We start from the raw sequence: 72,089 nt of genomic DNA, 5'->3' as shown, positions 1-72,089 counted from the left end.
CTGCATAACTCAATCAATACCTTTCAATGTTGAAAGGAAAGGAAGAAGTTTTTTATTTATTTTATTTATTTTTTTTCCAAGGGAATAGCTTTCAACCATTTTGTTGTTTCCATGAGATAGACCAAACTTTGCTTACGACTTGGAAACATAGGTTATTCTACCTGGCACGTAACATGGTGAATACTTTAAATTCAAGGGAACCAAAATGAGCACCTCAATCATTTCATGTTCTGTTGGAAATGCTAATTTCGGTTGCACTAATTAAACTCTGTCATAATGAAATCCTCCACTCGTTTTAAGAAAGTGGAACTTTGGGATCAAATCATAGGATTTCTTATTGTGAAAAGAAGAAATTCAAATCAAGTGCTATATTTTTATCTTTATTCGGTTAAGTTACATTTCTTTTCCCTCTATGTAATATTCAACTTGTGATTTTATTAGTTTCTCAATTATTTACTATACAATTTTAGTCTTAAAAATTTATAAAATCTGTGCAATTTTAGTTCAACCGTTGATGTTGAAATAGTGATATTAATCACAATATAATATTATTTATTATTTAATAATATTTAAATTAAATTATACTTATGATCATCATTTTACCAAGTTAATTTATTATAAAATAAGTTAAAAATAAGATAAAATAATGATAAAAATACAATTTAATTCAGATAATATTAAATATTAATTATTATGCAAATACTTAATGTTAGATCATAATCAAAGTTACAATTTTAGAGGATAAACATTTAATGGTTCGATGAAATTTATATATTTTATAAAGTTTGATAACTAAAATTATGAAATTAAAATTTGAAGGATTAAAAAAGGAGATAAAAATATTATAGATAGGATACCCAAAATGTAATTTGACATTTTTATTTTTATGATAGATTTGCAATGTGCTTGTTATTAGGTAAAAAATTTCATGAAGTTCACTTGTAACCTTCCAATCTATGTTAAATTGATTCATTAACTTATTAGTATAAATGTAACTTAGATTTTACATAGGTAAATAGTTCTTATGACAAATTACCTACGTTATTAGTTTTATGGACGGACCGTTTAAAATTTAGTTTGCACTATCATCTAACCCCATCCTTTCTAATTTGTAGCTGTCTTCTTGAAGTGACCTTGTGTTCGACACTTTGCTTGAAAACTATTTCTTATCGCGTTTCCTTGACATGATTGAAGATTCCAAAAGTTCTTAAAATTAATTCCCCCAACTCTCTGTTTTTTTTCCTAGCTAGCCAAAAGAGCCTTTGATTTTTTTCTTCAATTGTTATCATAAACACCTCCCACAACTAGAAACAAACGCAATATAAATATATGCCTTATAAGTACAAGAATTATGAAAAACTTATACATAAATAGAGTGGTTTTCCTTTTTGTATTTGTAACTAGTCACAATTGTACTTAAGTACATCATACTAGCTACAATATTCTAGAATATGTTAACATAGGGAAACAAATACCATACTTTTAGCAAAAGATACATAGAAAAGAAAAAATATGAAAGGCTGTCATTATCAATTTCTAATTTGATGTTCTCACTCGAATATCATAAAGACAGAAGCTAATAACACTGACTTGGACTGGTTACCAAAATGAATCCCACCCATCAAGATAGAGATGGTAAATTTCTTTATATCTAAGGTTTCAAATTACAGTACAATTATAATTTTATCGTGATTCATGTTGAAAGTTACGGATAAATGGAGTTATTACGGCATAGTTATAGAGAACTCAAAAAATCTACTATTACTACAATTATGAAATAATTATCACAAATATTTTTCAGTTTACTATTTATTGGATTAGGGACTGATTTCACTCACAATGCTATGATTACTATTTATTATTATTGTTATAGTTACAATTATAAACTAGTCATTTTTCAATTTATTATATTAAAGACTAATCTCACTTGCAATATTATAATTCTTATTATTTAAAGGATTTTCTCGTACATAGATGGATATAACATGAGGTTTATAGAAAAGCCAATTCATTCCTAGGGAAAAAGTTGGATTGCAACCCAAAGAGAATAATGGCCAAAAAAAATGAAAAAGAAGGGAACTCATGTTTGTATAACCAACGACCGATCCCGCTAAGTTAGGTCTTTGGCATGTCAATCTCATGAATGTGATATATATCAGTAGTGGTTGAATGGTCCTACTTTGACATGTGCAGTGTTATGCATGACCAAAACCAATATCACTTATTGTTGCCCTCATGGATTTTTTCGTTTCCATGTATTTTCAAATATATATACACAGAAAAACTAGGGCATAATATGGTGGTCCTGTTATGGGCTAACCAAAAAGTGGCCAAATTATTTTCAAACTCCTAATTATGATCTTATTATGATTTTTGCTTAACATGTTAGAAAATAGAGAGGGGATTATAAAGAACATTGCATTGTTCTTGTAACATGAGCTATATGGATTGATATTCTATTTACAGTGGAGTAATACATAGCCATTACATGAACTTAAATTTTTATTAACACATTAAATAGATATAATATTAATAACCCTTTAAATACTTCACAGTTACATAAGAATAATGTCCCTTAATGCATATTAGCTCCTAACCTCTAATCTTCCGGCACTCATTTACAACCCTCTATTTTCTATTTAGAGTCTCTAACAACTTACATGTTGTATTATTATACCTTTAACATAAAAATTAAATTATATTGTCATCCTTCGAGATTTATTGAAATTGTGCGTGCTTTCCAGATGTTTACAACAATATCTCACAATACCTGATATAATGTTCTTTAAATAATTAAAGAATTAGCATCATGTTTAAGGATGTAGTAGAACTATCAAAAGTGGATTGACTTGATCCAATTCGACTAATTTTTTATGATTTGACCTACTTCATTGGCTCATTAAGAGAGACTTTTTTAAAAATAATTTTATATGTAATTTAAAAAGATAAAAATTGAGTCAAATAGGTTTAGTATATTTCAAACCTAATTTTTACTGATTCGATCTTTTTCAAGATTAAAAATGTTCCTGTATTAGGATACACACTCCTATTATCCTTGTTGTAGCGGGTAGGGTCCGGGGTCTAGGTCTTCTCGTTCTTCTCCGAATAGTCCGATGTGTGGGGGGTGTGCCTGCAAAGACACTCCAACGCTCAAGTAAGTGCTCGGCGTAATAAATGCGGTAGTTAAAAGTTAGTTACGTATCTCGTAGGGGGTCTATTTATAGTGTTTCTTATTGGGCCGTGATTAAGGATTGGGCCCCGGGAAATTAGGGGGTTAATCCGGTGCATTACGTAAATTAACCTCTCCGTAATCATCCTGGCGTAAGTACAGGGCTTAGCCGAGCACACCGACACACTCTGTTCAGATTGTGAGTGGTCGGCGGGCTCGGGTATTCGGCCAAATCATTCGCGGACTCGGGTATTCGGCCTAGTCGGTCATGGATCGGGTATTCGGCCTAGTCGGCTACCATACGGTATACAACCCCCGCAGCATCGAGGATGCGAAAGACGAAGACGGTTAGAATGTGTAGCTCTCTGGTTCTCGGCGTGGAAGGATAGGGGTTGGTTCTGACCGCTAGTGGTAATGTGCGTGTTCCTAGTGTATCTGGTTTTCAATAACCTCGGTAGCAATGATAGTGGCCGAACTCTAACGTTAAAGGCTAAGTCGGTAAGGCCGACTTCTAATAGTATGCCGAAGCCTCAAGCTGATGAAGCCTATGCCGAGACCTTAAGCGGTTGGAGCCTACGCCGAGACCTCGGTAGGTGTGGACTGATGAAGTCTATGCCGAGGTCTCAACGAAAGAAACCTATGTCGAGGCCTAGGCTGGACGGATCCTAGGACGAGACCTAGGCTAGATGAGGCCTATGACGAGGCCTTAGACGGATGAAGCCTATGCCGAGACCTTAAGCGGTTGGAGCCTACGCCGAGACCTCGGTAGGTGTGGACTGCCACGTTGGCCCTAGCGGTTACAGACCCAACGGTTACAAAATCTGGACCATTGGATGATCCAGATCGAACGGTTGTGGTTTCGGGACGTCTTTTCACCTCCCCCATTTACCTTGCCTATAAATAGGAGGGGGGCCGCGTGGGAATTTACTTGCTGTAAATTTCTCGAGCGCTCTCGAAATCAGATTCATCCGAACACACTGAACAAGGTAAATTTTGTATTATTTATTTTTGGTAATAAATGGATAGGGGTTATTCTTTGGCCAGGAGTTAGACGTCCTCGGGGGCGTCGGGTGCTGCGTCGGATAAAGAGGGGTCGGGTTCGAGTGAAATATCAAGGTTGCCTCCGCTGCAATGTGAAGTCATGTTCCCCTCTGATGTTGCCGAGCAGGAGGATAGTGGGGATGAAGTGGTTGAGGTATCGCCCCCAGTGACTTTGGCCGTGGCCTTGGCCCGAGCCACCGAGGTGGATGCTAGAGGTTTAGGCCAGGTCGGCCAGCCGAGCTCACGTGTCGAGGCAATCCAGGCCGAAGCGAGTGGAGACGATTTGGAGATACTCGGCGATGCTAGAGGCAAGGGCGTGGGTGGTCCGAGTGCCCGGGCGAAGGCAAAGATCGACTACGGTACGGTGGAGATGCCCGGGTATGAATGGGTGGACGGAGAAGTCGGCATATACTTCTCAAAGTTATCCGATCAAGGATTACTAGACACGTTCGTGTCTTTGGAAAAATGTTTTGGGAGTGGGGAGGATGAGTTCCCGTTGCTTGCTGAGGCGTGTGCGGACGATGGGCCGGACACTGATTTCGTATTCTTGGAGCCGGGGCCCGATGAAGACGATTACTTTTATGCTTACATGTGTTGGTTCGAGGACCTCGGCATAAAGCTACCCTTTGACAATTTTTAAATAGAAGTCCTCCGAGCACTCAACGTGGCGCCGACGCAACTGCATCTGAATGCTTGGGCCGCCATGCAAGCTTTCCGGAATTTGTGCCTTTGCTTAGGCCTCACGCCCCGACCCCTTGCCTATCTCTTTTATTATATTTTCCGTCCGAGCAAACCGGTGAAGTGGGTGTTGTTGGCTCTGGTGCCGAAGCGTGGGTTCCTCCACGCATTCACCTCTTCTTACAAAGGGTTTAAGAGCGGTTTCTTCAAAGTCCGCTGGGGGTCAGAAATGGAGGACTTTTTTTACGACCGAGAAGGCTCTCTACTATTCCCTTTTTACTGGACAAAGCGCCCGACGCGTTTCGAGGCGATGCCTGCGTCAAAACTCTCTGCCGAGGACAAAGAGATCGTGGAGCTCCTGGACAAATTGCCGAAGGAGTTGCCTGTCCGAGGCCTCTTGGATGTTTTTGAGACGTCTCATTTTGAGATGGCCTTGCTAGGTAAGTGTCTTACGTTTCGGTATTGTAGCAGTGTTTTGAATTGATGTTAAGATTTGTTTTGTTGCAGGATTAATGGCCGGAGGTGATCTAGACGTGACTGCTATGCTCGGCAAACGAGCCAAGGATGCAAATGCCAGTGGGAAGGTACCACCGGCAAGGTTGGCCCTGAAGCAGCAAAGGGATAGGCCTCCAAATGTTATAATCCCCCTGGCCGACGCCAAGAAGAAGGGAAGCACATCCCAGGTGAGGGCGGCCGAGCAACATGTGGTGTCGGATCGGCCGAGCTCTTCTATTAAGCGCCTGAAGCAACCGACCTTAGAGCAGCCGGGTTGTGGTGCTTTTGCTATTCTGACAGTTGTTACCCGGCTCTAACTTTCTCGTGCCAAGTGTCCAAACCGAGAACTTGGTCAGCCTAGACCTCACTTTTGGTGGCGGGCTGCAATACTTGGAAAGCATGTCGGCGGAGGCCGAGTATAAACTTTTCTGTGAGCTTGATGCTCGGACCTCCCTAATCGCCAAGCATGTGATGATGAGGTCGGCTGTCTCGGAGGAGAGGCTTTATGGGCGACTTAAAGAGGTCGAGACGACGCTGAAGGAGGTGCTGACTGCCAACGCCAAGGCAACTGAGTCGGCCGAGGAGCTAAAATAGGGCGGCTGACGCCCACAGGAGGGAGGCCGACGACTTGAAGTTGGTCGTTCAGAAGTTGAAGACCGAGGCCGTCGTTGCAACGGCTGAGATTGCTCGGTTGAATGAGGTCGCTTCTAAGTTCAAAGCCGAGGCAACCGAGAAGATCTTGGATCAACATGATGCCAGCTTCCAGCATGTTGTCCGGCAGGCCTACTATTTCTGTGAGGTCCCGGCTGACTTTAATTTCGATGTTAGTCAGGACTTTTATGGTGGCAAATATATGAGTTATGTCGAGTTCCCTCAAGGAGCCCAGCCTGACGAAGAGGACCCTCGCCGAGGCGTTTTGACTCAGGCCCCAGAGTCGCCAACCAGGGAGGAAGAACCGATCATTGACGTGGTCGGCGATGGGAACCCGGAGGGCTCGGCCGCGATGTAGGAGGTCGGCTCTGGTGGTAGTAGGTTAGGGTTAGGATTTTTTGCTTTCTTTGTAATCGGGTCGTTAGTGCCTTTTGTAATTTGGTCATTGGCACCGGTGGACAAACGATTTTTTGTGTAATTAGTTGTTCTGATCGGCCATACCTTTTAATGAAATTTTTTGCTTTCCAATTTTTTGCATGTATCAACGCCTAGTAGCATAGACATAAACCAACTTGTAAGCTCGGTCGAGGGGGTAAATTTCGCGAATTAGTTAATTGGTGCGTGGTATGTTTGATTACACGAGAGTGCTCGATTTACGAGAGTGTCCGGCTTGCACGTGCTCGGACGCGGAATCAAATCCAGCGACTTGATACGCGAAGTGTGGAGCATGTGAGAGTGCTCGACTTGAGAGTGTTCGACTTGAGAGTGATCGTCGATGGTGTAGTGTTCGGGAGGGAACAACCTTGTCTTATCTGGGCGAGAGTGCGTGTTTTTAGGTAATTGAATGAGTTGCTCGTCATCGGCGCATTCGGGAGGGAACAACCTTGTGGGGTTCAAGTGCTCGGTTTAAGTGGTTGTCCGAGAGTTGCTCGGTATTGGCGTGTGTCGTAGTGGTCGGCTTAGGTACATCCTTAGCCGAGGAGGGTACTCGGGAGGGAAACCTGTAGGGCTTGAGTGCACCGTGAGTGGTTATCCGAGAGTTGCTCGGTATTGGCGTGTGTCGTAGTGCTCGGCCTAGGTACATCCTTAGCCGAGGAGGGTACTTAGGAGGGAAACCTGTAGGGTTCGAGTGCACCGTGAGTGGTTGTCCGAGAGTTGCTCGGTATCGGCGTGTGTCGTAGTGCTCGGCCTAGGTACATACTTAGCCGAGGAGGGTACTCGGGAGGGAAACCTGTAGGGCTCGAGTGCACCGTGAGTGGTTTTCCGAGAGTTGCTCGGTATCAGTGTGCGTCGTAGTGCTCGGCCCAGGTACATCCTTAGCCGAGGAGGGTACTCGGGAGGGAAACCTGTAGGGCTCGAGAGCACTTTGAGTGGTCGGCCGAGGATTGCTCGGCGTCGGCTTATTACGCGAGTGGACTTGCATGAGCGCGGCCTAGACATACAACAAAACAGCAAACAGTATGATGAAATTTGAAAAATTTATTAATGAAGTGCCTCGTTAAAAACCTTGCCGACCCAAAACCCTCCTTAGGGAAAAAAGAATCGGTCAAGGAAAAGAGTGCACTATTACATCAGCTGTAATACACTTTTAAATGCGAGGAGTTCCAAGTTCTCGGAATTGGTTCTCCTGATAGGTACTCCAGCTTGTATGCTCCGTTGTTTAGGTTGTGTCGCACTCGGAAGGGTCTGTCCCAATTTGGGGCAAGTTTTCCTTGTCTCGGATCTTTTCTTGCTTCGCCTGTGACTCTCCAAACAAGATCTCCTTCGCGAAATTCTCTAGGCTTCACCTTGCTGTCGAATCTTCTCTTGTAGCGCTGCTTGGTGGCCTCGGCCACTACAAGGGCTCGGTCTCAGATTTCTTCTACAACATCCAGGTTTGCTCGGAGTTCGACTTCGTTGTTCGACTCGTCGAAGTGGGCTCGACGAAATGATGGTTCTCCAATTTCCACTGGGAGCATTGCGTCGGATCCATATGCTAATTGGAAAGGGTCTCTTGTGTGGTTGACTGGGGCGTGCATCGGTAGGCCCAAAGTACCTCGGGCAACTGCTCGACCCATGCTCCCTTTGCTTCTCCTAGTCGTTTCTTCAACTCTGTCAGGATGACTTTGTTGGCAGATTCAGCTTGGCCGTTCGTTTGTGGGTGCTCGACCGATGTGACCTTGTGTCGTATTCCTAGGCCGGTTAGGAACTCGTTGAGTTTTCGATCAGTGAATTGAAGGCCGTTGTCGGTCACCAGGGTTGAAGGGATGCCGAACCGGGCGATGACATTCTTCCAAAGGAATTTTTGTACTTGATGAGCAGAGATGTTTGCCAGGGGCTCGGCCTCGATCCATTTGGTGAACAAGTCCACGGCGACGATGAGGAACTTACATTGTCCCTTGGCCACCGGGAAAGGTCCAAGTATGTCGGCCCCCCATGTGGCGAACGATTCGCCGGGGGAATGTAATGCAGCTGCTCGGCAACTTGGTGAATTAAGTTGTCGTGCTTCTGACATTGTTGAAACTTCTTCACAAAGGCTCCGCAATCGGTATTCATGGTCGGCCAGTAGTACCCGGCACGCAAAAGCTTGAAAACAGTCGTTCTCGCCCCGGAGTGCATTCCGGAAATACCCTCGTGAACTTCTCTTATCACGTAATCAGCCTCGGTTTGGTCTAGGCATTTGAGTAGGGGAGTAGAGAAGCCGCGCTTGTATAACTGATCGGCGATGATGACATATCTGTTGGCCTGTGTTCTCAACCGTTTGGCCTCAGTCAGGTCGGTTAGAGCGGCGCCATTGGTGATGAATGCCTTGATTTCGGCTCGCCAGTCGGGTGGGTCGCTCTAGCCGGGGTGGTCGGCATCAACGCTTGCTACGACTTCCGCTTCGACACTAGGGTGGTCGATTTGTTGCTGAATGATGGTTCTTAGTTGGCCTGGCTTCATGGTTGCGGTCAACCTAGCCAACTGATCAGCTCGGGTGTTGTCCTCGCGCGGGATGTGCTCGACCAACACCTCTTGAAAGTTTGCCTTCAATTTTTGATAGGCATGGTAGTACTTCATCATGTTGTGATCTTTTACTTGGAAGTTACCGCCCACTTGCTCGGCCACAACTTTGGAATCGGTCAAGCATTTGATTCTCGAAGCACCCATGTCTTCGGCTAGCCTTAGTCCAGCCAATAGGGCTTCATACTCGGCTTGGTTGTTCGAAGCCTTGAATCGAAAGCAGAGGGATTGTTCCAAAACTATTCCTTTGGGTCCCTCCAAAATTACTCCTGCTCTGCTTCCCTGACAATTTGAGGAACCGTTCACGTGAAGGGTCCACCAATGCTCTTCGAATTGGCTGTGGGGATGGAGCTCATTCACGAAGTCGGCCAAGCATTGAGCTTTGATCGGTCCTCTCAGTTTGAAGGTGATGTCAAATTGGGAGAGCTCCACCGACCAGGCCATCATTCTTCCGGCGAGTTCAGGCTTGCCTAAGACCTTAGCGATCGGGCAGTCGGTGTGTACAACTACTTGATGGCTTTGGAAATAATGTCGTAGGCGTCGGGAAGTGTGTACCAAACCGAGCGCCACTTTCTCTATCAACTGGTACCGGGTCTCGAAATCTTGTAGGAGTCGGCTGACAAAATATATGGGAACTTGGGTGCCTTCTTTTTCTTGTACCAAGACCGAGCTGATCACCTCCTCGGATAAAGCCAAGTATACAAGTAGTGGGCTCAGAGGATCAGGTCTCGTGAGGATCGGCGGCGTCGCCAGGGTTGTTTTCAACGCTGCAAAGGCTTCTTCGCATGGCTCGTCCCACGAGAAGGCCGAAGCCTTCCGTAGAAGCTTTGTCATCGGGCTAATTTTGTCGGCCAATCGAGGGAGGAATCGGGACAAGGCGACCAATCTTCCTGCCAGTCGTTGCAATTCCTTAAGGTTGCTCGGGCTTCGCATGTCTAACACGGCCTGACATTTGTCTCGGTTTGCTTCTATCCCTCTTATTGATAGCATAAATCCTAGAAATTTGCCCCCCTTGACCTCGAAGGTGCACTTCTCGGGGTTGAGCCTCATGTTATTCTTGGGTAGTTCACCGAAGATTTCGGCTAGGTCGGTTATGTGATCGGCCAGGGAGTTGGACTTGACCACCATATCGTCCACATAGATCTCGATGTTTCGACCGATTTGACCCTGGAACACTTTGTCCATTAACCTCTGATAGGTCGCCCCGGCGTTCTTCAGTCCAAATGGCATGACTTTGTAACAAAAGTTGGCGCTCTCGGTGATAAACGTCGTCTTCTCCTCGTCGGCCGGGTGCATTTTTATCTGGTTGTAGCCAGAATATGCATTGAGGAAGCTGAATACGGAGTGCCCGGATGCCCCGTCGACGAGTCGGTCTATGCAAGGGAGAGGATAGGCGTCTTTGGGGCAGGCTTTGTTGAGGTCGGTGTAGTCGGTGCACATTCGCCACTTCCCATTCGCTTTTTTGACCAACACCACATTGGCCAGCCAGGTGGTGTAGGTTACCTCTCTGATGAATTTTGCTTGCAACAGTTTCTATACTTCAGCATTTGCGGCCTTTCTCTTCTCGTCTCCCATCTTCCTCTTCTTTTGCGCAATTGGTCGGGCGTCTTGGCACACGACCAGTCGGTGGCATAGGAATTTGGGGTCTATCCCTGGCATGTCTGACGCCGTCCATGCGAATAGGTCCTTGTTGTCTCGAACTGCTCGTTTCACCTGGTTCGAATCGACTTCGCTCAGTTGGGACCCCAAGTGTCTGACTTGTTCGGGGGCTCGGCCAAGTTGAAAAGGAATGAGGTCCTCGGCTGGCTCAATTTGCTCTTCTCCTAACCGAGGATCAAGATCAATGTCTTCCGTCATCTCTCGTCTGACCACGTTCACACCTCTCGTGGTCGCCGGGGTTTTGGCGGGTTCGGTGATAGGTTGCACCTTCAAGCTAGAAAGGTAATACTCTCTTGCTGTCTTCTGATCGGCGTGAACCGTAATTACCTGCCCGTCCCTTGATGGGAATTTCATGCATAAGTGGGGTGTCGAGACAATGGCCCCTAATGCATTAATAGAAGGCCGGCCTAGCAGGATTTTGTACGACGTGTTCGCATGCACCACGATGTAACGAATCTTGATCTCTCGGGAAGACCTCTGGCCGAAGCCGAAACGAGTGTATAGATCAATGCACCCTCTCGTCATCACTCTTTCGCCTAAGAATCCTACTAGTGGCTCGTGATACGGTTCTAGGCTCTCCTCCGGGATCCCTAGCTGCACGAAAGTGTTCCAATACAAGATGTCGGCGGAGCTCCCCTGGTCGACCAAGGTCTTCTTCACAATGAAGTTATGCATCTCAACAGAAATCACCATGGGGTCGTCCTGAACGGGGTCGACGCCTCAGAAATCTCGGTCTGAGAAAGTGATCGGAGGCATCTTCGGTGTCCTCGGCTGATTCACACTATTTACTGATCGTACGGCTCGGAGGTGTCTCTTTCGTGCGGAAGATGTGGAACCTCCCCCGGCGAAGCCTCCGGCTATTGTGTTTATTATTTTCCTTGGTCAATCATTATCTTCTCGGGAATGCCGTGAATGGTCTCTCCTTTCAGCTGACCGGGATCGGCAGCGTCAGTCTCTTGGTGGTGGTGCTTCCTGAGAGTGGTGGTCTCTCCCCCTTGACTGGTGGTTTTGAGGGGTGACGAAGCTCGTGAGGTGACCCTGCTTGATAAGGTCCTCAAGCTTGTCCTTTAGCGCCGAGCATTCCTCTGTCGAGTGCCCCCTGTTTAGGTGGAATCGGCACGTTTTGGCTTTATCGGCTCTAGGGGGTGTGTTCGCCCTTTTCGGCATCACGAGGATCTCTGATGCAAGGGCCTGCTCCATTACCTTAGCCTTACTCGCATTGAGGGGAGTATACGCTACGTAGCGTGGTCCTCTTGGGGGGCGAGTGTTCGAGGACTTGGCATTAGGCTTTCTCATCGGCTCTCGGCCAGATTCTTTTCGGCTGTAGCCCTCTTCGGCCCTAGCCTGATTTCGGGTTTCCGCCAGCTCTTCCATTTGCATATACTTTTCAGCTCGGCGTCGGAGATCATTCATATCAATGGGTGGCTTCTTGTACAAGCTATTCACGAATGGCCCCGGCCTGAGGGTAGTGCTCAGCCGGTCTAACGCCACGGCGGGGTTAAGATCTCCGATCTCCATGGCAATCTTATTGAATCGGTCCATGAAGCTTCTCAGACTTTCCTTCTTTTCTTGACGGACCCCCGCTAAGGCTAACGAGGTCGTCTTGTAAGCTTGCTCGTTGCGAATTGGAGAGTGAAATGAGATGACAACTCGTTGAACGAGTCAATGGAAGAGCTCGACAATCTCGTGAACCAACTCATGGCCCTTCCTTTCAACGACGTGGGGAATATCCGGCACAGGGCGGAGTCATCCTGAGTAGAGAGGGTTGCTTGTGTTAGGAAGACGTTCAAGTGCTCTTCGGGGTCGGTAGACCCGTCGTACTTCTCGATTGGGAGGCTCTTCCAATGGTCTAACAAGGTTGCCTCCATTATCCTTCGGGAAAAAGGATGCCTTAAGGAGTGAGTGGTGGTGTCGGCCTTGTTGCCCACCAAAGAGGTGACTGGTGCTCGGGTCACATGGTCAGTTGGGGCATGATATGCGGACTCCTCTTGAAGAGTGGGAGTCGACGGCACATAGGTCTGATTAAGGCTTCGGAGCTCGGCGTTTTGTCGGGCAGTTCGGCCAACTCCTTGGCATCGGCTTCTCTCTGTCTTTGGATAGCGGCCATTTCCTCGCGCAAAGCGCGCAAGTCATCTTGGAGGTTGAGTTGGGCTCGGTCAGTGTTCGGCTGGACCTCTTGTATCACAGGCTTCGGTTGCGTCTGAGGCATTCCGTACGGGTAACGTTCTTGGTTGGTCATGACGGGATTGTTTTCGAGGTTAGGGATCGGTTGGGTCGTTGTTGATTGTCCTTTGCGCGTTACTACGATGTCTTGGTCTCAGTCGTAGAGTTCAAAGCGGCTGAAAATGTCTCTTCGGTCCCACGGTGGGCGCCAAATGTTCCTGTGTTAGGATACACACTCCTATTATCCTTGTTGTAGCGGGTCGGATCCAGGGTCTAGGTCTTCTCGTTCTTCTCCGAATAGTCTGATGTGTGGGGGGGTGTGCTTGCAAAGACACTCCAACGCTCAAGTAAGTGCTCAGCATAATAAATGCGGTAGTTAAAAGTTAGTTACGTACCTCGTAGGGGGTCTATTTATAGTGTTTCTTATTGGGCTGTGATTAAGGATTGAGCCCCGGGAAATTAGGGGGTTAATCCGGTGCATTACGTAAATTAACCTCTCTGTAATCATCCTGGCGTAAGTACGGGGCTTAGCCGAGCACACCGACACACTCTGTTCAGATTGTGATTGGTCGGCGGGCTCGGGTATTCGGCCAAATCATTCGCAGACTCGGGTATTCGGCCTAGTCGATCATGGATCGGGTATTCGGCCTAGACGGCTACCATATGGTATAAAAAATAAGGAGTCAGCTTCTACCAATAGGTTGTCTAATAGACTAGGATAATTTTTTATGCATATAAGGTATTACAAAAGAAAGAAGTTTCACATTGACTAATATTATCTTTGGAGAATGGTTTATATATCAAGTTGTGATATAGGCATACAAAAAGGCTAGCAAGAGTGATGAGACTCACATGCATGTAGATGGGCCAAGTGCGCGGGTTGTGATGCAAATCAACTTATTTGTTTCCCCCCTTAGCATAAAATATATGAGCTTCTCACAAACTTTAATGTTCTTTTAATATTATTTTAAATGATTTTGAAAATTAAGGAGTTTCAAGAGAGTAATGGTATTAACATTTTCTGAAACTAATAACTCATAATATTATCATTTTAATATTTTTATTTTATGAACATTGGTGTTTTATTACCCATTATTCTCTTTAAATGTGTTTTATTTCGCCTTATGCCCCATTCCTCTATAAATACGCGTCTCTACTGAAGGGAAAAGATACTAAGTAAAGCTCTTTCTTTTCTCTCACACATATCTTCTCTCATTTTATGCTATGGGTTCTAATTTTTTTTCTTGCTAGTTTTGTAGTCTCAATTTATTCTGAGATGTTCCTATTATATCTTAGAGTGTTTGCTTAAATACTACGAATATGTCCTTTAGGTCAATGTTTAACACGCCTCAAGAAATTTATTTGTCAGCTATTTTTACTAAAATTTAAAGAATTTAATATGGCTGACAACATGATCCTCAACCCATCCCCCACTCCTACTCATGCTACTCTAACATATAAAACCAGATTTTAAGGCAAAACCATATTTTAAGGCAACATCCAAACAAATTGTAGATTGGAATCAAGCCAATAAGGTATGTTGCCACATGTTTAATGATTTGTTCAATGTGTATTGTTTCTACAAGGAAAGCAAGTATTTGGGAATCTATCATCTTCAAATATACTGCCGAGGACAAGGGTAAGGTAATAGTTCATCATTAGCAATTACTACCATTGCACCATGATTGAAGACAGATATATCAAATTTCAAATCAATGAGTACCATAAACTACTTAAGGATTTAAAGGCTGAAAACATTACATTGCTTGATGAGTTTGTATTCGAACTACTGATTGAAAAGTCGTCTAAATCTTAGGCAAACTATAAATAATAGCTAAAACACAAACATAAGTAGATGTCGTTATCAGACCTGATCACTCATATCATTATTAAAGATACCAACAAGAAGGAATGTGTTATTAAAGATTGAAGACAATATATGCAAAAGCAAATATGGTGGAAGATAAATCAGCTCAAAAAAGGTATGATAACAAATCTGAGTTCAATAGAAAAAAGAAATTTCATAATAATGTCCCACAAAATATTGCATCTAACCCATCCTTTAAGAAAAAAAAAGGAAATTGTTATGTTTGTGGAAAGTTAAGACATTATGCATCTCAATGCAGATATAAAATGTCGAGAAACGATAATCCTTCTAAGCATAAGACCAACCTAGTTGAAGGAGATGATATTATTGTTGTAGTTGTTTCTCAAGTAAATGTTGTGATTGATGTGAGCAAGTGGGTAGTTGAATTTACAGCTACCAGACATATTTGTGCTAACATGTTTACCTTCTACACTTTTATGGAAAATGGAGAAGAACATGTGCACCTTGGTGACTCTAATTCTACTCCAATGCTTGGAAAAGGAAAGGTACTTCTGAAGCTCACATATGGTAAAACACTGGCTTTAAGTGATTTGTTACATGTGCCCACTATTAGAGTTAATCTAATTATTTTGTTACACTATTAAGTAACGTTGAGGTTAAAGTTTCCTTTGAGTTTGACAAAATTGTTATGACTAAGAATAATGTGTTTGTGGGAAAAAAATATTGTGATCATGGACTATTTGTGTTGATTCTTTTAGAAACTATGAATGAATCTACTTCTTTTACGTATACGTGATTGATTCATGTTGCATGCTAGATTAGGACATACAATTTTTTCTTATATTATTAAATTGTAAAGTTTGGGCTTAATTAATTTGCATGATAAAAATATTTAAAAAAAAATATGATATATGTGTTGAATCAAAGTTAACTAAGATGCCTTGTTCTCTTGTTTAAAATGATAATGCACTACTTGGTTGAATGCATTTTGATATTGTTGATTTAAAACAAACTATGTCTAGAGGTGGTAAAAATTACTTTATAACTTGTATAAATGATTATTCAAGATATAGTCAAGTTTATCTTTTGAAACATAAAGATGAAGTTTTTAATATGTTTTTATCTTATAAAGCTGAAGTAGAAAATCAACTTAATAGAAAGATTAAAAGGATAATATTAGATAGGGGAGGTGAGTACACTTTGTTTAATAATTTCTAGGAAAAAATGTATTATTCATGAAGTAACTCCACCTTATTCACTAGAGTCTAATGGAATAGCTGAAAGAAAAAATAGAAGTCTTAAGAAAATGATCAATGCTTTACTTATAGTTTATCTACACCTAGTAATCTTTGGGGAGAGACTCTTTTAATTGCTTATTTCTTACACAATAGAATACCACATATGATAGACTATGGCCAAGGCCAAGGAACCCAAGAGGTGATATCTTAAAAGAACCAAGAGGAATGGGATGATCTTAAAGACCTTTTCATATATTTTGTACATAGTTCCTTTGTATAGGTCTAATTTTACCTTTGTATTTGTGAGATACTTTACTTGCTTTTAATTAGTGATTGTATATTGATTTTAGGGTGGGTTACTTGGAGAGTTTAACTCCATTTAACCTCCTTTGTTGATACATTCATTTTATATTTTTTTCAGTAGGGAAAAAGGGGGTGGCATTTAGCAATGCTTGAGGGTGTGACTAGTAATTGGGCCAGAACTGGGCCTAGGCAAAATTTTGCATATTAGACTCATTTTGCTCCTAATTTTTCATAGATTTGATTTAGCTAGGTCTCATCATCATATGATGAACCTAACTAAACTAAATCAAATATTTTTTAAATAAATCAAGGAGCATTTTGGAGCCTTGTGTCGCCACCCGCCGAAACGGACCTTGGCATTCGCGACGATGGTCGGACTCCTTTTAATTTTTGAAAAGTGGTGGATTGTTAGAACGACTTATTCTCAAACTGAGACCTCATCGAACTAAAAATTTTATTAAATGATTCACCAATCCATGTTAATCCCAAGCGGGACCCTCCATGGATTAATGGTTTTCGCAAAAGAAGGGTTCTTGGAGTCGCCACCAATGTTTTACTCAAAACATTGGAAAAAGATATAAGGCAATTGATTTCATAAATCAACTTTGGCCATTACAACCAGAGTCGGGTAAGGGAGTCGGTTACGTGCGGGGAAGGTGTTAGCACCCCACAACGCCCCTTTCGGGTTCCCTATGACGGATTATTTCATAAATAACAGTGTAAAATTACTAAATTACCTCTATTTATTAGAAACGACTATAAACGAGATATCTACATGATGAAAAATGCAATGCAACAATCAGAAAGCAATAAAAGGAAGGATTTGAAAAAGAAACCTTTGAAGCGTGCTTTTATATATTCAAATAGACGTTAGGAGGCTTTTTGGCGCTCCTTCCCACTACACGCTTGCTCGCTCCTTCCCTAAAGATTAATTTTTACTATGGAAATCAAAAAGATTTCCCTTCGACTAGTTCGAATCCTCAAGCTAAATGCTCAGAACTCAAGAACTTCGTCGGATCGGCTCTCGGAGAGATTTCTAGGGCAGAACACTGCTCAAAAACCCTAGAATACTCAGCCAGAGGGTGGAGAAATGCTCCCAATGTGTGGAATGACGTCCAAATGACGTCCTATATATAGGAGTGAGGCGCAGTACGGCCTCTGACATCAATACAGCCCGTACTGAAGTTTTGAACTACAGTACGGCCGTATTGAATTTGGTACGGCCGTACTGAAGTTCAAAAACTTCAGTACGGCCGTATTGATTTCACTACGGCCCGTACTAACGTTTTTTGAACTACAGTACGGCCGTATTGAATTTGGTACGGCCGTACTGAAGTTCAAAAAATTCAGTACGGCCGTATTGAGTTCACTACGGCCGTATTGCAGTTCAAATGGTTCAGTACGGCCGTACTGAACTTCTAGGAGGCCGTATTGAGCTCCAATCCTCCCATATCCTTATTTTAAGCTACTCCAAGACTTCTAAACCTATGAAGAATCATCCTAGGGTCTCCCAGGGTCTTCCAGGAGTCCTTTCGGCTGACTTTCCTTCGGTCTTCGAGAGTCTTCGAGTCTTATTTCCGACCCGGACAATTTTAGGGATCTACAGCTGCCCCCCCTTTACTTAGTCAAACGGCTTTTTGGTGTACCGGTTGACAAGTAAAGGAGTTGACCCAATTGTCCGGGGAATAAGCCATCCTTCCGACTTGTAGTGTCTTCCGGTGGAAAATTGTTGAGTAGCCTCTCCAGGTTGAGTATTAGTCGTCGCCTCTCCAGGCTCGTGCATACCTCGGTGTTTCTGACAACCTCGGTAGCTGAGTACCGCCTCTCCAGGCTCTGCCTCCGTGTTTCTGACGACGTTAGCAGTTGCACACCTCCGTGTTTCTGACGACGTTGGTGGCTGAGTACCGCCTCTCCAGGCTCTGCCTCTGTGTTTCTGACGACATTGGCAGTTGCATACCTCCGTTGTTTCTGACGACGGGGTAGCTGAGTACCGCCTCTCCAGGCTCTGTCTCGGTGTTTCTGACAACCTTGACAGTTGCATACCTCCGTTGTTTCTGACGACGGGGTAGCTGAGTATTAGTCGTCGCCTCTTCAAGCTCGTGCATACCTCGGTGTTTCTGACAACCTCGGTAGCTGAGTACTGCCTCTCCAGGCTCTGTCTCGGTGTTTCTGACAACCTTGACAGTTGCATACCTCCGTTGTTTCTAATGACGGGGTAGCTGAGTATTAGTCGTCACCTCTCCAGGCTCGTGCATACCTCGGTGTTTCTGACAACCTCGGTAGCGTGAGTTTGCCCTCTCCAGGGTCTGCGGTTTGCCCTCCCCAGGGTCTGCCTCCGTGTTTCTGACGACGTTGGTAGTGTGAGTTTGCCCTCTCCAGGGATTTGTGATGATTTTGTCTCCACAGTCCACGATGCTGCTTCGACGATTGTTTTTGATTTTTGTGCCACTGAGGGCTGGATAACGCAGGGATCCGTCTAGGGGATGTGCAGTTACTCATAGGTTCTTGTGTCCCAACTTTCCATTGCGTAGTTGGTGCCCACTGGGGAATTTCTGATTCCTTGGGGGTGCAGACACAAAGATGCTCCTTCTGATGTGAGCAGTGCCTTATGGTTGGCTGACGTCCTTTCGACGGTGGTGGAGTATCCCGGTTATCCTTATTCGGGTGACTCTTTTTGATTTTCTTGGTTTTGTTGCCTCTGCGTAGGCTGTTATCCGCTGGGGGATTCTGTCGCTAATTTTGATTAGCCTCTTCTGTTAGGCGGATCATCTTGACGTTCAATGATTGGCTGAATGCCGAATTCCGCTTGGGGAATGATTATTGATTTTTTTTTTTTTTGGATTTTTTTTTTTTGAAGGAGTGCCTTTGAGTAGGCGAATTATCTTGATGTTTGGTGTTCGGCTGAGTGCCGGATTCCGCTTGGGGAATGGTTATTGATCTTTTTGATTTTTCTCTTTTTGAAGGAGTGCCTCTGAGTAGGCGAATGATCTTGATGTTCGGTGTTCGGCTGAGTGCCGGATTCCGCTTGGGGAATGGTTATTGATCTTTTTGATTTTTCTCTTTTTGAAGGGGTGCCTCTGAGTAGGCGAATGGGGATTGAGGATCTTATGTATCCCAGAGTATTATTTAGAAAGCCTCTTCAGGCTTAGCTTCACTCGTCGCTCGAGTTGGAAAGCTATCTTCCACTGAGGAAGTTTGAGTCCTTTGACTCCGATATTTCGTTTGGATGATCATTGCTTCCATTGGGGGATCTTACCGATCTTGCTTTGATAGCTCTTACTGGGGATTTGGTCCAAGAGTGTGAGCTGAGATGTCTCTGGGGAGTATTATTTCGGCAAGCCTCTCCAGGCTCAGTTATTCTGTACGATTGGGGAGTATTATTTCGGCAAGCCTCTCCAGGCTCGGTTATTCTGTATGATGAGGGAGTATTATTTCGGCAAGCCTCTCCAGGCTCAGTTATTCTGTACAATTTGTTGATTTTCTGTTCAGCCCAAGAGTGCAAGCTGAGATGTCTCTTGGGGAGTATTATTTCGGCAAGCCTCTCCAGGCTCAGTTATTCTGTATGATGAGGGAGTATTATTTCGGCAAGCCTCTCCAAGCTCAGTTATTCTGTACGATGGGGGAGTATTATTTCGGCAAGCCTCTCCAGGCTTAGTTATTCTGTATGATGAGGGAGTATTATTTCGGCAAGCCTCTCCAGGCTCAGTTATTCTGTATGATGCGGTTGATTTTCTGAATTTTTGCCTTTTTTGTCGTTTTTTGGCTTTTTCTGTTGACTGCTGTCATACACAAGCAATTTTTTTCTATTTTTCTATTTTATGCGATTGCCTCATGATAAGGTCTTTAAATGTGCAACTAAAGGCCAATACGGCTGTATCCATTTCAGTACGCCTGTATTGAGTTAAAAATTTGTTCATAACCCTAATTTTAGTACGGGCGTACTGAACATGGTACGGGCGCATTGTTTTTCTGAAGTTTGATTTATTTTTTTTTTTTGATTTTTGGTTTTTTCAATAAACAGAGAATAAGTGATCTTCCAGTACACCTATCATCTGTATGCATGTATGCGGTATGATGCACCTAATTCTATTTGATTTATTTTTCAAAAGAATTAACCGATGCGTTTCTTTGTTTGGATTTTGTCATTCCTCTAGACGGGCTGTGCGCTGCCGATTTCTGTAACCGAGGAATGATGCGTGTTATATCGAGATTGGTGTCATCAACCCAGTGATCCTTCCCTTCCTTTAGAAGATGTATCAACCCTCCTATTGACCACTATATCTCCATGTTTCCGCTAGATTACTCTAAAATCGTTTGGGACAAGAGAAAAGAAGGGAAAGATATTTTTTGTTCAGAAGTTTGTGTTTTAGAGGGGATTATTTTTTTTTCAAAAATGGTTTTTGTAAGAATGGCTGGCCAAGGTAGGCTTATGTGTTTAGGTTTGTTTGATTAAACACTTATGAAGTTAAGGAAGTCTTGTTATTGACGTTGTGATTTGACAACTTAGATAGCTTCCCTTGAACCTTTCTTTTTGAATTCGGCTCAAGGTACCATCATGGATTTCTTTTGCTTTTTGATTGTCCTTATTTTTGCCTAAAACACCCCTTTGTGGTGTCTCAGCGGACCTTTGTTTTTGTTCATTTTTGCAACCCTAATTTTTGCCTAGGTCACCCTTTCGTGGGATTCCTAGCGGGTCTTTTGCTCTTATTTTTGTGCAGCCCCCTTTTTGGGTTTCCTGCCGAGCTTTCTTTTATTTTAAAGGATTTCTTTTTATCCATGATGGCACTTGTCGAGGCCAAGGAAAGGTGCTCCAAGTTGTCACACACACTTCCACATAAAATGATGCGGGTTTATTGTTATTAAGACGATTTTAACCTCATTCATGTTTATTCAAACAGGGTTAAAAATAATGTGGTTTAGAATTTATTGCAAGCAAGAAAAGAAGTAATAAGAAATAATAAAGAATGATTTTATTATAATCATAGTGGAAACATGTGCCCTATCGAGGCTCGGGGGTCGGGCTGTCCCCGAGGAGTAATCTCTAACAGTCATCAGGTCTATACATCCCTATCGGAAGGAGAAGAGCACTTGACGACGACGACTGGCCTTGACGCTTGTGAACCGGCCTCCCTAAAGATCTGGCTTAAAGAACGTCGAGAAGGATCTTTGTTCCTCTTCGTCCTTTGATCTTTATTAGGGTTGTATCCTAACCCTTGTTTCCCCGGATTATCCTTAATAATGGGTAGCTCGGGAATTCCTTGGGAATCCTTGCCAAGTCCTTGTCCAGGCAAGTATCCGTTCTTGGTGAGCATGTAGGCTGCCTTCTTCATTTCTCGGGGAAATGTTTCGACATTGGCAATCTCCAATGCTTGGAAGGCGATTTCTAGAGCTTCCTCTGCTGCATCCACATAAGGTATGGCAGATGGCTTGCTGATGAGTATGTCATCTTCAGCTTGTACAGTCACCAGCTTGTCACCCACTATGAATTTGACTTTCTGGTGGAGCGTAGAGGGAACAGCTTTCGCATCATGAATCCAAGGTCGGCCGAGGAGACAGCTGTATGCGGGAGTAATATCCATCACTTGAAATTCGACATTGAAGATGGTGGGTCCAATTTGGATTGGAAGATTGATTTCTCCCACCACTTCTCTTTTAGAACCGTCGAAAGCTCGGACGATCATGTTGCTCGGGCGCATTTGGACTCCCTTGATTGCCATTTGATCGAACGTTCTTTTTGGCATCACATTCAAGGAAGATCCATTATCCACCAAGACTTTAGCGATGTGGTATTCCTTGCACTTTACAGAGATGTGCAAGGGCTTGTTTGTGGTTCGGTCCCTCAGCGGGGATCTCTTCATCGGTGAAAGTGAGGTGATCATTAGCCGTGATGTGACTAACAATCCCCTCAAACTTGTCTTGGGAGATAGTGTGCGACACGTATGCCTCGTTCAAGACTTTCAACAGAGCTTGTCGATGCGGTTCGGAACATAGGATCAACGACAACAGAGTAATCTTTGCGGGCATCTTATGAAGTTGATCCACGATGGAGTACTCGCTTTGTCGGATGTATTTTAACAGCTCGTCAGTCTCCTCCTCGGATTCTTTATTTTCCTCGGTTTTCTCTTTTTCTTTTCCTTTATTCTTGGGAGCTTTATCATGAAGATCTTCGGGAGTGTAGATCCTGCCACTCCTAGTCATGCCCCCAAGTCCAGCGATGTTAGAGATATCGCTGTCGGCAGAAGAATGGATGTCGTATATCCATGGCACAGCCTTATTTGATTCGTAGGGAAAAGGCCTTGGAGTAGTGATCCTTAACGGTGTTGGACCTTCCCCTTTGTTTGTCTTGATTACCAACAACGGAGTTGACGTGTGTTCGCTTGGCGCGGTTGTTGGCTTGCATTTAATAACAAATGGCGTGCGATCCATTCTGAACATACGCATCGCTTAATCCTTTCTTTTTATTACTATTATTAATGAATTACTAGGAGGGATGTATGAAATGTAAACCTAGATCCCTCCATGATCTTTGATAAGAATGCATGATATGAGATGATGACGTTGAATATGCATGCATTGTGTTTATTCAACTAAACATTATCATGTTTTCAGGATGTCCCTAAGATGATGCATGATATTGCTTGGTTTGGATAAATATATTTTTCTTTTTTCTTTGAGTATTTTGTTTTTTTTTTTGCATTTTTCGGGTGAAAAGGGAAACTACCTATATGAATGTGATGAAGGTAGATGTTAACACCATGTAATGGAAGATTTTTATTCCTATTTATTCTTATTTTTAAAAGGAGAATGTTGTATGTTTAAAGAATGCAATGTATGCTCAAACAATGTCACATAAGCAATGCACAGACAATTCACTCATCCACGAACAGTCACGAGCGAATCACGAGGTAGGGGTATCCTGCAGAAAAGTGCATATTCAAGGTGGTTCTAACTGTTCTCACTGGTCTGAGGCCCCCAAGGTGCCCCCATTATAGGGACCCAATTCCTCTCATCGTAAGTCGATGGAAAGCTCCAACGCACTGTCGGACTCGAGTTAATGGTTATCACCTTGAGTGATGTTTTCCGACAACGGTCTACGGGCACCTAGACCCATTCGACAACCGGCCGTACTAACATCCACTCCCTATGGCTTTCCACTCATGCCCCCGAGTATAGAGGGAACTGTTGTGTGCAAAGGTTCGTGTGCAGTTTGTATTTCAAACAATTGCGAGAATTTAAACATACAACAGTTATTAAAGCCAAATAGATAAAGCATGTTATCATACAAGTGAGGGGTAATGAAGTAATTTTAAACTATTATTTTTTAAAAAATCCATCACTAAATGGGACTGACTCTCGAGGCTTCCCCAGTGGAGTCGCCATCTGTCGCCACCCGCCGAAACGGACTATGGCATTCGCGACGATGGTTGGACTCTTTTTAATTTTGAAAAGTGGTGGATTGTTAGAACGACTTATTCTCAAACTGAGACCTCATCGAACTAACAATTTTATTAAATGATTCACCGATCCATGTTAATCCCAAGCGGGACCCTCCTATGGATTAGTGGTTTTCGCAAAAAGAAGGGTTCTTGGAGTCGCCACCAATGTTTTACTCAAAACATTGGAAAAAGGGATAAGGCAATTGATTTTCGCAAATCAACCTTGGCCATTACAACCAGAGTTGGGTAAGGGAGTCGGTTACGTGCGGGGAAGGTGTTAGCACCCCACAACGCCCCTTTCGGGTTCCCTATGACGGATTATTTCATAAATAACAGTGTAAAATTACTAAATTACCCCTATTTATTAGAAACGATTATAAGCGGAATATTTACATGATGAAAATTCTAAATATGCAATGCAACAATCAGAAAGCGGTAAAAGAAGGGATTTGGAAAAGAAACCTTTGAAGCGTGCTTTTATATATTTAAACAGACGTTAGGAGGCTTTTTGGCGCTCCTTCCCACTACACGCTCGCTCGCTCCTTCCCTAAAGATTAATTTTTACTATGGAAATCAAAAAGATTTCCCTTCGACTAGTTCGAATCCTCAAGCTAAATGCTCAGAACTCAAGAACTTCGTCGGATCGGCTCTCGGAGAGATTTCTAGGGCAGAACACTGCTCAAAAACCCCAGAATACTCAGCTAGAGGGTGGAGAAATGCTCCAAATGTGTGGAATGACGTCCAAATGACGTCCTATATATAGGAGTGAGGTGCAGTACGGCCTCTGACATCAATACGGCCCGTACTGAAGTTTTGAACTACAGTACGGCCGTATTGAATTTGGTACGGCCGTACTGAAGTTCAAAAACTTCAGTACGGCCGTATTGGTTTCAGTACGGCCGTATTGTAGTTCAAATTGTTCAGTACGGCCGTACTGAACTTCTAGGAGGCCGTATTGAGCTCCAATCCTCCCACATCCTTATTTGAAGCTACTCTAAGACTTCTAAACCTATGAAGAATCATCCTAGGGTCTTCCAGGGTCTTCCAGGAGTCCTTTCGGCTGACTTTCCTTCGGTCTTCGAGAGTCTTCGAGTCTTATTTCCGACTCGGACAATTTTAGGGGTCTACACCTTGGCCGCCTAGCCTCCACCTTTTGTTCTTGGCCGAAATTTCTAGCTTCTCCTACAAGCTTTGAAGCTTGCCTTCCAAGTCTCTAAACCTTGGTAGGTTAGGCTGACCTTACCATGGTTCTTAAGTGAACCATGGTCAAGGTTAGCTTCCTCTACAAGTTTTAGAAACTATGGATGGTTAGCTACACCTTACCATGGTTCCTAGTGAACCATGGTTAAGGTTAGCTTCCACTACAAGCTACCTCTCCCTATATATTTGTTTTCTCTTCACTTGTAATCATTTTTGAACATTTTGAGAAATAGAAATCAAATTTCTCTCTCACTCAAGAGTCTTAAAAACCGTAGAGAACTCTCTCTCTAAAGTTTCTATCAAAGTTTCTTCAAACTTTGCCTTGGTTCCTCAAGCTTCCTTCACAAGCTAGGAAGTGACCGAATCATCCTCAATGCTTCTCCTCCATTGAAGATTGCTTCAAGGAGATTCAAGCTTCCATTCAAAGGAAACCTCAAGATTTCATGGTCCTAAGCATGGAGAACTTGGAAGAACAACAATCTTCTCCAAGAGCTTCCATCAACATAGGAAAACAAGTAAGACACCTTGAGTTGTGAAAATGATATCTTCCAAATTTGAAGTGCTTGAGAGTTTGGGGGTGCTTAGCCAAAGTGTTGTTAGCTGATCCTAAGAAAAGAAAAATAGGACTTAAGACTTCTGATTGCATGTTTATTGGTTATGCGGAACATAGTGTTGTTTATAGGTTTATTTTCCTCAAAAGTAGTATTATCAAGTGTAATACTATCTTAGAAACTAAGAATCTTGAGTTCTTTGATGGCATATTTCCTTTAAAAGTTAGAATTAGTGTTAGTACTAGAGAAGATCTTGATAATAGTTTTGAACAACCTGGTGAAAAATGTGGTGAAGAGATGTGTAAAGGTATTAGAAGGAGTAAAAGGAAAGAAAAAAAATTTGGAGATGATTTTTATACTTACCTTGTTAATAGTGATTCTTTGAGTTGTCTTAAGGCTATTAGTTCTTTAGCTTTAGATCTTTGGAAACAAACCATTAAGATTGAAATTGACTCTGTCAAAAAGAATAATACTTAGACATTAGTGGATTTACCAAAAAGAGCAAAACCTATCGGGTGTTAGTGGATCTTTAAGAAAAAGTATAACCTTGATGGATCCATAGATAAAACTATAAAATTAGATTGGTGACTAAAGGGTTTACTCAAAATTGAACATAAATTACTTTGATATACTTTTGCTCTAGTTACCAGGATTTCCTTTATTCATGTTTTGATAGTCTTAGGGACTATATATAAGTTAGTAATTCTCCAAATGGATGTGAAAATGACTGACTTAAATGGTGACCTAGAGGAAGAGATATATATGTCCCAACCAAAAATATGTGTGGTTCCTAGTGATGAAAACAAAGTGTGCAATCTTCTTAAATCTCTTTATGGTCTAAAACAAGCACCAAAACAATGACATGAAAAGTTTAATGATATTATGCTAAGTGATGGTTTGAAATCTAGTGACAATAGTATAAAAGAGGTAATTTATGTCTGTTATTTTAAGTTTTTTAGTCAGAAAAAAGTCTGACGTCAATGCAAGAGACGTAAATTTATGTCGGTTGTGAAAACTGACGTAAATTTACGTCGGACATTGCCAAGATCTGACGTAAAAAATTTATAAACAAAAAAAAAACATAACGAGTGCAAGCAGAATGGACCGTTCTACTTGGAGAACTGGTTGTTCTGCTTAGAGAACGGGTCGTTCTGCTTGATAGAACAATAAAAAAGAAAAGGCCAAAAACCTAAACAAATAGAACAACCAAAAGACCGAATAGAAAAAATAGCCACAATAGCAATGCGAAGCAAAAAGGTGTTAGCGAAACCCTGATTCATACCTGAGCTGCAATAGTGTGCGAACGAGTAACGAAGAGTTCACCCCACTCTGCAGAAGACAGAAAAAATGATTCAACAACAAAGGAGAGGGAGAGGGTTTATACAGAGAAGAATCTAGAAAAGTGATGAGATCCGAGTGAGTGCGTGCGTGTGCCTCCCATGCACTCTTCTTATTCGCTTTCACTACCTTTTTTTTACGCCGAACTTGGTAGGATCCGACGTAAAATGTAAAATCTACATCGGTTGTATGTGGTGTCCGACGTAGATTTTACATTTTACGTCAGACCCTACCAGGTCTGACGTAAAAAAGTTTACAAAAATTACACCGCATCTTTTTTACGTCGATTTTTGTTATGTCCGATGAGAAAGAGGTGACGTAAAAGACTCATTTTCCACTAGTGTGATGTTGATATATAGATGTGTGTACACAAAATATATGAATGGTGATTATGTCATAATATGTTTATATGTGGATGACATGTTAATTTTTGGTATATGTAATTATATAGTTTTAAGAACTAAATCATTTTTGGCATCTAATTTTGATATGAAAGACATAGGAGAAACAAGTGTAATCTTGGGAGTTAAAATCATAAGGAATGGAGATAGTATAATAATTACTATCCCAAGAATACTATGTTGAGAAACTTCTCAAGAATTTTGATTATTATGACTCTAAGTTGATAAGAACCCCTTATGATGCTAACTTTCAATTAAAGAAAAATAAGGGAGACCCTATTACTCAATCTAAGTATACCCAAATAATTAGGAGTCTACTACATCTTATGAATTTCTCTAGACTTGATATTGCTTATGCACTAGGTAGACTTAGTAGATATACCTATAGTCCCAATCAAGACCATTGGGAAGCACTTGCAAGACTCATGAGATACTTAAAAGGTACCATGGATTATGGTATTGAGTATAATGGATTTCTTGCTGTACTAGAAGGGTACAGTGATGCTAACTGGATCTCTAATTCAAATGAAACAAAATCGACTAGTGGCTATGTGTTTACAGTTGGTGGTGATGCGATTGCATGGATATCAATCAGACAATCTATTATTGTTAGATAACCTATGGAGTTAGAGGTTGTAGCTTTGGAGATGACTAGTACTAAGATTGAGTGGTTGAGAAACTTCTTGGCAAACATTCCTCTAAGAATGAAACAACCCATCAGTGTCAACACATTGTGACAACCAATTGACAATAACTATAGCTAATAATAAGTCTTATAATGGAAAAAATAGACATATATAATTAAGACACAATATAGAATTTCCATCGATTATGTGAAGCTAGAAAGAAATTTAGTAGATCCTTTAACTAAACCCCTAGGAAGGAAAATGATCTTAGAAACGTCAAGAGAAATGGGACTTAATATGTCTCAAGAAATTTATTTGTGAGCCAAGTTTACTATAATTTTGACACCTCTAAATATAATATTTTTCAAACAATTAAAATAAAGATAAAAAAGGGGATTAAATATTCAATTTTGACAAAATTTGGCAAAAACATATAAAATAATATGGTTATAATTCAACAATTAAATTAACAATATTCACTTTTAACATAGAGTCATTAAGTTATACAATAATTAGTATAAATTATACTAGTGTCATTTGATCCTTCATATATATAGGAGGGTTCTGTTTACTCTAGGAGTAAGTCTATCTAAACTTACTCCGTTCAATAACTCATGTTCTACATCAAATTTCAATGATCTAACCGTTGAATTTAAAGTTTTTAATGCATAGATCAATTCTGTAAATTTTTAAAAAAATTAAAAACCATTTGATACTTCATTTCATTAATTCAAACTAATGTATAAAATGATTTTATGATTATCCGTCAATTTGAATTAATGAAATGAAGTATCAAATGATTTTCAAATTTTTTAAAATTTACATTTGATCTATGCATTAAAAACTTTAAATTTAACGGTTGAATGGTTGAAATTTTGATGTAAAACATGAGTTAAGATTCGTTAAGATTAAGTGTAAGTCTACAAATTTACATCAAATCTTATATATTTAATAACTTTTTGTATAATATAAATTTAATTTATCTAATCGTTAAATTATGTGATATTTTACTCAATATCATATATGTATTCTAATTTAAACTTTTCATGACTCAATGTATCATATATGTGTGTAGTTATGAAGTGTTGAGGAGTAGGCATGGCAACGGGGCAGGGCGGGGGCGAGTTTTCGTTCCCCGCTCCCGCCCCCGCAAATTTAAACCGCCCCCGCCCCCGTCCTTTATACCCGCCAGGGATAAAATCTAGGTCTCCATCCCCGCCCCCGGCAGGGTTCGGGTTTCCCCGCCCCGCCCCTGCCCCTATTTTTTTCTTCTTTTTTTCTTTTAAATAAATATGAACAATTTTAAAAAAATAAAAGTAAAATAATATAAATTTTTACATATAAATATTTATAATTTTGGTTTATATATATATATATAAATAATTTTTTAATTATATTATTAAGCGGGGCGGGAACGGGGAACCCAAACCCGATAAACACGGATTTTTCCTATCCAAATCGGGACGGGTTCGGACAGGTACTCACAGGGCGGGTTAGATTACCATATGGCTATTGAGGAGACAATCTTTAGCACCAGCCCAACTCTCTTGTTAGTCTATTGTATGGCCCGACTTAGCATGGCCACGAGGTCTATGCTAGTTCACAACTTGATATGATCACATTAGTATTGGCAGGATCCTGTTTACAGCTTAGGAAGATCAATTATTTTATTTTAAAAGACAAGTGTTAGTAATTAATGCGGTGTGGAAGGAAGAACAAATTAATTAAGTTGAATGCATTTTTAATCTATATAATTTTCAAAAGTCTAATACATTGTGTATTATTATTGAGTTTAATTTGATGTTTTTACTAAGTAGATTTTGTATATAAATTTAGTAATTGTTAAGTTTTTTTTGCGAAAACTAGTTATTAAAAATCTGACATGACCATATAATTTTTTACTCTTAATTTTTTGTTGCCGATTATTTTTTAAATTTTTTTAAAATTAAGTAAATTTGATTTATTAATTTTTTTTCCTTTCCAAGCCCTCAAATTCTGACTTTTTTACACAAATTTTACAAGTTGCAAATTTTATTCAATTCAAAACTCATCAACCAAAAAAATATTAAAAATCCTCAAAATAAAATTGTTCAAATTCCCCTACCCCTAATTTCATATTTCAAAAACTCTCACTAATTAAAAAATTGCTATTAACCTTGAATTTGTAAGTTAGGGCTTTAATAAAATCCATTTAATTTCAAAACTATTTCCATCTTAAATCTATTATAAATCTTTACATATTACGAAAAACAAACAAAAAAAATTAACGAATTAATAAAAATTTCCTTAATTTTAAAAATAAAAATAATTATTATTCAAAAAATCATTATAAGATCGAAATAAAAAAACAAGTCATTCAATATTGCAATTATAAAAATAAATTAAACTTAAATACACTTTTAATCTCTCAAGAAAATAGTGCAATTTTAATTTTTAAGTCATAATTACTTTATTGAAATAAATTAAACTTAAATGCACTTTATTGTGTACATATTCAAGTAATAATTACTTGATTAAAATAAAATTATGATAATATCTGGAAACTAAAGTGACATTGAATTAAAATTTTAAATTAAAATTTTAAAGACTAAAGTGACATTGAGTTACAATTTTAAGAAGTAAAATGATATTATATTATAATTATATACTACATTATACATAATATACATTACGTGACACATGTTACTCTACATATGTACCACGTGTGTATCATGTAAGCATTTCCATTTCCATTTAAGAAAATGTAGCTTATTTAATAAAGAGACTTGAGTGAGATTTGAATTACAATTTTGAGAACTTTTTTTGAGTTTAAGCATAATCAAGGACTAAATTGAGTGTAATATATAATGTGAGGGACTAATTTTGTGACAATTTATACCTCACATACCATAACAATACAATAAGTAAACTTGAATCAAAAGGAATCTATCATCAATAAAAACCAAGTCTTCCAACAAAAGAGTATAACATTTTAACTAAACAACAACTAACAAATGTCTAATATAATGGAATTAACAATTGTCCTAAAAGCATAACAAAAGAAATCAAATTTTAGTTAAGCCTCGATGTCACATTCTTTTAGACCAAAATTCCAAAAGCAAGGACTAGACTTCATCACTAACATTATCAACATTATGATGATGAATCTCACCTACAACAACGTCCAAAAAGAACAAGTACAAGAAATGGCAAGTGAGAAACATCTCACTTTAACTGATCACAACATAGAATATAATCGAATAACTAACCACACACAATAATGCAGTAAGCAACTAAATCATGGCAACAACATGGTAATAATGCAAATTATTATAAAATGGCAAGATCCAATATAATCGATAACAACATATCTCCTCATAAACATCATGAATTCAACACAGATTCATTCACATGCACAATGCAATGGACACTGACCGTAAAATGTTAATGCATGTGGCCTCAATAAAAATCAAATTGTGGTGTATTTCATAAGACAACACATAGAGTAACTTAGGAGATCATGTTACGTCATACCTTCATCGCACTTTACACTAGGAAGACATACAACTAGGGTCTCACTAAGACAGTTGTGCCACATACGTAAGTTTTGCACTATGCACACAATTGACGAGACTAGGACTTTCCAAACCCAATTGTCCCCAAGGGTTGATCCCCAAGTTTTTACACAAAGGGGCTTTCTTAACAACATATTTCATATCGTATCATTCTAAAACAAATATGCATATGATGCATGCCAAATAGGACACGATGCATTATCATAATATGTAAATCGAGAAATTCCCTTTCATACAACACTTGCAGCAAAGATGAGATTGATGATCAATCTCACTACCTAACATATATCCCATGTTCAAAGTGAGACTACTCACTTCTCCCTTATCTTAGTGGACGTTATACGAAGGACGTGAATCTTAGGAGTATCTCCCTCAAGCTTTGATTCTCTAGTTCCTTAAAACTCAAGTGTACAAGAGAAAAAAAATGAAAAGCGTAAAATGAAAACTGACTTAACTCCCTTTCTTAAAACTTAACTCTTCACTTAACCGAGCATTTAAAACAATTAACCTAAGTTAAACTTTTCTTCCCTAAAATAATAATAATAAAATAAAATAATTATATATATATATATAATAAAAACATTTATTATAACTAACCCTATAATTATAAAAAAAAATAGCCAATACATAATATTATTAATGGAAAAATTGGAAGTGTTACAAATTTGACTATTTACCTTTTTAAATTTGAAAGATAAAATAAAATAATTATCCTAAATTTAAAGAAGAAAAACATAATTAAAACTTAAATTTTTATTAAATAAATGACATAGATTACTATTACACAATTGTGATTCATGAGGTTTAATTTAATTAATTAAACCTTAATAAATCAAAATGCATAACTACCAATTGAGGGAAAAAAAAAATTACGATAGTAATTTACCTAAAAATTGCAGAAACAAGCCAATCCGGTGAATCCACAGCACAAAGAGACGATGCATCACGCAACGTCGTTTTTACGCGACAGAAGAGAGAAGAGAAGAGGCTTTTGTGTTGGCAAATGGCAACACACGAACGCTTGCTTCATCGCGTGGTGAAGTGAAAGCAGCATTTCCCTAACTATGGGCGATCACGTAGCGAAGGGACAAGAACTCGCCAAGAAAGCGGAGAACAAGCTCCACGCTTGTTGCGCCCTGTTTGGTTCCAACTACGAAGACGCCGCCCAATTGTTCCACAAATCCGCCACTTCCTTCAAACTCGCCAAATCATGTCTCTCTCTCACTTCTAAACGCGCTTTTTCTTTTCTTCTATTTTTGATATTTTGGTCACACTTGTTTGTTTGTTCAGGGGACAAGGCGGGCTCACTCTTCGTCAAATCCTCTAAATGTCACATGAAGGTGTTTTTTCAGACATTAGAAGCTGCGTTTCGTGCCTTGTGTTTATTATATATATGGTGCTATTTTTCTAATGACATGTAGTGCAGCTAGATAACAAGTACGATGCTGCAAATGCTTATGTAGCTGCTGCACATTGCTACAAGAAAACTTCCACACCAGGTGCTCTTCAGCTTCTTCCCCTGGATTTCCTGTACTAGCTTTTTTATGCATTCACGTAGTCAATAGCTTGGACCCGTTTGATTAAGATCGGATGACTCATATTTCATCTTGGTAAACTGGACCTAAAACTTGCATTTGAGATTTGAGGCGCTTGATTTTCATCCAATAGTTACAATTTGTTGACTCTGTGAATGAGTGGAAAAACTGACTGCATCGTATCTGGTTGGATTGGTGTTTTGGCATTTAGGAATTGCAAGACAGTGAATTGTATTTTAGTGATATAGGGTGTGTTTGATTTCTATTTTTAAAAGCTGTTTTTAGTTTTTAAAGTATAACTAAACAAGGATACTTGGATAGCTTGAAGAGAGGGTGCTGTAAGACACGGGGGAGTGTGGGATTGAGAGAGGTCGAAGTGATAAAATCAGAAGATGAGAAAACATTTCTTAAGTGTTTGTATTTTTGGGTTTTTAAAATGCTTGTTTTGGAATCAAATTTCAAAGCTTAGGGTATGTTTGGAAACCGGTTTAGTGTAACTGAATGCCTATCCATCCTTAGAGTTTCTTCTATGTTTGTGCATTAGAATCTGCAATACCTCTATTCAACATGGTCCAAATGGGTTTCCAAATACACACTTGATAGAATTTGGATTGGAAGTTGGTTGGTGAGTAATGTGAAATTGTTTTAAAAAATGGTTTTTAAAATCAAAAAGTGAACAAGATAATCAAACAGTGCCGTAGCTAACTTCACTTCTGTTTTGGTGTTTAAGGAGCTATTTCCTGCTTAAATAAAGCTGTGACTATCTTCACAGAGATTGGTAGACATGTCATGGCTGCAAAGTATTCAAAGGTACTTTCATTGTTGAGTACACACAGGGACATGACTTGGCAAAACTTGATGGCATGTGCCTCTTTTATATTTCCCCATGCTGAAAACTTTTTTTTTTTTTTTTATGTACTTTTTTGTTGTTAGTGTTTACTGTTAGTTCTTTCGTTGTTTGAGGTTCTGATAGGGAGATTAGTTCTTTTTAAAATAAAGAAATTTGCAGTGTTGAATTTGTCTTTCTGGATTTAGGAAATTGGTGAGTTATACGAGATTGATCAAGACATTGAGAATGCTAAATCAAATTTTGAGAGGGCTGCTGAACTTTTTGAAATTGGGGGGAATGCAGAAACCTCTGTGATCCAGTGCAAACTTAAAGTTGCACAATTTTCTGCTCAACTTCAACAGTAAGTGTCGCTCTTCCTGTTCCCTTAAATGCAAGTTTTCAATATGATGCTTGGAATTATCCTTGTTTAACTTCCTTTTACCTGCATCTCTTGGAATTGCATGTAACTTATTTTCTTAAAACAGTTAGAAGCTATCCAATAATTGCATTGAGTTATGTATACCATCTTAACTTCATTTACACAAACTGATTTGGGATGAAGTGGGTTATAAAGTATTAAAGCATGGAGTATGTTGTTGTACTTGATATTTACCAGATATCAGAAGGCAATTAAGATTTATGAAGATATTGCTCGACAATCGCTGAACAGTAACTTGTTGAAATATGGAGTTAGAGGACATCTTCTTAATTCTGGCCTCTGCCAGCTTGCTCAAGGTGATTCCGTTGCGATTACAAACTCTTTGGAGCGCTATCAGGTTCTTTTTTAGCTTTTAGTTTTAGTGTTTCTTCTTCACATTGGAGTGTTACTTTACACACAAACATTCATCATATTTTCCTTTGATCATGTAGGACTTGGATCCAACATTCTCCAGAACCCGTGAATACAAATTTTTGGCCGTAAGTGGTGCAATTTTATTGGAACTTGATCATATTTAGATTAAGTCTTGAAGTAGAACAGGGATTTTATTGATTGTGTTCTGTTCTCAAGATTGAGTGGGAGATTACAAATCTAAGATAGAAGAAGCAAGAACAAGTGTACTAGGAGGAATTCTACACCCAGGAAATTCGACCTTCCTGCTGTCCTCTACCGTTGTCTACAATTCTCAAGGACTGACTATCTCATATGTATTTAAAACCTCTAAACTAACTTACAGCTTGTCAAATTAGCTCTAGTCTTAATGACAACCATCAACAGTATTAACTGATTCCCCTAATTCCCTGTACTCCCTTATATTCTTTCTAATACACACCCTCTTAAATTGTCCAACTATGGAATAACTCCTTGTCCATCTTGAACCCCAAAAGAAAAATGGTCCTTGTACTATTCGCTTGGTTTGTTACTATGCTCTTTTTCTTTTCTAGATCACTGTTTAATTTTATTGATTGAAATTTGTTATCAAATTTCAGGATTTGGTGGCTTCAATTGACGAGGAAGATGTTGAAAAATTTACTAGAGTAGTCAAGGAGTTTAATAGCATAACCCCATTGGTATACCTCTCTTTGTCCCAAGACCCAAGTATTTGGATAAACTTTGTCATATTCTTTTGTGTTAACTGTAAGAAAGATAAAATGATTACATTGTTTGGTATGTGAAATGATTAAGCAATGGTGACGACTTTAACTTTTGCAGTTTAATAAAACGTCACTAATTTTATTTATTTATGTTGACCTAAATAAAGATTTTATTGATTTTCAGAATCATATACTAAAATTTTGAACATGCACACAAAATGACCTTTTTTTCTATTATTTTTTTTTATTTTTTATCTAACCTTAGTAAAACCCATTTTAGAATCTCAAGTTCTTCGACACATTTATATGGGTGCCAATTTGAAATTGATCTTTTGTATACCTTCTTTGTCATTGTTCTCAAACGCAGCCATTTGTAGAAATCCTTTTGACATATCTTTTATTTATTTTTTTATTTTAATATTTTCTCTGACATTTCTTTGTATTTCTATCCTCTCGATCTCCCATTTCTTTTTGAACTAGGGGAAGGAATCATTTCCACATTATATGTGTACCCAAACGACCTTAGTTGACATATCCTCATTTTTTCTTTTCACTCGGCTACTGTTATCATTGCCTTAGGCACGAGAGCTTCATTTGTTACACCTTTTTTTTGTACCTGTCCATACTATTTTAGCATATTTGCCTTCACTGCATTTGTTTATATGTTTCATAATATCCAACGTGCCATAAAGTATATTGCACGTTATTAGCATTCTTGTCTGCATATCTTTTTGGAACTATTTGGTATTTTCAATGGTTGTGTTTTTATGTTTGTTCGGTATGATGGAGATTTGAGAATATCATTGTAGCATAAGGATGCATTTCTGCTCCTTAATTTTTGCTGCTATTTGTAAAATTAATTCTATTTCCAGACCTCCTTGATCATGATAGTATCTTGTATGACTTTTTGTGTATCAATTGGTTCCATACTATATAAAGTTATTGTAGTACATGTAGCATTCCCATGTCAAATCTGTTTCTATCCATCTATTTTATTTGAAAGTACATTTTGCAATCTTTAAGAGATGGCTAAAAATATATTTTCAGATTTATCGAAAGATTTATTGCTATTCTCTTATAAGTCCTATAAAATTCCATGTTTCTAAAGTTGCATGACTTGATCGTTTCAATGTAGGATTCTTGGAAGTCAACCCTTTTGCTGAGAGTAAAGGATGCTTTGAAAGTAAAAGAGATGGAAGAGGATGATTTAACATGAATCAATGACACTGAATTTTCTGCCGATGAGGTTATTCTCAACTTTTTAAATGCCATCAGTAAGGATGTTATTTTTCCCATGGTTCGACGGTTTTTTTTTATTTAAGCAGAAGGTTATCTGTGCATCACGCCTGTATATACCCAAAAATTGACAAATGTGTTTTCCGAACCTTTATTCCTGAGCTGCAGACCTTTATTCCTGAGCTGCAGAAGTTATAAGATCTAATTCATGATGTTTAAAGGCATTCTATACTAGACCGTGGTAAGTCGAATGAATTATTAGTCATTTGGCTGTTCTATTTTCTGTTTGGATAAACTTCTTCATAAGTATTTTTAAGAGAGAAAAAAAGAAGGAAAAATCAAATAAGTTTTTTTATACATTAAAATTTGTTCATAAATTAAAAATTAGCTTTTAGAGAAGTTAATATGAAAGAACTTCTACAAATTAATTTATGGATAAACTAATTTTAATTTTAGAAAAAAATATTTTATTTTTTCCTTTTATTTTCTTTTCCTATAACTGTTTATGAAGAAAATTATCCAAACAACTAACAAGTCTTATATCCTAAAGTTTACATAAGAAATTTATAAGTACTTTTAAGAAGACCGAGAGTATGTGTGAGAAATTGAGAATGGGGATTTTTTAATGTGCTTAAAAACCTTATCAACTCAGCACATTGATCTATTTATGATAATGGTTACAAAGTTATTTCTTTCGTCCTAAAATAACTACGGTTTAATGTTTTTATACACATATTAAGAATAATAATAAATGTATCACTTTTTTTACAATCTTACTAAAATAGTATTTCTTTTTCAATAAATATGTTACTTTTAATAGTGATAGTTAAATGATTTATTAAAAGATAAATTAGGAGAAAAAATAATATTAAATTGAAAAGTGAGGACATCAATTATTTTGAGAGAACATTTTCCAAGTACTAAAACTGCAGTCAATTTGGAATGTAGGAAGTAAAAAATAACAAATTATTTTCAAGAAAACCATTAAAATATCATAATTTTCTAACATACATTGAACTTAGTTAAACACTAAGCTACTTGGTACTTGGAAGGGTGATAAACATTAAATGCTCCTAATTCCAACATTTTCCTTCAAGTTGGAGAATAGATGTTTTCCAATTTCAGCTTGTATATTATTCTTTCAAAATTTGGAGAGTAGATGTTTTCCATTCTTTCAGCTTGATAGATCTCCTTATCCACTGCATGCTGCAGTCATAGGCTTACAAGTTTAATTGTACTGTTATATATCTGATTGGAATGTTGGACTTTAAAGGAAAAAATAGGAGAAAAAAGTGATGATAACATAAATAAGAATGCTAAGATGGATACGTGACTACACAAGAAGAAAGAAAGTATATAAAATGTTGGTACATGATGAAATATTGGTGTAACATTGATCGAGTTAAAAATAATACAAAATTGCTTAAGGTGATTTGGATACATACCAAAAAAAAAAAGTCACTAGAAGTACTTACTAGTGATGAAAGTAAATTACATTATTTTTGGTCTTGTAAAAAGGGAGAGGAGGGATTAAGATAGATATTTTAAGTCTTGTCATAAGGAATTAAATAGTGAATAATATTTCTAAAGATTTATTTTTAACCGACTCGAATGATCGTATAATTTATGTAGTCAACCTGGAATAAGACTTATTACTGTTGCTTCTAAAAAGAATTGGGTGCCGCAATAAAAATATGATATCAAAAAATCGCCTTTCAGTGAATTATAAAGTTACATTTTTTAGACACTCAAAGTTTAAGAGACACTCAAGCAAGTGACAGCTCATTTTTTTTTCTTTCATTTTTTAGTTATTTTATTATCTTAATTTTTTCATATAGTACATTTGAGGGAAGAGAAAACAATTTTTTAAAGGTGTTTTTGCCTTATATGTGTGTTTAAAAAACTTTTTTCATTATTATTTGTTGATTGTGACTCAAAATCTTTTGTATCATCTATATGTTTTGTAAAGTCTTTCGTTTGTATAGTTTTATAAGTTCAGTTTGATTCCTTTCGTTTGATGGGTTTAGACTATATATATAGTTTATCTTCATTAGTTTGATGGTTTTGTTTTGTTTTATAAGACTTAGTTTTAGTGTTTTGGATCTATATATATATATATATATATATATATATATATATATATATATATATATATATATATATATATGTCTTGTGATACTTTCCAAGTGTGAAGCGCAACATAGAGAGAAAAAGTGTAAATAGTAAAGTGTTAAGTGTGAGCATGGAGAACTGAGAAAAGAAAAAGATATGTAGAGAAGAACAAAGAACCGGTTAGAGAAATCAAGGGGTTCTAAGAAGAGCACGGATTGCTCTGTTGTAAAAATTTGATCTTGTTTTCAAATAGTAGAATCAAGTGGTGCCATTTGTGGGAATGTGTGAATCCTAGTGCACAAGAAAAATAGGAGGTCACCATGGAATACTTGTGGTAGGAGGTCATCATGGAATACTTGTGGTTTATCTGCTGAAAGAGAGGTTTAATTGTGGTCTTTTATTTGAGGAAAGGATTGTTGAAGGTGCAATCAAAGGCCCACATCACTAATAGGGTCCAACAAGGAGGGTACCCCACATACATGTTCACATTGGTATTGTATTGTTTACTTTGAGTCTAAATTCTCATGGTTTTGCTTTTAGTTATCTTTCAAAAGGTCTTATATCAATGGAACATGAACATGTGTGCGCTTTATAAACCATAGTTCTCCTCCTTTTCATATAATGTGGGACTTTGATTGCACTTTCAACAATCATTCCCCCAAACAAAAGATCATGGTTAAACCTCACTTTTTAGCAGATAGACCACAAGTATTTCACGGTGATCCCCCACTTTTCCACCGTTAATTCATGACAACAAGACATGTTTCTGACCTCCATGTTATTGGCAAGATCTGCACCTCCATATATGGACCCGTCGTCAAAAGCCACTAAATCATTCATACTTGCTTAGATTGGAGTCGATTCTCCATCAGTCCTGTTACCACTTCTTCCTGTACACCAGAATTCACACATCCCCACACAATAGGATACATCCTACACACATATCTACATTGATATATGTACTGTGGTGGTCTCCCATTGGCCGACCCGAGGCACATCAACAAAATGTCGAGCCCATAATAGGGACCTAAATATGGGAAGATTCACTGGCTCACTCAGACAATCAATAAGATCCCACAATCCGTGGGAACGATAATAAAGATTGGGAGTTACGAGTCCACAATGGGACGTGATTTATGAGATCATAAAGAGGAGTGTGCGATTCATGTCTGTAACGCTACACCATTATATATAGCAATGATTAGGTCTAAGAAAGTAGGTTACTCTCATCGAATGTTCTAGGTCAAGACTGCTGTCAAGTTCTTTTAGCTCGGTATCGCTAAGGGTTCTTCGGCGGCGGTCTCCAATACCGGAACATTTTGGCGCCCACCGTGGGGCAGGTAAAACTGCATCCCACACCTTTGTTGTTGGACGTGAGCAGAAAGTCTCAATACGAGGAGTGAGAGAAGTCGTAGGAAGTAGGAACACACTACACGCAACAACATATCCAGATTCACTCATTCATTCATCATCGCCAACTATCTCCATAATCCACGCTTACTGGTCAATACCATGTGTCAATATGATACACCTTTTCTTCTTCTGACTATTCACTGACGCTGCACCACCACTTTCATCTTTGGTTTGGTAAGATCAAAAAAGAAAAATCCCACCTTTTGCTTGTGTTCTTGAGAAAGTCACTGTTTTGTTAATACCCATGTGCTATATTCATGTTATTCCCGACATCACATGTTCAAAAATTGATTTGGAAGCCCTGTTAGATCTCGGGGTGATTCACGTTGTGTCACGAGATTTTCTGAGGTTTTGATGACCATGTGGTAAATTCCACCCCTCTGTGTTCGGTGTTGACTTTATTTGCATCCAAAATTGGATCTTAAAACGGGGTGGTTGGTTGCCATAGAAGATTTGATTTGATTTGATTTTATGTTATTTTGTTTTGTTGGTTTTAATTTGTAAGGAAGATGCAATCAAGGGGTGTGCCCCTTGAAGAGAGAACGAGAGGTGGCGGGCGGAGAGATTTCCAAACCCAAACACTGGCCATCCGATAAGGCCGCAACAAAGAAACTGATTCACAAAGAAAAAAAAAAAGCCCAGTGGTTTCACGAGAAAGCTGCGCAACGGAACCCATCTTCACGTGACCTCACCTCACCTCACCTCACCTCACTCTCTTTCTTTGATTCAAAATCACTCACTCTTACTGTTTTCCTTCCAATCGGATCCACCATGAGGGACAAGGACAAAGAAAAAGAGACAGAGAAGAAGAAGTACCCTATCGGCGCCGAGCATTACCTTCTCTACGAGGAGATTGGCCAAGGCGTAAGCGCTTCCGTGCACCGGGCGCTATGCGTTCCCTTCAACGAGGTCGTCGCCATCAAAATCCTCGACTTCGAACGTGACAATCGCGATCTCAACAACGTTTCTCGTGAGGCCCAGACCATGATCCTCGTCGATCACCCTAACGTCCTCAAATTGCACTGCTCCTTCGTCGCCGAGCACAATCTTTGGGTGGTTATGCCGTTCATGGCCGGCGGTTCATGCCTCCACATATTGAAAGCCGCGCATCCCGATGGTTTTGAAGAGGTTGTCATTGCAACCATTCTCAAAGAGGTATTGAAGGGTTTGGAGTATCTTCACCATCACGGACACATCCACCGTGACGTCAAAGCCGGTAACATTCTCATTGATTCGCGCGGCACCGTTAAACTCGGCGATTTCGGTGTTTCTGCCTGCCTATTAGATTCCGGCGACCTTGGTGCGAAAAGCACTTTAAGGTCGGCACGAACCTTGGTGCGAAGAGCACTTTAAGGTCGACATTTGAATGACCCAAACCTTGGTGTGAAGAGCACTTTAAGGTCGGCATTTCGATGATCAATCCCTTGGTGTGAAGAGCACTTTAAGGTCGACATTTGAATGACCCAAACCTTGGTTGAAGAGCACTTTAAGGTCGGCATTTCGACGATCAATCCCTTGGTGTGAAGAGCACTTTAAGGTCGACATTTGAATGACCCAAACCTTGGTGTGAAGAGCACTTTAAGGTCGGCATTTCAACGATCAATCCCTTGGTGTGAAGAGCGCTTTAAGGTCGACATTTGAACGACCCGAACCTTGGTGTGAAGAGCACTTTAAGGTCGGCATTCCAACGAACAATCCCTTGGTGTGAAGAGCACTTTAAGGTCGACATTTGAACGACCCGAACCTTGGTGTGAAGAGCACTTTAAGGTCGGCATTTCAATGACCCAAACCTTGGTGTGAAGAGCACTTTAAGGTCGGCATTTCGACGATCAATCCCTTGGTGTGAAGAGCACTTTAAGGTCGGCATTTTGATGATCCAAACCTTGGTGCGAAGAGCACTTTAAGGTCGGAATTTAGAAGATCAAGACCTTGGTGTGAAGAGCACTTTAAGGTCGGAATTTAGACGATCCAAACCTTGGTGTGAAGAGCACTTTAAGGTCGGAATTTAGACGATCAAAACCTTGGTGCGAAGAGCACTTTAAGGTCGGAATTTAGACGATCAAGACCTTGGTGTGAAGAGCACTTTAAGGTCGGCATTTTGACGATCCAAACCTTGGTGCAAAGAGCACTTTAAGGTCGGCATTTAGACGATCCAAACCTTGGTGTGAAGAGCACTTTAAGGTCGGGATTTAGACGATCAAGACCTTGGTGTGAAGAGCACTTTAAGGTCGAAATTTAGACGATCAAGACCTTGGTGCAAAGAGCACTTTAAGGTCGGCATTTTGATGATCCAAACCTTGGTGCGAAGAGCACTTTAAGGTCGAAATTTTGACGATCCAAACCTTGGTGCAAAGAGCACTTTAAGGTCGGCATTTTGACAATCTAAACCTTGGTGCGAAGAGCACTTTAAGGTCGGAATTTAGAAGATCCAAACCTTGGTGTGAAGAGTATCTTAAGGTTAGAATTTAGAAGATCCAAACCTTGGTGCAAAGAGCACTTTCAGGTCAGCATTTTGACGACCCAAACCTTGGTGTGAAGAGCGCTTTAAGGTCGGAATTTAGACGATCAAGACCTTGGTGTGAAGAGCACTTTAAGGTCGGAATTTAGACGATCAAGACCTTGGTGCAAAGAGCACTTTAAGGTCGGCATTTTGATGATCCAAACCTTGGTGTGAAGAGCACTTTAAGGTCGGAATTTAGACGATCAAGACCTTGGTGTGAAGAGCACTTTAAGGTCGGCATTTTGATGATCCAAACCTTGGTGCGAAGAGCACTTTAAGGTCGGCATTTTGATGATCCAAACCTTGGTGCGAAGAGCACTTTAAGGTCGAAATTTAGACGATCAAGACCTTGGTGTGAAGAGCACTTTAAGGTCGGAATTTTGACGTTTTGACGATCCAAACCTTGGTGCGAAGAGCGCTTTAAGGTCGGCATTTTGACGATCCAAACCTTGGTGCGAAGAGCACTTTAAGGTCGAAATTTAGACAATCAAGACCTTGATGTGAAGAACACTTTAAGATCGGCATTTAGACGATCCAAACCTTGGTGTGAAGAGCACTTTAAGGTCGAAATTTAGAAGACCCAAACGTGAAGAGCACTTTAAGGTCGGAATTTAGAAGATCCAAACCTTGGTGTGAAGAGCACCTTAAGGTTAGAATTTAGAAGACCCAAACCTTAGTGTGAAGAGCACTTTAATGTCAGAATTCAGACGATCAAGACCTTGGTGCAAAGAGCACTTTAAGGTCGGCATTTTGACTATCCAAACCTTGGAGCGAAGAGCACTTTAAGATCGGCATTTAGACGATCCAAACCTTGGTGTGAAGAGCACCTTAAGGTTAGAATTTAGAAGACCCAAACCTTAGTGTGAAGAGCACTTTAAGGTCGGAATTTAGACGATCAAGACCTTAGTGTGAAGAGCACTTTAAGGTCGGGATTTAGACGATCAAGACCTTGGTGCAACGAGCACTTTAAGGTCGGAATTTAGACAATCAAGACCTTAGTGTGAAGAGCACTTTAAGGTCGGGATTTAGACGATCAACATAAATCAAGTCAAACGGTCCGCCCCAAGTTGTGACCCAAAGTAGGTCAACAAAATGCCTACGTGACATGCTCTTCACACCTTAGTGCTCGAGCATGGAGGGCTATGTACCATGAAGGTCTTCCACAGACCGACCTGCCCAACATGCTCTTCGCACTTTAGTGCTTGAGCATGGAGGGCTATGTACCATGGTGGTCTCCCATTGGCCGACCCGAGGCACATCGACAAAATGCACCATGGAGGTCCCCCAAAAACCGATCAAACCGAACCTACGCAATACCAACCCAACATGCTCTTCGCACTTTAGTGCTTGAGCATGGAGGGCTATGTACCGTGGTGGTCTCCCATTGGCGGACCTGAGGCACATCGACAAAATGCCGAGCCCATAATAGGGACCCAAATATGCGAAGATTCACTGGTTCACTCAGACAATCAATAAGATCCCACAATCCGTAGGAACGGTAATAAAGACCGGGAGTTATGAGTCCACAATGGGACGTGATTTATGAGATCATAAAGAGGAGTGTGCGATTCATGTCTGTAACGCTACACCATTATATATAGCAATGATTAGGTCTAAGAAAGTAGGTTACTCTCATTGAATGTTCTAGGTCAAGACTGCTGTCAAGTTCTTTTAGCTCGGTATCGCTAAGGGTTCTTCGGCGGCGGTCTCCAATACCGGAACAATATATTATTATTATTATTATTATTATTATGATTATATAATGACAACATCTTGAGCAAATACCTGTGATTGTTAATTGCTCGCTGAATCATGTACGGTCGATCATATAATAAAGAAGTGTGACACTTGAGGGAGTTGTTTTGAGAGAACGAGAGTAAACCCTAAACCATTTTTAGTCATATTAATACATAATTTTAAAAATTTATACGAAAAATTAAACTCTTAATTTTAACTGGTCTTCCAAAGATAATCGGGCGTTGTAATCATTCACATTTTTATTAATTTTTATTTATTTATTGTGATTAAGTGATGTTTGAGTCATTTTGCACCTACCTCAATATTATATTCGCTGTAACCTAACTCCAAATAATTGGTACACGTACCTCAGTTCACGACAAAATTTCCAATGTTTGTTTTTGTTTTTGTTTTTATAGTTAAAAGGATAAAACATAATTATAATTCTTTAATTACAGTTGATGTTAAATTTTATTTCAGTATTATATATTTATATTTATTATAAATCTCATTAATATGTTTATTATATTAAAATAAAATTTTAATTTTAATGGGAAAACATCAAAATCATATTTAAGAATATGTAACTAACTTTTTGAGTTTTTTCTTAACTAAAATGGTCTCCTTCTCGTTCGTTCACGACATGTGTATCCCTTTTTTTAATAATTTGCAATTTCGCAAAATGACGACAGAAATTAACAATCACTGCACTATAATGACGTATACTACATATATTGTATTTTCTGCAATTTGTAACGACATGTTTGTTATGAATAAATAACTTGACAATAACGTGTTATTTGACACAGTCAATCTTCTGTCATATATCAATGACAAGCAAAAGAGAATCATAATCTGCTCGGACATTTCTTATCTTGTGAGGCTCAATATTAGTTAAGTAGTTACAAATTTATAATTGAATAAAGTTTTTCATGATATAATTGTGAAGTAAGTTTAGGAATTGTGGCTTTGTTGGGCTTTTTAGCATGTAGTGTTTTGTCCCGTGGAATTAGGATGTCACGTCCTTTTTACCATCTTTCCTCGATAGAAAAAAAAAGATGGTAACTTATGCATAATCATTTTGTAAAACATTTTAATAAAGATAATGAACATCATGTTAATTATGAAGATGCCATGTTAGTGATAATGAAGATTTTGTAAATCATTTTTTTTTATACAAAATGTCAGCAAAATTAATGAAGATAAATGGTAATTTTTTTCAACCGAAACAAATTGTCACTAAAATATATCATTTCATATTTTATTATTTAATGGTAAGTATAGTAAAATAATTTTTAGAATGATATTCGTACCACAATTTTTTATGGCTTTTACGAACCTATTTTTCGATGTGTTAAATCTTGATACAATGTGATTTTAAGAAGATCATCCTACAATATTTTTTTTTTACATAGAATAGAATTTCTCAACTCAATAATTTACGGTTTTTATTAAATTTTAATGGTTTAATTGTTAAATTAAAAGTTCTTAATGACTAAATTAAGTCTACATATTTATACAAAATTCAAAAATTATTTAATATTTCATTACATTAATTTAAATTAATGTATATATATATATTCATAAAAACATCTTATACATTAATTTAAATATATATAACGAATTATTATATAGGTTATATATTTTGCAAAAAATAATTATAATCTTGATCTATATATTAAACTTTTAATTTAAATAGTTAAATCATTAAAACTAAATAGTTATTGAAGAGTTATCCTTGTAACAAATGAATCTCTATTTTATTTATTTAATTATTAATCTTTCAATTTTTTATTATAAGATATTGAATTATTTATATTTCTAAGACATTAAATGTGTTTACTATTTATTTAATATTTTAAATTATTAAGACAATTTGTACAGAAGTTTTAAAAGGATATAAAATTACTCTTAAAATTTAGATGAAATTAATTTGCAAATCCCTACATATTTGAATTTTTAGATATTATTGTTCCTTTTTCCACAAATTGATATAAATATCCTATATCTTGGACACTAAACGGTAAACCTTAAATCTAGAATACACTTCCTTTCCTTTCAAATTTCTGAGTTATCTATAACTCTCTTCTAAGTTTTTTTTATTTTTTTTATTTTTCTCAAGTTAATTTTTCTAATTTTTATCATTATCTATTTAAAACATGACGGTTACCTCCATGAACTCAATAATCGTTTTTTCATTATGTGTAACTAGTAAGAAAAGAAGCACTTTGTATCTCTATATACTTATTTTAAAAATATTTTAAAAAAATAGATTTTATTAAATCTAAAGAAAATAGTGTCAAAAACAAAAAATGAAAACCAAAATGGTAGTTATCAAAACCTATTATTTTCATAGATATTAGAATGGTCGAGGCACTTTATGCCTTTAATAATTATAGACAAACAAAATATTAAAAGATTGCATATAATTATTTTAAAAAATACAATATATTTTTTTTTTACATTTAAAAAGTATAATAATCCAAGTGTGTGGTTCAGCGATAAGGGTTGATTCACGCTTAAACAAGATTATGGATTCGAATCTTGCCTTATGTATACAGTTCTAACGTAATAAACTTGCTTAGATCAAAAGTAATTACATACCTATTTCTTTTATAATAGGTATAAATAATTGCTCTTACAAGTTATCTTTAATTATATTCTTTTAATATAAATTATAATATTCGATTAAACCAAACTTTAATTAATAATACTCAATTCACCATACAAGTACAATTATGAAGAAAAAAAAAACATTTATCCAAGGTGCACTCTTGTTGATCATTCTAAATTTCTAGCGTATGTTGCCGTCCGAAACAATTAAAAAACAAAAAAACTTGCTGTCCTGTCGTATTGCAACCGCTTAAGCACACTCTTCTTGGCACTTTCTTGTTGGCACACCATGCCTTTCCAACAAACAAACCATGTTAAGATAAATGTTCTATTATATTTTCTAATACACTTCTTTTTATTAATTTTTATTTTTATAATTATATATTTGGTGTCAATTATTGACCAATTTTATTATAGATTAGTTTTCATATAAAAAATTGATTAATATTACTTAAGAAAATTCAATTCGATACCATTTTTATTAACTATTTGTTGATATTAATATGCTTTTTTTAATTAATTATTTTTTTAAAAAATATAAAATTAATGACTTATATATATATATATATATTATTTTATAAAACATTCTTTTTGCCAATTTAATATTATTTTACCACCGATCGAAATTGTTCTCGGGAACACAAAATCTATCACCTTTATGCTATCTTAATTTTATAATTTTTTAAAATAAATTTTACCGAATAAAAAAATTGTGTTAAGAGAGTTTACGTCGTTATTCTTCTATGTTATTTAGTTTACTTACGATGATAAAATGTGACAACATAAATAATAGCGCGCATTTCCACTCTCACAGTCACAGCGTAACACAAACATACTATCGTTACGTTAATTAGTTCGCTCCACGCTTTGGTCACTTCCCTTTCATGGCCACGTCATCGCTCGCCGGCGCTGCCTCCAACTTCGCCGTTCTCCGCCGCACCGAGACGCGCTCGTTCTCGTCTTCCTCGCCCGGTGGCTCTGTCAAACTCTTCAGGTCGGCCAGCACGTGCCGTGCCGCACGTGTCTCGGCCCTGACACGTGCTTCCTCGCGTGAGGTGGCGGTGGTTGGCGGTGGAGCGGCTGAGAAGGCGAAGGAGAAGGGGAGGGTGTTGAAGGTGGGTCTCATATGTGGCGGTCCTTCCGCTGAGCGCGGGATTTCGCTCAATTCAGCTAGATCAGTTCTTGATCACTTGCAGGTACACACTTTTTTTTTGAATCTATTACAATTTGGTTTTTGGTGAGCCTATGGAATTAGTTTACCCATTAATCAATTAGAAGATAAAGTAGCTATTTCAAAAGTTAATGATGATATTGATGAGACGATGGATAGTGTAAGGACACGTTTGAAGATATGGAAGAAAGCACTAAGTTAGTTGATTCAAGCAACCTGGCCTCAAGCTAGGACATGGATGCCCAATGAGAGAACTACATAATAGTCAAGCTTCAATTTGCTAAGATATTAAAATTGCTTCATTTTTTTTTTTGTTACTTTTTATATTTTGGGGAGTAAAAAGTTAACTATTTATTTTAGTTTCATGTTATTTTTGAGAAAAAAAGACTATGCATTTTTTTATAAAGTAATTTTATATTGTCATTCAATTACAAATAACTATGCATACAAATCATTATGTATAGTGAGGTTGTTGACTTTTACGATACTTACCTTAAAAGATATATCAATAATGATTTTTATTGGTTGCTAATGTAAAAATTTGTACACTAACAGTTCATGATCATTAAATATTTTTAGGACAACTTAAGAATTGTATCATGCAATAAATATAAATGCATATTACTAAAGATGAAACTCCAACTTTAATTGTAGAACAACACCAAAAGTATGTATGGAACTATAGTTAAGCTTTGTTCTTTTTTATTTTAAAATAATTCTAAGGATTTAACTTAATTAGGAAACTTTCTTTTTAGTCTTGATACTGGGTGTTGTAACTATATGGTAGTAAAAATTTGATTGTTTTATTTTTGGATAATAATCATTAGTATTATCTCAAATTTAGTTTGCATTAATTTTTGAGATATTTTCCCTGAAATTCTTTGTACCAATAAGGGCTAGAATTTCTATATATTGTAATTAAATTTTTTCATGAGTGGGGAGATCAATTTGTTAATTGTTTTGAAAAAATTGAGAGTTTGATTCTCTTAATATAATAACAAGTTCCTTGAACTATTAGATTTTTTGTTGCATAAAAATTGGTATGATTTAGGAATTGGGTGTCAATCTTTAGCACACATAGATATAATATGATTAAGTAAGATATGATTAATCCTAATAAATCTTCACAATATCTTAACATTCCCCCTCAAGCTGGAGCATATATATCATATGCACTAAGCTTGTTACAAATGTAATTAACTTGATGTCCTTTAAGCGATTTTATGAACACATCTGCTAACTGGTTATTGAAGTGGACGAACTCAATTGTGATCTCTCCTGAGAGCACTTTCTCTCTTACAAAATGATAGTCTATTTTTATGTGCTTAGTTCGCTCATGGAAGACTGAATTGGAGGCAATGTGAAAAATAACTTGATTATCATAGATGAATTTAGTTCCCTGAGTATGTCCAATTTGGAGTTGCTTTAGAAGTTTTTGTAGCCATGCAATTTCACTTGCATCTGTTATCATAGCACGATATTCTGCTTCTGCACTGGATTTAACAACTGTATTTTGCTTCTTGCTTCTTTACGAAATCAAGTTACCTCCAATTAGAACACAATAGTCAGAGGTAAACCTTTTATCTGATGGTGATCTTGCCTAATCAGCATCAGAGTAACAGACAATTTTGGAATTGTCTTTGTCCTCTAATGAAGAACACCCTATGATAAGAGAAAAAGACTGAGATTTGGAAGACAAATATTCTTTGGCATTATTAGTGCGTAAAATTTTAATTAACGTCCTAAATCGAGTAGCAATTTCAGGGAAAAAACTGAAAAATATTGAAAACATTAGAACGATGTTTTATTGAAAAAATCCAAGTGTAATACAAAAAATCATCAACAAACGTAACAAAATAAGAATAACCTAAAGTTGAATTGACTCGACTAGGTCCCCACATATCAGAGTGAATCAAAGTAAAAGGTGATGTAGAACATTTATTGACACCAGACCTAAAAGACTAACAAACATGTTTCCATAAATGACATGGCTCACACTAGATGGATCTCATCGTAGAAAAACTAGGAACTAAAAGACACAATTTTCCCAAGCTTGGATGAACAAGATGCTGATGAGCAAGATCGATAGAAGTGGTGGTGAAAGACGATACAATCCCCCAAACTCATGTCATGCTACAATTGTCTGTCCAGTATGTCGATCCTAAATAAGAACAAAATTATTAACAAACAAGACAAAAAAATTAAGGGTATGAATGAATTTGCTAATGGAAATTAAATTAAAAGTACAACTAGGAACAAACAAGATAGAATGTAAAGGGAAATTAGGGATTGAGTGTGTTTGACCAATGCTATGAACTTTAATCTGAGAACCATTTGTAAGAGTAACAGATGCCAAGGAGGTTGAGAAAGACAAGTGAGAGAAAAGAGATTGGTTACCGATCATATGATTAGAACCACTAGAGTCAAGAATCCTAGGTCCAAAAGAAAGAGATCGAGAAATAAAGGCTACAAATTACTAGACTAAGTTATGGTAGTGACAGGTGAGACAAAATGTTGGGCTGCTTGAAACTGAAGAAAATCATTGTAGTTAGAGGTAGAAATAGTGACATCTACAGGAGAGGTAGCACTAGTCACTTGGGCAACATTTGTTGATTGTAATCGGCCTTGGACCTTTTTGCAACAACCATTTTCAATATGACAAAAAACGTGATAGTAATTACAACAATGATTCTATTTTCCATGGTCGCCTTCACGTCCACTACCATGATCAGATGAGTGTGAAATAAGAACAAAAGAGTTAGTAGAATATGCAGAGGGATTGACCACAGTATGGGTAATTGAGAGACACAACAACTCTTCACTAATCGTGTCGTATTGGCGGGACAAACAAAATCTGATTACGAATAGACTCAAGCTTAGGCGGAAGACTAGGAAGTGGAAGAATCATAAAATATGGTGTCATTGCTACTCAAAAGTCTCCTTATCAGAGGGATAAGGCATCAAGTTGTTGTAGTTAGTGATCAGATAGTCGAGCTTACTCAAATATGTCTGCATGTCCATATTTTCAAGCTTGGTGGTTATCATGGTGGTGATAACATTGTAAAGGCGTTGAACATCATTAGCGTAAACTTTCTTGGCCTTGGTTCATACATCATAACACGTGTTGAAAGCCTGATACGAATGTTGAAGGGTTGAGGAAATGGAAACCCAAAGAACCGTACACAGTGAAGCTTCAATTTGCTACCATTGGGCTTGGTCGTCTACAACGATGGCAAAAGCTTTGGTGATCTAGTGGTTGGCACGTCCTTGACCACGGAACCAAGGTTGAATTGTGGCTACCCAGCTCGTGTAATTAGCCAATTTGGTCAATTTCTCACACAAAATCAGGAAAACATTGGTAATGTCATGGACAAAGTAGAAGTAGGAGCAGCCATAGGAGATAAGGTAGAGAGGGACCGAAACCAAACAAGGCCAAGCAGAGGTCAAATGGAGCCAAATAGGGTCGTTGGAGGCAGTCGACCATAGTTGAAGGATTGTCGAAAAACGACATGTGTGGGTACTGTTCACACGTAGTACTATTCACATGCAGGTACTGTTCACACAGTAAAAAAAATTTCTGAGCTCTAGATACGTGTTTTGATTTAGGAATTGTGTGTCAATCTTCAACACACATAACTCTTATTTATAATGAAAAAATAAAGATTTACATGATATGATATGATATGATTAGCTAAGATATAATTAATCCTAATAATTTTTCACAATATCTTAACAAAAAAAAAAAGTTAGATTTATCAATCAAACAAAATATAGTTGATTGAAACATCCTCCCATTTCATACGATTCTGATGATAGATGGATTCAAGAATAATTTGGTTAGTGTCATGTTGGTTACTAGTTGAGTTGGTATTATTTGATATCAATAATCTTATCATATATGACAATTTATGACTGGATGATCATCAAAGATATCACTGCATTCTAATTGAAATCATTTTATTAAGCCTTGGATTATGAAAATTCAAACTCTTACAAGTTAATTATGTTGTTTCTTTAATTCACTTCTAGGTTCTATTTATACTCAGAGTATATTGTGTTTGAAAAGTAGTGGAGAAGAAACAATGAAATTTAAGTAAATTTACTCTACTAGTATCTTGCAATTCTGAGAGTTCACTAGGGTTTACTCTATCTTTTCATTTCTTTCTCATTTTATGTTTTTGCCTAATGTTGTTTTGATAATATGTTGTGTGCTGGGGCTTTTATTTTTTTTCTTTTCCATTTTTTTGCCTTAATAAACAAAAAGTGCTGCAAGTAGTTTTGGCTTTAAATAATAAAAAAAAGTTATTTAGGTGGGCAGTGAGATGGTTCTTGTGTAATTGTATGCGCTAATTTGGGAAACAGCTAAGGGGTATTTTCTGTTTTCTTTATTTATTTCTTATTTATTAGTCTCATTTTTTTCCAGGGAGATGACTTACACGTGAGTTGCTATTATATTGATTGCAATCTCAATGCATATGCAATTTCTTCTGCTCAGGTTAGTATATGTTTCCCAAAATCATGCTGCATGAGCTCCCTTTCTGTTGAACTATAGTTTTTCACCATGCTGATTGGAATATAGAGCTATGAGAAATTCTAACCTGAAGAAGTCTAAATTTGTATATAATATGATCAATTAGATAGTAGAAAATTTGAACCCAAACAAGGCTGGACAAGCCACAGTTACATATGGCAAAATACTAGTTGAATTTGGTTATTCTTTTATCTACCCAATACTTCCTTATTCCTCAAAAACATCACTAGAAATGTGCAATTTTAACTTAATAAAGTTTTATACTACATAACTCCTTATTAATCCCAGTAAACACAGATACAAGTAAGTGAATATTAGATATTTGGCCTCTGGCTCAATTATTTCTATGATCTCTCATTTGGTTTGGTTTTGTCTGGTTTTCTTATACATGTGCAAGTTGTTTTCCTGTTTCTAGTTCAACTAATCAATGCATAACTTTCTGTCTTTGTACTTCTCATCAATGTGTTGTTTCATGTTTCAACTATCTATCACTGAATTGATCACATTCTGGATTTGAATCTGTTAGAATATTGGGAAAACTACCTCTTAGGATGAGCTTGTTCTCTTAGATTATCCTTCGGGGTTAGTTTCTAATCCTAGAATATCTTGTAATCATAATGATTTGATTCCTTATTTTAAGTACAAATAGGAGTCTCTTAATTAGTATAAATAAGGGTTAGTGCCTTAGCCTTTTGAATAAGATCATTGTATCAAATCATATTCATAATTTCTAGATTATGATCTTTTTCTTTTCTTTCCTTTCTCTCTAAAACCTTGTAACTTCAACAAAAACTAGCAAGCTAAAGCTTCTAGTGCCATGTTTTCAATAACTTAGTCCAAAGTGAATTGGGATCACAAAAACAATTAAAAAGAAAAGAAAAAGTTGTCTGTCTCATTCAAGCCATTTTTTCTTATTTCCATATCTTTTTTACAGGTATATTCCAACACCCCTAATGATTTTGATTTTAAACTTGAAAGGTTAGTGTACCCTTTCCAAGTATTGAAAGTTACAATAAGGGAAGTCTTGGGAAGAGTGTTTCCGATTTAGGAATAATTAGCCATGCAATTGTTCAACAATGTTCAAAGAGTGGTTAATGAATTACCACTCATTAATTCAGTAAATCACTTGTGTGGTTAAATGTTCCTAAGATGGAAATATTTTTAATAATATTTTCTCCTTTTCAATTTTCCCTTATATACTATGGAATAATTTCCATTTGAAATTGCAAGAGTAAAGATAGCCACTTGTTGAATTTGCAGCCTTGCCCAAAGTTTCCAGACTTTGGATGACTTGGCAAAGCATCTTGCTACAGCTGTGGACATAGTATTTCCAGTTATACATGGTCAATTTGGTGAAGATGGTGGCGTTCAGGTGTGTACATGTGTAAGGAATTCCTCCAGGTTATAAGGAACTTGTGTATTCATGAATGTATTTCTCTGTGATAAATATTAATAGGAATTGCTGGAAAAGTATAATGTTCCATTTGTTGGCACAGGATCAAATGAATGCCGCCAAGCATTTGACAAGGTATAGGACATATGTATTTTGTTATGTTTCTTCTCCTACATGTATTTTGTTCTCTTTATCATAACTGGAATGCAGACGCACATTAATATCTAGGATTGGTTCACATTTTCTTACCAACATAGATTCGGTTGTATACCTTTAATGATCATCATATACTAAGAATTAAATGATTTGAAAGCTTTTATTTAGGATTTAGATTATGCACACTTAATTTTTTGATGCTGATTGTGGTATATGAGAAAGTTAGTTGGAAAAACTTTATGGAGACTTTTAAAACTGAGACATCCTCATTTTACACAGAAGATGATCACCTTTTCCATCGCTTGTAATCTTGTTACTGATTAGTTTGACTGACTGTACCTCTGGAACTAATTTTTTTCCCTTAAAATTATTGTCAGCATAAAGCATCATTGGAGCTTCGGAAGCTTGGATTTATAACAGTACCCAGTTTCTTGGTTCAGGTATTATGTGTTAAGAAAGTCTGCATGATCTTGTGTTTTTAGTGTTAGATAATTGGACATCTGTATTTTATTATGTTAGATTTCACCCACGTTTAATTGTTTTTGAAAGTGCTATCTGTCTTTAAACACCAATACATCCATATTTTCTCATTTACATACATTTTATAATATGACGTCTATTAGGGGCATGAAACAAACAAATCAGAACTATCAGAATGGTTTATAAAGCACCAGATAGACCCTAACTCGGGGAAAGTTGTGGTAAGGCACTTAATTTAGTTCAGTCATTAGAGTTTCATTGTTAATTCATTGTGAGGTTTTTTTATTATTTTTTTTATGCTTATTGATGTTATAAAATTTCTTGTATCAGGTAAAACCAACAAGAGGAGGGTCAAGCATTGGTGTTAGAGTTGCATATGGTGTGAATGATTCTCTTGTAAAAGCCAATGAAATTATGTCTGAGGTATTGTTGATAAACTTTTTTGCTTGAATGGGAGCATACACTTTTATAACGTGACTACTTTTAAGATCCAGAAGCAGTTAATACCTATATATGAATATAAAAAAAAAAAAAAAAAATGAAGGAGAATGATTTTGGAGAAAACTATGGAGAAATGCATTTTGACTAGAAGTATGTGAAGTAAAAAACTGAAAATCTCTTATAATATATGTCAAGTTGTCAACTTTTGGTACTGATCATTCATTTCGAATGTAATAGGGAATTGACAATAAAGTGCTAATAGAAATATTTCTTGAAGGAGGGAGTGAGTTTACAGCCATTGTCCTTGATGTAGGATCTGGTTCAGATCATTGTCCTGTTGTACTACTTCCAACTGAGGTATGTTTTTTCTTTTCTACCTTGGCATTTCTTGTTTATTCATTGAAATTCTAAAATCTCCATACTTGTATACATTAGTTTAGAGAGGACTGAGTATCTGAAATGAGACAGCAGAAAGTATCAATTCCTGTTTGATTCAATGGAATGAACTTGGTGAGAAACTGAGAATGAAAAGGGACATAGGAATGGCTTAAAATTCTGTTTGAAAAACTCTATAATGTGAATGATCATTTCTTAGGGAATCTGAATTTCACTCTTCCCTCCAAAACTGAATGGAATGGCCATTCCATTCAAACTGGATTGATTGGAATTCCCGTAATATACTGTCTTTTCTTAAAATGATAAAATATACTCTGTCTTCACTTCTGCCACAACCACCAAGTAGATTTTCTAATCAACAATATTTTTTCCTATTCTTGTCTAATTTCAAGTACCGGTTACCTGATGTTGGTTTAGAATGGAACAGCCATTCTTTTCTAGACTGAATGAGACTGAACGAGACATGCTAAAGATAATGATTATTCCATTCCTTTCCTTCTCATTCCACTAAATCATTCCAGGGAATCAAACTGAACCTTACTGAATTCCCTTTTCAAAAATATTCAAATGAAGAAAATGAAAGGAATTTTCAACTTGAGCAAATATGATGTATTCTGGGATGCAGTTCAAGGCCATAAATTGGACATGACTCATGACAGAAAATTCAGTGATATTAGTTGGGATTGCTTTTTTTTTTTTTTTTTCTTTTTTCTTTTTTACAAATGAATCAGTTCTGTTGCTGCCAAGTTGAAGTGAAATTACTCAAGCATTTGTACCTGGCAATTGCGAATAGCTATTGCCCAATAAATTTTTCATACTCAGTAGTAGTAATAGTGGAATTTAGATGAACAGGTAGAGCTTCAATTCCGTGGTGCAAATGATGTGAAAGAGAATGATGCGATATTTAATTACCGCAGGAAGTACCTTCCAACTCAACAGGTCAGTAGCAGTGTGAATGTGTTTATATGCACACAAGATATACTGCACATGCTTGCTGATCTTAAAAATAGTGCAGCAAGTGACTTATTTTTTTTCCCTTCAGTATATCTAGTATTTGTTTTCAACCAGCGCTGGATAGTGTTTTCTTAATCAGATGAAGCATATACCGTCTGCAGGTTGCTTATCACACTCCACCACGGTTTCCTTTGGATGTAATTGAGAATATTCGCAAAGGAGCATCTCTGTTATTTCAATGGCTAGGCCTGCAAGATTTTGCACGAATTGATGGATGGTATTTGCCAAATTCAGGTTCCAAGTTCTCAGCATCTTCAGAAAGTGAGTTTGGAAGGACTGAATCTGGTGCCATAATATTCACTGACATTAACCTGGTGAGATGATTTTCTTCCTTTGGAAAAAAGCAGATAATATCTTTAGCTATTTTACTACTAATGTTGGTTGTTCACAAGTGTTCTGAAAGTTAACATCATTGAATGTTTCAGATCAGCGGTATGGAACAAACCAGTTTTCTTTTCCAGCAAGCTTCTAAGGTGCTTCTGGATGTGTCTGCATCACATTTATTGTATTGAATATACTGAATATCCGTATTTCCCTATATTTTCCAAAGGCACTTCTGCCATAGTTATGTGTGTGTAATTGTTTTGTATTTATCTGCATGCAATTTATGTTTTAAACTAATCTTTTCATCTGTGTTAAACAAAGAAAGACATCAGGGGTTGTTTATCGCCATCGCAAAGGGAAGTTTTTTCATACTGCTATACAACAAGTTATATTTTATGATAGTGAATGTTGGGTTTTAAAGGGACAGTAAGAGAAAAAAGTGAAAGTAGTAGAAATGAATATGCTAAGATGGATGTGTGACCACAAAAAGAAATGACAGAATACAAAAGTGATTGTATATGAGGAGATATTGGTGTGACTCACACCAATTAAGGAAAAGATTACAAAAAATTGGTTAGGGTAGTTTGAACTTTGAACACGTACAAAGAAGGTCATTGGTTAAGGAAAGGAATAACTAATGTTACATAAACGTATCTCTGAGTCCAAATACCCTTGTTCAGCAAAGGACTGTTGTCTTCTGTCTCTAGCTTACAAAATGTTCGTTCTGTCTAAATATCTTGTATATTTGAAGCATGATGTTCTGCAAACATGACACTGACCACTTAAATCACTTTTTATTTATGCATGATTGCATGGACAATTCCTATCGTTCACTACTTGAAAAGGCTATTTATGTTATTCAGGTTGGTTTTTCTCATACAAACATACTTAGAAGCATCATTCATCATGCTTGCTTGCGATTTCCAAATCTTGCATCAATTAGTCGTATATCAGGTCAGCTGCCAAGCAGGTCAAAATCCTTACCGCTTAACAAGTCATTTTCTCTCCATGAGGGAGCTCGAAAAGTTTTTGTCATTTTTGGAGGTGACACATCAGAACGGCAAGTATCTCTTATGAGTGGTACAAATGTCTGGCTCAATTTGCTAGCCTTCCATGATGTAAGTGTCCCCAATCAGGAAGCCTTAAAGTTTCTGTACATAATGCTTTGATAATCTATCTGCTGAAAACTGCTGAAGTTTAGTTGCTTCATTGAACTTTAAATTTAATGTTCTTATTTTTACATTTTTTTAAGAGAAATGTATAGGCTTTAATTTGACACTTGTGCACTTAGTTTACTTTAGCTGTTGTATATTTTCATACCTTCAGAATCATCATGTGATGTGATTTAACAAATATATCACACATATCCTGGATCTCTTAATTTATTTTTTTAGTGGAAGTACGGGTTATTTTAGGATTGAAGTTTTTCATAAATGTAAAATTTTGGTTTACTTTTAGCAACTAATATATAATTTTCAAGATGATGAAGGTCTTGTGCACTTGACTAAGAAGTATGAACTGTTACACTCTAAACTTATGGCATTTACTACCTGAAAAGACTAATGTCGTACATATGATATGTCAGACTAAAATCATTTGTTCTTACAGCTTGAGGTAATGCCATGTTTGCTTTCCCCTACAAGTGAGTGTGCTTCAAGTGCTGATATTGGAAAGAAGGCCGATGACGTAATGAATAGAACAGTTTGGTCATTACCGTAAGTATTACTCCTTTTCTTTACCTCAAGATTTGTCCTTGATTTTTGAAAATGCACATGGGAATAAGTTGTTAGACAGATATTATTTATAAAACTTCCCAGGCCTCCACCTATTAGCTAATGCTTTTAGGAGAGTTGGTCACTAGCATGATATCAAAGACTCAATGATCAAGTGGTGAAATTTGATCTTTTCCACCTCCATTCTTCATGACTAAATTAAATTTAACCTTAAGTGAAATTCTACACTTCAATCCTAAAGGAATCTTGGATGAGAAATTTTGTCAAAGAACTAAAATCATTTTGGAAGTCCATATAATAGCCCAAGCTTTTCAGAGAGTTGGTCCTTAACAAAATGTTACATTCTGCTTGCAACCTTCATCAAGTTTTCCTTTTGAACTTCTATTTGCGTTCATGGTTTCTCTTAAACTATATTATGCTCAAGAAAGTAAATTTATCATTTTTGTCAATAGGATTATGAAATCATCAATTACAATAAAAAAATGTATCCAATTAATGGTGCATTCCAGTTTAGAACCAAAAAATTGTGTTAAGTAACTTGACATAAGCACTCAATCCATGATCAGTAATATTTGAGTTGACTGTGATTTATGCATGGGACCTGTTCATAATGTAGTTAGAATGAGATAATTTGATAGCTATTATTTGTGTATAGTTATTCTCTTGTGCTACGACATACTACTGAGGAGGTACTGGATGCATGCGTGGAAGCAATTGAGCCAGAACGAGCTGCAATAACATCTAACCTACGGAAGAAAGTTATGAATGATCTTATGGAGGGTTTGAAGGACCACAACTGGTTTACAGGGTTTGATATTGCTGATGATGTGCCTGTGAAATTTTCGTTAAGACAGTGGATCAAGCTAGCCAAGGAAGTCCAGGCAACAGTTTTTATTGCAGGTAATAAAAGCCAAAAGTATTTCCTAGTGATTAAATTTTTAACTCCAATTTACTTTGTTGATAATGGTACACTCTCACTAATCATAAAAACAATATTAATCTGAATATGAAAAGCATTATTCAAGTATGAAAAAGGGAACAATGAATGAATGATTCTCGGAAGTCGCAATGCACCTCCAAGCCTATGCAGTACAGTGAGGCACTCCTGTGTCACAAGGATTCCATACCCTCTCTCAATAATTGAATTCCCCCTTACGTCTGCTCTCTTTCTTACACGTCTAACTAACCACATCCTCTTGCACATGGTTCTTCCCTTTCCCTTTCAGCCAAACATCTCTAGCACCTCTCACGTATTCTTTCACAATCTTATATGTAGGCTCATTATCTATTTGAGCTTCTGGTACTTGATCCACTTGCCAATGTTGGTTTCTAACAATATAGGATAAAATGTTTCAATGTTCATATTTATATATGATTGGAGATGCATAGTTAGCTGTCAGTATCAACATGAAGTGTTCTTCGAGCATCATCTTCACAAACATTATTTTGATGTGATGTTTCAAGATAATCACGAGTTATTTCTTAAGGTAGATCCAAACAAGGTTATAGGGGAAAAAGTTGTTAGGTCTGAGAAACAGTAAAACAATAATAGTCATGGGGTAATCTATTCCATAGTGGTCTATAAGTCCCTCATTATTTGTCTAATAGCGATACTGATCAGAATATGGCACAATCTTTTCACAGTTTTTTAACAATTTATTTTAAATGAATAGATCAACTTTCATGGAGTGCAGGTTTACAAAATTGATTGTGTATGTCTTAACAATGTTTTACACTTTGCTACTTATAGTGCATGGAGGCATTGGAGAAGATGGTACACTTCAATCTTTGCTGGATGCTGAAGGTGTTCCCTACACAGGTTTGTTTATAATGTACACTTAATATGTGAGACTATTAAGTACAATGGTATCCCCTAATCAAGTTTTTTTATTTAATTTGTATTGTCTTCTATGCTATCTTTTATCTCCTGTTGAAGGTCCTGGTGCAATGGCATCAAAGACTTGTATGGACAAAGTTGCAACCTCTGTGGCTTTAAAACATGTATGTGTCCGTAATTTAAATATGTTTTCTGTGAAAGATAAAAAACACTCCTCTTACATTAATTTTTCTCAATTTGTATTCAGAATATGCCTCTGTATCTATTATTAGAGTTCATTACATACTTTTGGGCAATAATATTTGACATCGATTTTCAAATTAATAAGTAGAGTTATTAGCAATTGTCGGCAACAAACTTCTTGTATTTTTGAGAAACTCATTGAAATTGTAAGTTTAGTTTTTCAATAGTTTGGCATGTTTCTCTGACTTTACATTCTAATATCCTGTTGTTAAAAGCTTGCAAACTCGGGAGTTCTTACCATAAATAAGGATGTCAGGAAAAAAGCTGACCTCTTTAATAAGCCCGTAAATGATACATGGCATGACCTCACCTGGAAGCTACAGTGCCAAACATTGTGTGTCAAACCAGCAAAAGATGGATGCTCAACTGGGGTGGCAAGACTATGGTAGATTTATTACTTTGGTAGTATCTCTTTTTTGTGATATCAGTGATTAAAGATTATCAAATATTGCCTTATCCGATGCTTATAGGGGATTAAAGGAATTATGTATTACAAATTTCTCATTCTATTTTCATTCAGCTGTTCTGAAGACCTTGCAATATATGTCAAAGCTCTGGAGGACTGTCTACTAAGAATTCCTCCAAATAGCTTATCAAAGGTATGGGAAGTAACATCATGTAATCATTGAGATCTCATTTGTTGATGAATTTGGAGTAAACATTATAACTCTAATACTGTATATGAGAGAGAGAGAGGAAGAAAAAGCTTTTGCTGATAAATGGTACTAATGATTTAGTAATGGTGTGGCCATAACCTAATTTGTATTTATAGTACTGTTGTGTTGTGTCCATCTTTGTATAATATACCAGTAACATCAGTGCATTACATTAGCTCTTCAAGTTTTGCTTAATGTGCAGGCACATGGTATGATTGAGATGCCAAACCCTCCTCCAGAACACTTGATCTTTGAACCTTTCATAGAGACGGATGAAATAATTGTGACATCCAAATTTGAGGATTCGAGTGGTCATGGCCTCACGTGGAAAGGGCACAGCAGATGGGTGGAAATAACAGTTGGTGTCATAGGAAAACGTGGATCGATGTACTCACTTAGTCCCAGTGTAACTGTCAAGGAATCTGGCGACATTTTGTCACTAGAGGAGAAGTTCCAAGGTTGGTCTCCTTAGAATTACCTAGAATTTAACTATAATCTTTGTTTTATAGAAGGACAATTCATAATTGAAAATAGCATGACCTCCATGCATGTATTATTAGCTAGGAATTTACATTTTAAATTGAAGTGGACAACACTTAGAAACTGCAGTATAAAGATAGAAATTAGTGCCCTTGCTCCTATAGAGTATTGGAGTTGTGAAGCTTAAGATTTCTATGAAGAAAATGATAAACTTAAAAGTTGCCAGAATCAAAGGATTTTTCAGTTAAGAAGCGGTAGATAGTATGTATGTTCAGTAAGATCAAATATCTGAGTCAGCAATTTTTGGAGGTGAAATTGGGGATTGTGTTTGGTTCAGCTTATTGTAAAGAAATAATCACTTTTAAGCATGTACTAATTATTTCCCAAAAATAATATCTAACCAAACACACTAAAACATACCACGAGTAGCATGGTTTATGTTTCTCGGATCCATCTTTCAAAATGATGGGGAGATTGATGAACTCTTATGATTTTCAAGCTGGGCAAATGAGCCAGAGAAATGCCTCAAGCATATTTTGTGATCGAAAGTGCACATCATACTCAAAAGAAAATGCTTTCAGCATAATGGCTGTGCTGTAAAGCTTTATAATCCTAAGTGCGTAATAAGCTAATCCAAGCTAAGTATAAAGGTTATGAGGATGATACTGTTGATTAGTAGACAACATGTATCCAGGATAAAGTTATAACCCCCTTGAGGCTTTTTTTTTTTTGGGGGGGGGGGGGTGTCAATGCCTCTGATCTATCTTTATTTCTATTATTTTTCCTACCTTTGTCCCAATCTTATCTATTCAAAATGGTACATTTTCATCCTTTACTTGTATATTGCTTGGCAGGTGGGACTGGCATCAATCTGACTCCGCCTCCCCTGTCAATTATGAGGTATGTTAAAGAAATTCCACATCCAATGGTAGAACCTTCTTTATGCCTCATAATCTCATGTGTCTTGTTTTATTAGTTTTATCACATTCTTAGTAGCATTGGAAGTTTGGAATTCAATATTTGATAAGGGCGTAGCATGTCAATAAGACTTGATTTTATCGACAGTTTGCTGATGATTAAGTTCTGTATTACTTATGGCGGGGTTGATACATTCTACCCTAGTATCAATTATAGTACCTTAATTTCCATCTATATATAGATAGGTCAAACCGTTGAAATTGGAAGCATGCGTCCAATTCACTATGGGTTTGTTGAATTACATTGTTTGGTTTTGTAAATCCATCCTCTTTTGCAATTAAGGATGGTGCTATTGGATTTCTATGCTTGATACTACTTAGTCTCGGAAGTTTCTTATGGAATGCAATGCAGATTCCTAATTTTGTAATATTAGTGGATTGTGCCAGATTACATCTTGTAATTATTATTTACAGAAAGGTTATACTGTTTGAGAAATCATTGTTTGCTCACTATGCAATGTTTATGTTGTATTGACCCATTTATTTCTTACTCGAGTCTTCGTAGGTTTCTTTGAATTTTGATTGACAGTTATCTTTTTCTTCTCTATATAGTGAGAATGCTTTGAACAGATGTAAACAGCATATTGAACTGATTGCAAACACACTACAATTGGAAGGATTTTCACGTATTGATGCATTTGTCAATGTTGACAGCGGAGAGGTTTGTTGAATTCCTCGTTTGGACATGTTTTCTCCATCCTCTTTCTCCTTGTTTTTTAAGTTGTCTATTCGAAGTTAATGTTACAAATTTTGCAAACAATTCAACCTGAATCTTAAGCTATTCCTTTTTAATTTGAAATGAAATTTACTTTGTCCTGCTTTGTACAGGAGAAGAATTTGGGAAGGTTGAAAGTTGAGTGCAACACGTTTATACTAAACAGCAATGAATGAGATAAAACATTTCCAATATGTTTCTAATTTATTTCCTGTCTATTTTCTATCTACTTAAACAAGCATAGCATTGGTATAAGATTTGCATTTTGTCCTCAAAATGTATTTCAAGGTTCTTAGAATGATTAAAAAAACTGTTGATGTTGTTGGGGATATTTTTTTGGTATTTGTCTGAGGGGATATTTATATTAAGAGAAGAGTTATAACTTTGTTATTTTTATAAAGTTATTTCACACATAATTTCATAATAGTTAGATATTGTCTGCTTTGAGATTAAGCAGATATTTATATCAAGAGGAAAGTTATAATTTTGTTACTTTTATAGGTTATTTCACACACAACTCTATAATGGTGAAATATTATCCACTTTGGGACTAAGTTCTCATGGTTTTGTTATTGATTATCACCCAAAATGTCTCTTAACCATTGAAATATGTGTATGTTTTATAAACTATTATTTCTTTTCTTATTTTCTTAATGTGATATCTTGTTTATATCTCAGTAGATGTATATTCTAAAGTATCACATTCTTTGATTATGAAGATGGCTTTATTAATATTCCTATAATAAATTTTTAATTGTTAACCATTCTCCATTTTTCAGCTGAAATATGCTGATCTGCTAGTATGCTGACTACACATCCTTGTTTCAGTGCATAGAAGTTTATTGAGAGTCTGCTTAATAGAATGTCATCATCAATTCATTGGAATGAAAATAATAAAATTCTCATACAGGAATTCTGTTAAAATGACTAATCATCATCTTATTCCTATACTTTCAATGTTTGTAGGTTTTGATTATTGAGGTAAATACTGTGCCTGGAATGACGCCTTCCACTGTTCTGATTCATCAGGTTAAGTCTTGCTATGATATAATTACTTTTCTTTCATAATCTTTTCTGTGTATTTTCCGCTCTATCTAGGCACTCACCAAGTATATGCTTTCATCACATAGAGGTTGAATTAGGGAATTATTTATTCAACACAGCATTTAAAAGCAGTTGGCATATTACAAAGGCTAAATGACATGAACTTGATAGAATTTAAATCTTACTTTTAAGTGTACGGAGCAAAAGGAAGCATACCAAATAGAAAAATAAAAATAAGACTAAAATAAGGATGGGTAATATATATATATATATATATATATATAAAAGGAATGTTAGTGATCCTTTCTTTAACACTTTCTTTACTGTTGGTCTAAATTTATTCAAAAATTATTTTATTTTATAAATTTCTTATCTTATTTAATAAGTCTCTTTCCTTATTCAATAGTGAAACTCATCAAAATTTTGATTATCAATAAATTTTAACTAATAATAAAAGGTGATAGAAAGAGACCGCACTAACATTCTTCTATATATTAATATTTAGGATATCTTTATTCAAGAAAAAATAAGACTTATTTCTACCCAATAGAGAAATAAAAATAAGAATAAAATAAGTATATATGCTACTGATCCTATCTCTAATACTTTTTTTATTCTTAACTGAAATATCCTGAAAATCATAATTTTGTTTATAAACCCCATGTGTCATATGAGAGGTCTCTCTTTATTTAATGGTGGAAACCATAAAAAGTGTGATTACCATTAATTTTAGCCAATAATAAGAGAGTGTTAGAAAGACAGCATCAATAACGGTATTTTTCGCTATATAAATATTTAAGGCATCTTTATTCAAGTAATAAGAACCAACACTAGAACAAACATCTGTATTCAGTTTTATGATTCTGACTAATCATTCTATGCATATCTCAGGCATTAGTTGAACAACCACCGTTGTATCCTCATCAGTTCTTCCGTAAGCTTCTTGATTTGGCCTCTGAAAGGTCTATGTAAATCTGTTTAAAATATAATGTTTGCATTGTTTTCAGCAAATGCTGTTAAAACTCAAGTTATTGTGCAGCAGCAAAAAACATTCATATTTTCCTATCTGGAACTAGCTTCCCTTTATAATGGGAAACTTCAATTTTATTCTTGTGTTGCTTCCCTTCCAAGTATGTTTTCACATGCAATTAGAGATTATACCGTTTGTGTCTTTCTTATCTCCTTTCTACAAATTCGTAGAAGTAGTTCAATAATGAGCATGAATATCCTCTCTCAAGGTATTTATGTAATATTTGGCACTAATCATTAACTATACTAAACTATCTAAAATGAAAATTGCAATTGATTGCGAAAATAAAAAAAATGCTTTAATAAAGATAAATGTTATAAAAAAATATTTTTGATATTTTTATAAATACTTGAAATGCAAAAATTAATTTTAAAAAAATAATGAAATATATATGTTGAAGTTTAATTTTAGCAAACCAACTTTTCGTGCTTACAAACAAATTTTAATCCCATTATAAGTTCAAAAATTATCATCTAAATCATAAATATACTCAAATTTTAATTTTTTTAAAACTAGAATATAAATGATTAAGTTATCAAGTTTTTTGCATAATTTAACCAAGAAAACAACTTTTAAAACAAGAGTATATGAATGAGTAATAACATTTACTCCATTTGCAGGACTAAGCATTATTCTACCACAATTCAAAGGTTTATAATTATTTTTTAATCACTTTAAACTCACAAAATTTAGTTAAGAGAGATCAAATTATAACAAGCATTAAATAAAGAAGAAATAAATAACATTAAATAATAACTAAGATTAATAACTTAAAAATTATGAACATGAGATTTGGTATGGTTATACTAAACCCCAACAAAGGTAAATGTAGTTACACACAGACATAGAGTACTAGAAAAAAAATATAGAGATGAAGAAACTTGATCTTAAATTCATAAGAGCTCTTAAATTCATATTGTGACGAAAATGAATCGACTTGCTAAAATTCTCAAGTTAAAACTTTTGTGTGAATTAAAATGATTTTTTTTTATAAGCTATATAAAAGAGTTTTTGTAAATTAATTTATATTTTTGGCTTACACATCATAGCTCATTTTTTATTCTTTTATAAGTATTTATAAATAAATAAAAGCCTACTCAGATTGAACCTAAATAGATAATAAAAAAATGTGTGGATTCAACTAATAATTTAAAGAGATTAAAATGCATGTAATATTATTTATATCATCCAACATTGTTGAAAAACATGGACTTGAAATAAAGTACGGATAACAAAATGTTGATATTTAAAACCTTATATAAAAGTGGAATAAACATGCAATTCGATTCTTGAAAGATGATAGAAGTCACTGATATATTTTTGTAAGATTTTTCGTAGCATTTGAATCCCTAAATTTTAACTTCATTGTGAATTTTAGTCATTTTGTTATACTCAATTGTTAATTTTATTAGTTAACAACTTAACATAAACACCCATATTTGATTATTAAATATAGCAGAAACACCCATATTTGATTGATATACACTTGCTTGAGAACTTTTAGAATGACCACTCATTTTGCTAAACTTCAAATTCAATAATTTAGGGTTTACAATACTAAATATGTAACTAGAATAGACGAAGAAATTAAGGATAATTGAGAAAGAAAAATCCAACTACGAGAAACTCTATGAAACCTAATAACAACCTAGCTTCCATTTTAACTAGAGTACCCATGGTCAGCATAACAAAGTGTTCATTATTGATTAGAAGGTAGAAAAATCTTGCATTATGATCCATATTATTAAGTGATTAGGAAAAGAGAGAGAGAGAGAGAAAGAGAACAACCAACTAAAAGAGACAATAGGTATCAACTTGACATCTAACTGTTGACTATTCAGGAAACAATAGAGTTAGTAACAATATAACTAAAATTTATGGACTCAAATGCCACAAATTTTTTTTTAAAACTCTATCAGTCACCTCTATCATCTTTCAAAAATCAAATTGGGTGTTTACTCAATAAGGGTGCTTAAAAAAACAATAAGAAATTGTGGTTGTAAGAAGAATAAAAAGCTATAAATCATTATTAAAATAAGCTTAAAATCTTAGAAAAAAAACTAAAATCTAAAAATTGATAAATGTAGGCGCACACATATATAAAAAAAAATGAGAGATCTATTTACTCTAAAAGTAAGTCATGATAAACTTATACTCAATACCTCATGTTCTATATTAAATTTCAATGACTTAAATATTGAATTAAAAGTTCTTAATGCATAAACTAAGTCTACAAATTAAAAAAAATTATTTGATACTTCATTTTATTAATTCAAATTAATAAATAATCATATAAGGATTTTATACATTAATTTAAATTTATATAATGAAGTTTCAAATAGTTTTCAAAAATTTTAAAAATTTACAAATTGATCTATACATTAAAAACTTTTAATTTAACAATTAATTTGTAAAAATTTGAAGTAGAATATAAGTTATTGAGAGGAATAAGTCAACATATATATATATATATATATATAAGATCAAGATCTGTTGATACCATAGTGTCTAACTAGTGAGGTAACACTTTCAATTAATTTTTTATAAAATGTAAATTTAATCGATCCAATCGTTATATTTGGAGATATTACACTTATAATTATACATATCAAATTTCAATTAATTTGAACTCTTAGACATACCTAACAACAGATATTTATATGTATTTTGAGTATCATTTTATACATTAAAATAAAATGATATGATGAACTACCAAATAATTTTAAAATTGTATATAATTTTATATACTTAATTTAATTATTAATATCATTAAATACAACAATTAGATTAGTTAAATTTGTATTCTATAAAAGTTATTGAATATGTCATTTAACTAATTTAACATCATATATCAATGGAACGTGATCCTATATTATATATATCATGATTTTTTCCTAAATCATTAAAAAATAAAATAAAAGTTGAATTACATTTTTTGTCTTCTTATAATTTTTAATCTACAATTTTAATCTCCTAATTTTTAAATTTGCAATTTTAGTCCTTAAATTTTATAAAACGTATAATTTTAATTCATTTGTTGAATATTTTATCGTTGATTATTAAAATTGTAATGTTGATTATGATTTGACATTAAGTAAATGATAAAGTATTTAATATTTAATAATATTTAGACTAAAATTTACTTTTAATTTACTCAATGGGTTATTTAATTTTATTTTTCTGGTTTTAATTAATACTAATAAAAATAAGAAGTTAATTTATGAATAATTCTAATTATTTTATACATTAATTAACGATAAATCACTACTCTACAAGTGCATGAACAAATATCAGCTTGGAAAGGGAAATTATATCCTGTGCAATCGAGCGATTGGAAGCATTAGAACAATGTCATCATAGTTCGGTATCTGCAGATTGATTTCGTAACTATAAACTTTACGAACATGACCAAATAATTCATAATAATTAAATCAAATTAATGTGCCTAACTCCCTATACACCTGCCAAAGTTCCGGTACCTTCAACAAGTTTCATTTGGAATTCTCGCATTGATTTTGTTTGTAGAATCTGTGAGATATTGGCCAAAGACCTTCTTTGCCAAAACTATTATACAATGCATGCAGTACTTTCAAATCACAATGTCCATAACCATAAATAATTTAGAACGCGATTTTCTATGTTGTTCCCATCGAGGGTTTTCCAACGTCATTCAAGAACATGGAAGAAACAACATAAGCATTAATATTTACGGCATATACTACAATAAATATTTAATAGGTTAAAATATTTTTCTAATTTCTATAGTTTATTCATCTTTATATATATATATATATATATAGTTTATTCATTTATTTTAATTTTTATTTCTTATAATTTAAAATATATCTTTTTTAATCTTTAACTGTATCTTTTTCAATTATTTTTAGTTCTTATAATTTAAGATATATTTTTTAATCTTTATATTTATAATTTTTTAATCATTTTTATTTTTAATATCTAATTTAAAGAAATTAATAAAATTAATTCAACATTAATCACATGTTGAATTATTATCTTCATCACATAAAAGAAATAGACAACAGTACAAAAAAAATTACAATAAGAACTAAAAAGATTAAAAAATGTATGTATAAGAACTTATATATATATATATATATATATATATATATATATATATAATTATAAAGACTATAAAAAATTGAAGAATAAATTTATAAATTAAAAATATTTATTTTAAATTATAGAGACTAAAAGATAAAGTAAGTAATATTATAGAAACAAAGAAGTATTTTAATATATTTAATATTACACACACTTGTCTATTCTTTCTTCTTCTTTTTTTTTCAAGTTTTATTCTTGGCCCTCTTATTTATTCTTTTCCTTTCCATTCTGATAAGAATTATTGCACAATCGACCAGGTCCACAAGCCAAAACTATAGTGTTGTAACTTCAACACATGTTCAATCCGTAGGGTCACTTTATGTGGTACATTAATTATACATCATAATATATGTCCCTAACTAGCTTCCAATTAACCACAGACCCATGAAGTGTTGTTGTGGCTAAATGGCTAACACAAGTCCTGGCAGTGACCTATGGTAGAGATCACGAGGCTGGCTCTGCCACAATGTTATCATGCTATCCTTCTTATTATCTTCCCACCTTGGTGCCCTCAAGTCCCTCACCACAAGCCATGTGTTGAAGTACTCTCTAAACTGAGTTATGAGGCCATTTTTGAGGGTCCAAACGTGCACCCAATAGGCCTGGCCCTCCCACCCCTCGGCGATCACGCAGTCGCCGATGGCGGCCACCCGCCTCGGCTCGAACCGGAAGCCCTTGTTGAGATCTGTCTCCCCCGTGAGCACCCTCATCATGTGGTGGCACTGAGGAGGGCCATGGAACCACCACTCTAGATCACTTGCTAACAATTTGGCCACATTTTCCATTGTCCCTTGCCCTAATAGTGCCTTGTAGAGCATCTCAACTGTTGCCTTGTTTTGTGTTTCCACCTTTTCATGAGTCTCCATGTGCCCTAGAATTTTTGTGCTTCTAGGTTTGTGTTTTAGGAAATGGTTACACAAGTTGTGCATGTCATGGAGGATTTGGTTCATGGTGTCACATTTTATAGGGCTAGATAGGATGGCATATTATCCAAGTTTTTGGTATCTTTTTATTTGATTCTAAAAAGCATAGATGGTTGAGATTGATTGATTTATGATGTGGGGGATTGGAGGGTGTGGATCAGCTCCTAGAAGTAGTGATTAATGTGCGTCACACCAAGGTGTACATATAATAATTGTAATCGTAAGAGTTGGAGTGGTTTTTATGAGGAGATAACGATGTGAAGTTGTAGGCGTACGTGCATGATAGAGCCAAAACTAAATTTTGGGATGGTTCTGTGGAATGACTAATCAGCCCTTGGGATGGAGTCGTCATTTTCTTTAAGGGTTTAGCCGTTTAGGAATAATCTAAAAGTGCTATGAACTTGAATTAATGCTTTTGGAATGTAGGATTCACGACCGACTCTCCTTTAGTTAAGCATAGGCAATTTGTGTTAGTCCCAACAAATGGTCAATATGTGGTTTTAAATATATTCGCGAGATTTGTGTATAAATTAAACATTATTGAGAGGAGTTCCCCTTTAATGTCTAACTATCTCTCCTAGGAGAATAAATGCTTACAATAAGTGTTGTAATATTTGTTGTCAATCTTAATAGTTTTTTTTTTCGTCCCTGGAGTATCTACCACTGATGGTAGTGACTAATCTCCTCGCTACGTTGGAGACATTTCAAAAGGTGGGATAGCTGGTCCCAAGATTTAACGCGGCTGCATACACAAGGCAGGATTCAAACCCCTGACCTTGTTTAAGAGTGGATCAACACTTACCGCTGAACCACACGTTTAGGATTGTCAATCTTAATAGTTACGAATTCTTTCCTATAATCACAAATAATATTTTGAAACATGTGATAATACTATCACATTCTCTTCTTAAAAAATAAATAAAACTAGCAAAAAAAAAATTTATGAGAATAACTCTAGGATATTATGAAGAGAGAGAGAAAAAAAATAAGGGAAGAGAACTCAACAAAAACCTTATAAAAATATTATATTTATAATAATAATAATAAAAACAGTACTAGTGTTTTTAAAACCCCTATGTCAAAGAGATAAGATGTGATCAAAGAACGAAGACCAAGTCAATGTAAAACAGTTTTGATAACTAATAGAATTAATTTAAAATAGTTTTCTAAATTCAATCAAATAGAAATATTAACCTAACAAAATATACAACTCTAAGATCATAAGATAATGTATGGGAAACAAAGCCACAAAATCACAATCAAAAAATAGATATTGCAACCAGAGAACTTGATTAATTATGATGCTAACTTTTATCATAAAGTAACTAACATCCTATGAGGTATTGTGAAAATATTGTGCACAGACGAGTAATATTTTTTTTTTATATAAAGATCATACGTAATTTTTTTAAAACTAATTAAAGGAATTATTTTACTAAGAGTTTTTTTTATTTCTCTTTTGATTATAAAATATATTGTTAGAATTTATTACATAAGTAGAATTTCTCATTAGGAAAATGATTCCTTTTGCATTTACTACAAATAATTAAAAATATTTAGTGGTCGTGTCACGTGTGGTACCACTTGGTGTCCCCATATGAG

The 72,089-nt window shown here is 36.3% G+C and overlaps 4 protein-coding genes and 1 pseudogene across 7 annotated transcripts; 3 read left to right on the top strand and 2 right to left on the bottom strand.

Annotated features, from left to right (window-relative positions):
- Window positions 1-10,549: 10,549 nt before the first annotated feature.
- Window positions 10,550-11,368, bottom strand: LOC145957478 (uncharacterized). Its single transcript, XM_083073741.1, has one exon. It carries the CDS (start codon window positions 11,366-11,368, stop codon window positions 10,550-10,552), a length of 819 nt encoding a protein of 272 aa, XP_082929867.1.
- Window positions 11,369-32,262: 20,894 nt separating this feature from the next.
- Window positions 32,263-36,724, top strand: LOC109796778 (alpha-soluble NSF attachment protein 2). Its single transcript, XM_020356567.3, has 9 exons — window positions 32,263-32,525; window positions 32,604-32,653; window positions 32,740-32,812; window positions 33,579-33,658; window positions 33,884-34,038; window positions 34,294-34,453; window positions 34,548-34,595; window positions 35,106-35,186; window positions 36,346-36,724. The coding sequence occupies exons 1-9, from the start codon at window positions 32,378-32,380 to the stop codon at window positions 36,424-36,426; spliced, it is 876 nt and encodes a 291-aa protein (XP_020212156.1). The 5' UTR covers window positions 32,263-32,377; the 3' UTR covers window positions 36,427-36,724.
- Window positions 36,725-38,656: 1,932 nt separating this feature from the next.
- On the top strand, window positions 38,657-41,981 carry LOC145956931 (serine/threonine-protein kinase BLUS1 pseudogene; annotated as a pseudogene).
- A 5,632-nt stretch (window positions 41,982-47,613) lies between these two features.
- Window positions 47,614-65,583, top strand: LOC109796203 (D-alanine-D-alanine ligase family). Of its 4 annotated transcripts, XM_020355881.3 has the most exons (24): window positions 47,617-48,017; window positions 52,416-52,487; window positions 53,458-53,501; window positions 53,784-53,895; window positions 53,980-54,051; window positions 54,450-54,512; window positions 54,696-54,773; window positions 54,883-54,975; window positions 55,231-55,350; window positions 56,242-56,328; window positions 56,505-56,717; window positions 56,829-56,876; window positions 57,591-57,845; window positions 58,336-58,442; window positions 59,116-59,360; window positions 60,211-60,279; window positions 60,397-60,461; window positions 60,756-60,925; window positions 61,061-61,139; window positions 61,399-61,654; window positions 62,531-62,576; window positions 63,206-63,314; window positions 64,335-64,397; window positions 65,304-65,583. In XM_020355881.3, the coding sequence occupies exons 1-24, from the start codon at window positions 47,706-47,708 to the stop codon at window positions 65,382-65,384; spliced, it is 2,859 nt and encodes a 952-aa protein (XP_020211470.2). In that variant the 5' UTR covers window positions 47,617-47,705; the 3' UTR covers window positions 65,385-65,583. The 4 variants fall into 4 exon arrangements, 3 of the variants coding, with proteins under 3 accessions (XP_082928986.1, XP_020211470.2, XP_082928985.1); XM_083072859.1 differs by lacking the exon at window positions 53,458-53,501 and having other exon boundaries at window positions 47,877-48,017; XR_014433324.1 differs by lacking the exons at window positions 62,531-62,576; window positions 63,206-63,314; window positions 64,335-64,397; window positions 65,304-65,583 and having other exon boundaries at window positions 47,614-48,017; window positions 60,756-60,942; window positions 61,399-61,458.
- Window positions 65,584-69,667: 4,084 nt separating this feature from the next.
- LOC109798074 (senescence associated gene 20) lies at window positions 69,668-70,865 on the bottom strand. The gene has a single exon (XM_020358281.3). The coding sequence runs from the start codon at window positions 70,512-70,514 to the stop codon at window positions 69,966-69,968; it is 549 nt and encodes a 182-aa protein (XP_020213870.3). The 5' UTR covers window positions 70,515-70,865; the 3' UTR covers window positions 69,668-69,965.
- Between the last annotated feature and the right edge of the window lie 1,224 nt (window positions 70,866-72,089).

The sequence above is a fragment of the Cajanus cajan genome, chromosome 4 (assembly GCF_000230855.2).
Source record: "Cajanus cajan strain Asha chromosome 4, NIPB_CcT2T_4, whole genome shotgun sequence".
Taxonomy (NCBI): domain Eukaryota; kingdom Viridiplantae; phylum Streptophyta; class Magnoliopsida; order Fabales; family Fabaceae; genus Cajanus; species Cajanus cajan.
Note: the sequence above shows the minus strand (reverse complement) of the source record. Positions and strands in the feature narration are given on the sequence as shown.

Coding starts and splice junctions, on each gene's coding strand:
- LOC109798074 (XM_020358281.3), bottom strand. CDS start 70,514: ATGAACCAAATCCTCCATGACATGCACAACTTGTGTAACCATTTCCTA.
- LOC145957478 (XM_083073741.1), bottom strand. CDS start 11,368: ATGGTGATTTCTGTTGAGATGCATAACTTCATTGTGAAGAAGACCTTG.
- LOC109796778 (XM_020356567.3), top strand. CDS start 32,378: ATGGGCGATCACGTAGCGAAGGGACAAGAACTCGCCAAGAAAGCGGAG. Junction 34,454..34,547: donor ACTCTTTGGAGCGCTATCAG/GTTCTTTTTTAG, acceptor TTGATCATGTAG/GACTTGGATCCAACATTCTC. Junction 35,187..36,345: donor TTAATAGCATAACCCCATTG/GTATACCTCTCT, acceptor GTTTCAATGTAG/GATTCTTGGAAGTCAACCCT.
- LOC109796203 (XM_020355881.3), top strand. CDS start 47,706: ATGGCCACGTCATCGCTCGCCGGCGCTGCCTCCAACTTCGCCGTTCTC. Junction 60,462..60,755: donor CCTCTGTGGCTTTAAAACAT/GTATGTGTCCGT, acceptor TGTTGTTAAAAG/CTTGCAAACTCGGGAGTTCT. Junction 61,655..62,530: donor ACTAGAGGAGAAGTTCCAAG/GTTGGTCTCCTT, acceptor ATTGCTTGGCAG/GTGGGACTGGCATCAATCTG.